General features: G+C 34.3%; 2 protein-coding genes and 1 non-coding gene across 3 annotated transcripts; all 3 read left to right on the forward strand.

Annotated features, from left to right (window-relative positions):
* Nucleotides 1-15259: 15259 nt before the first annotated feature.
* On the forward strand, nt 15260-18671 carry LOC132607157 (cytochrome P450 76A2). The gene is made up of 2 exons (XM_060321006.1): nt 15260-16228; nt 17804-18671. Exons 1-2 carry the CDS (start codon nt 15314-15316, stop codon nt 18407-18409), a joined length of 1521 nt encoding a protein of 506 aa, XP_060176989.1. The 5' UTR covers nt 15260-15313; the 3' UTR covers nt 18410-18671.
* A 1212-nt stretch (nt 18672-19883) lies between these two features.
* TRNAA-AGC (transfer RNA alanine (anticodon AGC)) lies at nt 19884-19956 on the forward strand. The gene has a single exon. It is a non-coding gene; the product is annotated as a tRNA-Ala (tRNA).
* Nucleotides 19957-64428: 44472 nt separating this feature from the next.
* On the forward strand, nt 64429-71761 carry LOC132607159 (glucomannan 4-beta-mannosyltransferase 9). The gene is made up of 9 exons (XM_060321009.1): nt 64429-65170; nt 65299-65397; nt 65901-66153; nt 69109-69219; nt 69645-69781; nt 69898-70011; nt 70179-70378; nt 70930-71124; nt 71218-71761. The coding sequence occupies exons 1-9, from the start codon at nt 64841-64843 to the stop codon at nt 71378-71380; spliced, it is 1602 nt and encodes a 533-aa protein (XP_060176992.1). The 5' UTR covers nt 64429-64840; the 3' UTR covers nt 71381-71761.
* Nucleotides 71762-72089: the final 328 nt, after the last annotated feature.

The following is a 72089-nucleotide window of genomic DNA, read 5'->3' on the forward strand; positions in this document are numbered from 1 at the left end:
AAGCCCACCTTTTTTAAGAAAAATATTTTTTGTAATTCTTTTAGTTAAAATTCTAATTTAAAAATGCTAGCATAAATATTTACAAGACAATTTTACATGGTGTTAGTACTTGCTAACCAAGTCTCAATTTCACAAACAAAATAATTCTCATAATAGTATTAGTTGTAACATGGCTTCAATCTGAAATCTCTACCATTCTATGCAAATATCTTGGGACACGCGCACAAGGAAACAATCTTGTTGGACATAAAGCTTCTACAAAATTGAATTACTCTTGACATTGTTAACATATTAATAATTGATATCACTTGATTCAAATAGATATATTACTAAACAAATTAAACAGTTAATGACGAGCAATACAACTAGCTAAAAAGAAATATTAATCTTACTCTGTTTCAATAGATCTCAATAAAATATAAAAATGACAATATTTCATCCATTAAAAGTAAAACATAACTCCTAAAAAGAATATGCATGTGGCCTTTGTAGTGTAACCAACACCAACATATCATCTTCATCGAGCACATATAAATCTGCTTGTGACAATGTTGACTTAATATCTTCATTTGCATCCGCATTTATAATTTATATGCAGTGTTAATTAGTTAAATATTAGTAATGAACAACTAAATTTTAAGAACTAATAATATTTAAATGCACATAAAAAATATTACCAGTTTGAGAAAAACCGTGCAACCACTTTCGAGTTGTAACACGTGTTTGGACGTTTTATGAAGATTTAAGTAGATTTTGGTTTTGGGCTTCTCTTGTTATTTTTGGTACCATACTTTCTTTTCTTTTTTGATTATTTTTTTTATTTGGCCCACGGGCCGGCCCAATCCAGCCTCGCGAAAGCGCACAGATGAGCGGGCTTACTCAAGTCGGGCTAAAAATCATTATTCTTAAATGGGCTTCAAAAGTCTAAGCCCAACCCTATCAAATTACGAGTTAGGCTGGGTCGGCCTAACAAGCCTAGTCCATATCGATGGCTGTTTAAAGTTTGCTTTTCAAAGTACAAATTTATAATATTATAGAAGAGTGGGTTTGATCGTCATCCCACTCTTCTATAATAGTTAATTGTTAAAAAAAAAAAAAAAAAAGTGGAGTCCACGTGAAGAAGTAGGAGACAATTGCAAAAAAAAAAAAAAAAAAAAAATAGGACATTTAAATAATGACAATAAATTCAGAAAATGATAAAGGTACGCTTAGAGAAAATTTAAAGAAGAGAAATTCAGGAAAAAAGAAATAACGATTTAAATTGAACACAAAAACCGCTAAAGAAATCATGAAACCAAAAGATTTAAAACTTATACCTTTGAGTAAGGATAAAAATGCACTAATTTTAGACGCATACGTCTCATACAAATAATGAAGAATAACATCAAGAAGACGAAATATAAACGGTCAAGAAACGTATACACATATACTTAAAAATTTAAGACTACAACAGATGCTAACACATGAAAGCGTTTTTCAGTGTTGTTGATTAGAAAGAGATGATGGCATAAAACTCGGTACGAGAAGGTGTATTTTAAATCTTTCAATCGAAGAACCAAACCAGGAAAGTCATAAATGGGAGGAGTAAACTAAATAAAATAATTTATTGATGTTTTCAATTAATTGAATTATAATACTTTCTATAATAAAAATTTCATAATTATATTACTAAAAGGTACTCTCTCTGTCCTAATTTATGTGACATAGGCACGAAGTTTAAAAAAGAAAGAAAAAATCTTTGAAACTTGTGATCTAAAACAAGTCATAAATATTTGTGTGGATTTAAATCATTTCATTAAAGGTAAAAGGGGAAGCTTCAAGTTAAATGATTTCTAAACATAAAAATATATCATTTTGTTTTAGACAAATTAAAAAGAAAAGTGTGATATTACTTTTTGTGTTGGGGCCATGCTAACACGGGCTTTCATCATCTGGTTTATTTTCTAATTCTATGTCCTTGGAGCGGATAGATGCATATTTTGACTATGATGATAGCTAAAGTCCTTTGTTAGAGAGAATACGGGTACAAGTACAACAATACAATAACCTGCTTGTCATTTTTATGTGAGAAGAAAGTATGCAGTCTCAAAAAGAACAGTGTTCCTGGTTGATTAAGGAAGTGTTTCTCTACTTCTTCATTTTTTTTTTTTCAACTTTATCAACATTTACCTTTTTAGTGAGCCAGCAAAAGGCAAGAAATGAAATTGGGTGACGCATACATAAGAGTTGGGCCCCAAGGTAAAATAGATTTGCCTCCACACGATATAGATGTGAAGCATGATCTAAGTTGCATTTTGCAAAAAACATTTTTCTACCTTTACGATACCTCGAGACGCTATTGACCTTTTTACTCTTTCGCATCTTCTTCAATGTTTCTTCTGCAACTCTCTCTTTCTCCCATTCGACAACTCGATGCGAGCTACATGTCAGCAAAATGTGTATTAGAGACATTTTGAGAAGGTTAGGTGTGCAATGGAATGCCGATGTTTGACGAATTGTGAGATAGGGATTTCGTCTCAAGGATTGGAGATAAACTATATATTTAAATTATACCAATCTGGTCACTTATGAATAATTTGACAGGATAAATAGAATGAATTGACTTATGAATAATATAACAAGATAAGTAGTATCAAGTAGGGGTGGGCATGGTATGGTATATACTAATTGTCATATCGAAACTAATTTTTTTTATATCGTGATTTTGGTATTATGATATTTGGTATGTATTTTTAAAAAGTTCGGTATTTATAAATAATATACTGAAATACCGAATATCATACCGAAATATATAGTTACATATACGAGTCATATATATTAGTATTTTAATACTAACAAATATACAAACAAGTATTAGTACAAAATTAATTGTTTAAACGTTGAAATTTTGATTAATCTATGTTAATTGAATTGCCCTTTTGTGTAATTGATTTACGGAGGGGATTAATTGTGCTTCTTTTGAATATATTTACATTTGTAATATGTTTGGTACAATATCATTGAGACGTTTCTTGAATAGCCGAAGTCATAATTATCTATTATATAAGTATATGTAGGTCGAAGTCGACAAACTATGATTATCGATTTACCATACCGAAAAATACCAAAACCAAACTTAAAAATACCGAATCATACCGAATTAATTTGGTATGGTAATGGTATAGTATTTTTAAAAATCGAAAACTGAAATTACCGTACCGAACTTTCCAATATCGTACCATGCCCACTCCTAGTATCAAGTCATACCAAAACATGACTAGTGAACAATTTAGGGTCCGTTTGGACATGATTTCAAGTGATTATGGTTTGAAATTAGTGAGTTGAAATCATGTTGTTTAAAGTTGAAATTTTGTTTGGACATGCAATTTTGATTTCTTTTGATGTATTTTTCCTCATAAACATGAACACCCCAGAATTTGTGAAAACTATTAAAACTTCTCAAACTCTTATACAATCTTACTATATGAGCAAATCATAGTTCATTAACAAGGTCTTAAAATTCTAAGGCGTAGCATTACTAAATCACATATCTCCACGTTTCTCTTATACTAGCAAACTATTCCCATGCGATGCACGGGGCCGAACATGATTAATTTGGTTACTCAATTTAATTATTTTTTAAGTTTTGTATATTTTGCAAAGGATACCGCGATTCCTCTTAGTGAGTCTCCATATTTTTTTTTTCTTTTCGTCTTATTTGCCCCCTTAATTTCTCAATTGTTGTTAAAATTTATCTTATTTTGGTTATGTCTGCCTCTTTTTATATTTAGTAAGTTGACAATTTAAGTATCCTACATGCCAAGTTTATGGTCACAAGATTCAAAGGATATTTTATTATATTATACACATTTTTAATTTAGAACCACAAGATTTGAAAGTCTACCTTTATTTCTTAAACTCCGTGTATAGCCAAACGTAGACACTTAAATTGAGACAGAGGGAGTATATACCAAATGAGGGAAATGAAAGGATAATTGAGACACTGCGGACACGTGGAGACATAAAAAGTAAGCACACAAGAGGTAGTATTAATGTTAGACTTCTGGAATGTACACATGTTAGTCCTCGCTTAGAGTACAATTTCGGTTGCTTTTTGTACACTTATTGTTGTTGTGTTTGTCCACTTGGGCGTTTGTTGTTGAAAAAAATTGTCTTATTTTGATTATGTCCGTCTCTTTTTATATTTAGTAAGTTGACAATTCAAATATCCTACATGTCAAGTTTATATTCACAAGATTCAAATGATATTTTATTATATTATACACATTTTTAATTTAGAACCATAAGATTTGAAAGTCTATCTTTATTTTTTAAACTACACATGTTAGTCCCTGCTTAGAGCACAATTTCAGTTGCTTTTTGTACAACTTATTGTTGTTGTGTTCGTCCACCTTGGGCGTTTATATATAAGAAGAAGAAAAATATAGAATAGAAAAATAGACATATATTTTTAGTAATGTGGCCAAGTAATATAAAACGAAGGAGTATTTCATTTTTATTAATTCTTAAAGAACGTGAAAAGTCAAGTATAATAATATGGTCAAGTAATATGTGACGAAGGGAGTATTTCATTTATTAATTCTTAAATAACGTGAAAAGTCAAAAGCGAACAAGTAAAAGTGCACGGAGGAAATAAATATGTGTCGGAGAATTAAAATTAAAGTGCATCATGTATACATGAGAAGAGAATAAATATTTAGCAAGAACGTGAAAAGTCAAACGTGAACAATTAAAAGTTCACAGAGGAAATAAATATGTGTCGGAGAATTAAAATTGAAGTGCATACGTGTATACATGAAAAGAGAATAAATATTCAGTATTATGACATATATCCATGTGGGATTTATTACTTATAGAACGTGAAAAGTCAAAAGTGAACAACTAAAAGTGCACGGAGGAAATAAATGTATCGGAGAATTAAATTGAAGTGCATACGTGTATATACGAGAAAAGAATAAATATTTAGTACTATGACATATATCCACATGAGATTTATTAATTCTTAAAGAATGTGAAAAGCCGAAAGTGAACAAGTAAAAGTGTACGAAGGAAATAAATTTATGTAGGAGAATGAAAATTGAACTGCATTTGTCTATATACATGATAAGAGAATAAATATTCAGCAAGAACGTGAAAAGTCAAAAGTGAACAAGTAAAAGTACACAGAGAAAATAAATGTGTCGGAGAATTAAAATTGAAGTGTATACGTGTATATATGAGAAGAGAATACATATTCAGTACTATGACATATTAAACGTGGGATAAAGAAGTAGTTGATTAAAGTGTACAATTTATATAACTTTTGGTACAAGTATTCATTGCTGTGTTAAAGTGTACAATTTTGTGAAGCTTATGGTACAACTTTTCAATGCTTTGTTAGTCCTCTTAAGACACTAATATATAATAGAAAAGAACGCGAAAAGTCAAAAGTGAACAAGTAAAAGTATATGAAGGAAATAAATTTGTGTAGAAGAATTAAAATTGAACTGCATACATACATGAGAAAAATATAAATATTCAACAAGAACGTGAAAAGTCAAAAGTGAACAAGTAAAAGTGCACATAGGAAATAAATGTGTCAGAGAATTAAAATTGAAGTGCATACGTGTCTACATGAGAAGAGAATACATATTCAGTACCATGAAATATGTTGACGTGGGATAAAGAAGTAATTGATTAAAGTGTATAATTTATGTAACTTTTGGTACAATTATTCATTGCTGTGTTAAAGTGTACAATTTGCAATGTTTATGGTAAAACTTTTGTATACATGAGAAGAGAATACACATTCAGTTCTATGACATATGTTCACATGCGATAAAGAAGTAATTGATTAAAGTGTACAATTTAGGTAACTTTTGGTATAAGTATTCATTGTTATGTTAAAGTGTATAATTTGTAATGCTTACGGTACAACTTTTTAATGTTGTGTTAGTCCTCATATGACACTTATATATAATAGAAAAATAGATGTTGTCAATTACATGATATTACAAACTTTTAAATACACATAATTTGATAAAGATTCATTGATCTGAAAAAAATAACAATAGTAGCAACTAGCTAATCGTTAAATATTATCCTCCCACATGATGTGGATAATTTTGTCACAGTCAAGTGTAGGTCTTTTTTCTTTTATTTTTTTGTAAAATATAAATGATCGGTCTTTTTAATAAATATAAACTTATGAGTCAAATTTTATATTTTAAAAAAATTAAAATCATGATTTGAAATTTTAAATCTTTTTTAGAAAAAAATGGAATTTGAAATTAAAATTTTGTGTAAATTTTATAAATAAACGTTAATTCAATTAAAATACGAAATCATAATTCCAAATTGGATGGTCAAATGATACAGTGAAAATAAAATCAAATCATATCAACTCTACACGGCGCCTTACAAACAGCTTACCAAAATAAATTAGATACATATAATATCAAATCATTACAATCTGATGTGACTCGTGAACAATTCAATAAGATCCACCGTCAGAAACCCACAAACCTCATAAATTGGATCTCTCATAGACTTAGGTTCTTTTCCTTCCATCATCTAGAAGAACTCAAAGTGCTCTGCATACTATAGCACCATACATGATTCACCCCAAATATGCAAGCAACATTTGCTTTCACATCCCCTCTAATAATGTCACACCCATAAATAATTAAAAAAAAAATATGCTGATCTATCATAAACTATATATAATTGTAAATAAATAAGAGAAGCTAATCAATAACTTTGTAGAGAGGAGGAAAATATTGTATTATCATCTTTTCTTGATGTTGCAAATGAGAAGGCATAACTCCTTATTTATAGAAGAAGTTTGCCCCTCAACCTACAATATACAACTTGATACAACTAAGATATATAACTAATATATAATTTTCTACAACTAAGATACATGCAAGTTGTATTTATCACTTAACGTGTAAGTGACATAATTTACACTTAATAATACATCAAAATATCAACTTGTAAAATAATTCATACAAAATTTTCCAAAAAAGTCCCGACACAATAAATTCCAGGTCCCTCCATGTTTAATATGTACTTCTCAAATATCACTATCCTTCTAGAAACTTGTACTTTTTTGCTAATAATTTTTCTGCTAGACATGGACAGCGAGGGCGGCTTTGACGTGATGGGTAATTTTGGTTAAAATTTGTTATTAAACTTAACGAATTCGTTTGTGAAAAAAAAAATATAGGGACTAAATTTAAATAGAGGTGCAAAAGTGTCCTATTTGTGCAAATCGCCCGAAATAATAGTGGTCTTATATCGTTAAACTAAAATAAGTGTTCCTCACTAATTTAATTTTAGAATTTAAATCTTAGAAGTGCATTTTTGTAGATGCAAATCAAAGGCATAAGATGGTATTATCTACTCAGCTATGGAGTTTATATACAGTATAGAGCTGAAATATAAACACAAATTTAATACAATAAATACTGAAGACGTTTTTCATGCAATTTAATCTCTTTTTGTTTGATACTTTTTCATTTTATTGTAATTAAGCGATCAATAAATATCTGAAAGAGTTGAACTGAGAATGGTATGATTAAGATTGATAATTCAATAATACATGAGAATATAGATTTCCCATAAGCTCAATTTTATAACTTAAATCATAACTTAGTTACATAGCCATTTCAAGAAAAAGAAGTTTAGTTAATATTTGAACCACAGCGGAAGTATGTGTTACGTGTGCAAATGCTTATTTTACCAAGTAATTAAGCATATTCTTCTCAATGGAGTATTTTGAAATTACTACTTAATATAAGGGTGAATCCTTACTTTTTGTCGTCCTCACAAAGCTTAGGCTGTGATGTTATCTTAAAAAGACAACTTAGGCTGTGAAGATTTGTACAATGAGCTATATAAATGGTACCTTGTACTTGGTCTTATCTCATACCATCACTATTAGCTTCTAAATAAACATGTGTATTTTTTATCATCCTCACAAACCTTTGGTGGGGCCTTCTAGGAGAAATTCCTAATATATCCCCAAGCTTAGGCTGTGATGTTATCTTAAAAGACAACTTAGGCTTTGAAGATTTGTACAATGAGCTATGTAAATGGTACCTTGCACTTGGTCTTATCTCATACCATCACCATTAGCTTCTAAATAAACACGTGTATTTACTAAGGAAATCACTATTGCGTATTTCTTCCTCTGTCCTTTTCGTAAAAAAAAAAAACAGTTGTCCCCTTATCTAATTGTTTTTTGGTTTTCCTATCGGTGTTCGATATCCGTACTGAAGCCCTACTAAATTCAAATTCGCGTCGCGTAAGGCCCATTCAGGGGAAGCGGTCCCTAATAAGGATTTTTTCGAAACCTCTAATTAAGAGAGGAGTGGCCCTTCCGCTGCACCACATCTTTTGGTGGTTCTCCGTTTCACTTCACTACAAATTTTGTCCAATCTTTTTAAAAGCCAGTCACTCCAATAAGTACAACACCTAGCCAGCACATGGACAACACGTAAAAAGTTTTAACTGCAACATTGAATATTCAAATGAAGATACGAAGGTTTGATCAGATGATAAGCACCATCTACCTCCAACCTGAAGGTTGTGAGTTCGAGTCATCAACAGAGCAAAAGGGGGGGAGGTCCTGACCTTTTGGGGGGGGGGGGGGGGGGTGTAAAAGAAAAAAGAAATATTCAATTGAAGACCTAATTTGATCTCTATCTCTTCATCCTTGATTTTTGCCCTTCTAAACAGAAACAATATTGCTATCATGGGGCTTCAAACCTGTTGATGCTAGCTTGCCAATTTTTCTACTATCACTAGGAAAGTTATTTTTCTCATTTTTAAGTAGCTTATTTTTCTACAAAACCAAACATGAAAAAATTGAAAAAACATTTTTCTGAAATGTTTTCCTCCATACCGAACACACTAGGAGTGTGCAAAATCCGGTTTAACCGATGAATCGAACCGAGCCAAGAAAAATGTTATTGATTTATCTGTCACACCCCAATCTTGGGGGCTGTGGCCCGCACCCGGCACTGAAAGGGGCCGAGCGAACCAACTGTGATATCTGAACTCTGTAACATAAATCGTAGGCCGACAAGGCCGCGGAATAACAATTGTCAGAAGTATATCATGACAACCTGCAAGCAGAAAAGGCCCAACAACACATATATGCATAACTAGGGCCGACAAGGCCACAACCAAGAAAGACAACTAGTCAGAAGGCCAGCAAGGCTAAACACAACACTTGTACATTGACTGATAGTCTGTAAGCCTCTAAGGGCACTAATATGCATCAACTGGTCGGGACAGTGGCCCCAACGTACCCATATCCATACTAATAATGTGTGTGTATATATATATATATATATATATATATATATATATATATATATATATATATATATATATACACACACACACATACTATTTGATGACTCTGACCAGCAACTCCGGAGAATGGAGTGCGAACATCCCTGCTGAATCTCTGGTATCCTATTGAGAAAGGTACACCAATCCGTCTACTGTACCAGTGGGCATAATCACAGCGCACAAAAATGCGTCAGTGCGAAATATGTACCGAGTATATAAGGCGGTAAGTGTAAACATAACATAAGCATAGGAGATATAGATAACATGGGAAGAGATGTAGAGACAACCTGAAATTCTGAACGAGGCCACTGAGGGCGACCAGAACCATGACAGGAATATAACTGTATGCTCGTAAAAATCATTCCTCACGGTGGAGGCTTATATCATATCATGTCATATAATAATATATATCCCTCTGTGGGATGAGCTCATCATCATATCATCATCTCTGCCCAATAAGATTATATTAAAATTACCTTTTTATCTTTAATTATATTAGTGACTTTAGCTTTTAAATGCAAACTCTATTTCCTAAATTCTTAATGTCATTCCAGGACCCTATATTCGCAAGCGACACTTTAGTTCTCTCAAACTCGACTAGAAAGAAAACAAATTTGTTTTAGCAATAATGTCTTTGAATTTGTTTCTGCTTGTAATTTGTGTAGATTTTTATGCATGAAGGCAATGTATATGAACAAATGAAAACAAGAGAAAGAAAAAAAAAACCATTTTCTTATCGATTAAACCGAAAACTGAACCCTTAAGGAGCTAAACTGATTAAAACTGATAACAAATATCTTATTAGTTTGGTTATCGGTTAAGCGTGTCTAGAAACTGTAAACCGATTAGCACCCCTACAACACACCCTTTATTTGTTTTAAACCTCCAAAGTTTTGCTTCTTTAGTGAATATCAAATCTTGTATTTCTTTGTATTTGCTAATTCTTATTCCAAACTTCCTTCCTCATAAATAATTTACTTTTTATAAATTATTCAATTATGTGACTGAAAAAACTCTAATAATTATAAAGATTTGTCAATAAGATAATGATACACGTGCCAATAGATCAAATTAATTATGCAATTGAAAAAATGTAACATAGGTGATATTTTTTAAAATTAAATTTAATACTTTTGTAGCATGAGTTTGGGCCCGGGCCCATGCAACTAGTTGTAAATATATATTCCCAATTAAATTTTGAAGAATCGCATACATTCAGAACTTAAATGTTCATTGGATTTTGTTTTGAAAAATATTGGTAGTATGATTTCTCTACAGAAGATATGTAGAAAAGTCTATACGAGTTACATGTTGCATTATTTATTGACAGACGAATCACAACGTCAAACAACATAATACACCGACGTCTAAATCGTGACTTAGCTAATTTGATGATGGAGGGACTTACGTGTGACGGCAAATCTTTTCTTACAAATCCGTCACAAAGTTGAATTTGTGTGATGAATTGATTCAGAAAAAAAGTCAGGAACTTATGAATTCGAGATTTTACTTCATTTAAATTATTAAATTCTAAATTAATATACAAAATAAAATTTGAGTCAAAATTAATGGATCCAGCTGAACTCGTAACCAGTACTATCTCTAACTCCACTGTGATGATACGGTTGTGTCGAATTCTTCCATCACAAATCTTGTTTTTATTTTTATTTTTTATAGTTAATGATAAACTCTGACCTAATATATTGAGGATGTAATGTGCTCCTAACTTTTAATTTAAAAATAATTATACAAGTAACAGATTGAATGTACATTTTGCTATCAATTTAACATATTTTAGTTGAAATAAATCAGCACGTATAACTTGCTATATTCAAAATATTTTAATAACTTTATATAGGTAAACACATACCTAGGCCGTAGCAACAGACTACGACTCGCTCAAAATTTACTTTTACTCCATTCATTTACTTTTACCTATTCACATTTGATTTGAAAGCCCCTTAAGAACTGCTCTCTCCATTATATAATGAGTGACTTTTTAAGCTCATACACACTTTTTAAGAAATTGCTTACTCCTAGAATAGTAAGAATGTTTTTACTAACTTACCCCTAATCAAGTTTTACTACTTTCTAGAAAAAAAAAAGTAGTTAGTGAATCTTGACTATTTAAATAAGGATAATCATGAAAGAATCTGCCCAAAGTCTTCTTAAAATCCTAAAGCACCACTTATTTTGAAAAAAATTAAAATATCTAAAACACCACTTATTATGGAATGGAGGGAGTAATAAATGAAGTATGTATTTTACTATAATACTCATATTACTTGGTGTATAGTCTCATTGGACTTGGAGAATGATTTGAAAATGAGTAATTAATGTTAAGGATAAAACAAGAAAAAAAAGTTTATCTTTCCTTAATATGTTAAAATAGACAAGTAAAAGTAAAAAAAATATTTTTAATATAGTGAACAAGTAAAAATATAGAGAGAGAGAGTAATAGAATTTCGCGTCCTCTTGCTATTTTTAGAATAAGTCGGCTTTTATGTCCTGCCTAGAAAAGGAATTAAGAAAAGACCAATTTTAATAGAGAAAGTTTATCCTTGAGAAAATCAAGCTCCTATAACTTTTTTTATAAGAAATTGTTCACAAATCCAAATCGAACAAAACTTGAATTTCTCCAAGAAAGAAATAGTTAATTTTAAGAGAAAGAATGGAAGTAATGTTTATGTTTAGGCAGAATCTGAGAGGTCATGTTCATTAAAAACAGATTTAACCATTCTAAAAAGTCACTTCCTTGGAGTAAGTAATTTTAGGTAAGGAGTAGTTCTCTTTTCATTTGAAAGGGGAATACGTGGATCGGATTGGTTCAGATTTTTTAAATATTAAATCAAATTAGTTGCGTTGGATTTTTAAATTTATATATCAAACCAAATTAATAAAATTTGGGGTTTTTAACATCGGGTTTTTTTTGGGTTATTCAGTTTTCTCGGATTTTTCGGATTTTTTTCGAAATAGTCTTGATACAAAACATATAACTTTTATTTCAAATATTTCTTTAGTCATAGTAAAATACAACTGTATAACTAAGATATTTCTTAAGAAAATAACACAAAATATGAGAAAAGTGATGACATTATATTAAAATATTCAACAAAAGCTAATAAAATCGATTAAAATAAATATTGCTAATTAACAAGCCATAAAGAAAATGACCATAATCTAAAAATATTAAGTCGTGCTAAAATAAGTACGGCTAATAAGTATTAATTACATGACAAAGAAAAAAAAACTTAAGTTATGTATTTTCACTCTATAAATCAATTATGCAAAATTAAAGAATAGATATCCAATATTATTGTCATTTCTAGTGGTAAATTGAATTTCTTTTGTTAGCATTAATGTTGAATTGGTTTTGGTTTGGATTTTATTTGAGTTACTAACATCCACAGGGTATAAAACTTATTGACATTCAAATTTGTAAGTTCAAGCTTGAATAATATGATAATAGATAAAAAAAACTAAGAAAAAATTTAAAAAATATTTATAAATTACATTACAAATAAATAGTTTTATGTCGATTTAGTTTGGTTCGATTTGACTTTTTTTTAGTTAAAACCAAATCAAACAATTATGATCAGGTTTTTTTTCAACACTAAACTAAATCAAATCAAATCACTAATCAATTTTTTTTTCTTTTCGATTTATCAATTTGATAGAGTTTGTCGATTTACTTTGTACACGACTCTACTTTTAGGTTACAATTCAAACTTGACTTCTCTTCTCTTTCCAATCACTTAGCTGCACTAACAGGCATCTAAAACAACTCATATGCAACACGATACAATTCAAACTTGACTTCTATTCTCTTTCCAATCACTTGACTGCACTAACAGACATCTAAAACAACTCATATGCACCACGAGTTTAATATCCTGACATTACTTAAAAAAGGAACCGCATAATCTAGAAGCAAATTCTTGAGCTTTGCCAAGAACACACGAACATAATTATTTAAAAGAGTTCTTATCTTTCACATATTAATTATCTTCGAGTATTTGAGTATGTTTTTTCACATTATTAACAAGATCAAAAGGGATATTGATTGACCTTGCCGACCAATTTACTTTTCTCTTTTCCCCATTGAAATTGAAAGTCATCGCCTCGTTTTACTTGTTCTACATTATTTTTTATTATTGATTCAATTAAAAGAGATGACATATTTTTATATTTAAAAATAATTTAATTTTAAATTTTTCATTTTATTTTTAACGAAAATTTTTAGTAGTCACATGCATGTTATAATATAGTATTTAAGACCACAAAATTTTAAATCTTTTATTTTCTTATTATACTTCATGACAAATCAAATTATGCCGCCGAAACGAAAGAAGTATTATAAGTATTGCAATTGCAATGCAAAAATGGATTTAAACTTAAGAAATTTTAGTGCTTATCTAATTGTATCATATACCATTGTCAAGGGGCCAACTGGAGACCAATGTGCAGCATTTTACTTAAGTGATCGCAATTATTGTGTCACGAAATAACATAGTACTGTTTGCCATGATGTGAGATAATAATAAGACGAATGGATAAAGTCAATCGCGTAGTATAAAATAAAACAAAAAAGCACGTTTAGTGGACATAGTTTATGTTTGTGTAATCAATGACTAGACATTATTGAGGCAAAGAAAATGTTAAACTATTACTTATCCACTTTTGAGTGTACATATTCTTAAAAAATAATAAATAAAATACATAATTTATTAATATATTTATATTAATTGGTGTATATTTTTATTAAAAAATGATTTAAAGTGAATATTTAATACTATGAATAAAATAGAAGAAAAAAAATTATATTATCTTGATATGCTAAGAGTGAAAATTTATTTTTAAAATATTGGATAAATAAAAGTAAACGGACAAGTAACAAGGGTTAAAGTTTAAAAAGAAAAACCAAAGGTCATATCTAATTATTGATACAGACATACTAGTTATTCACATTATTATAAATATCAATCTTTAAATATTTGTCTATTTACAAAATCAAGATAGAGTTAATTAAATTTTTTCTACTTTGCCCTTAATATTAATTGTTTTATGAAGTAATCAATATTGATTAGAGTACAATTAATTAGAGAGAGATAAAGATAATGTGGTAAAAATATAAGTTTATTTATGGGTTCTTAAATGGCGTGTAAAGAAGAAAGTGATCAAGTAATATGAGATAGAGAGAGTAATATATTTTCAGCCGTCGGTTTGGATCCGAAATTTAAAATTTATGGGTTCTTAATTTGAGAACAACGACATCAAATGCTAATAATTGAGTTTTGAATTTATTTTTTGTAGATATTTAGTAAATTCTTAATACAAAGGTAGTTTGAATTAAAGCTACTGGTCCGGCCGATCCGTAGTTCTATGAGCCTATTTGGATGGGCTTATGTCTATAAGCTGCAAACAGCTTATAAGCTAAAAAAAATAAGTTGGGGTATTTTTTTGGGCTTATAAGCTGTTTTCAGCTTATAAGCTGCTTTAGATAAGCTAAGTCAAATGGACCCAATTATTTTTTTGAGCTTATTTTAAGCACAAAATGACTTTAAGCTGACCAGCCAAACACTAAAAAAAACTGAAAACAGTTTATAAGCAACTTATAAGCCAATCCAAACGGGCTCTATGTCTAACTCCACCCTGGGGACCCTGAACTGTCTTTGTTTATTCTGTGCACATTTAAAAATAAAAATAAAAAAAAATCCTAATTACTACTTATATTTGGCTTTTTGGCAAGTTAGCATTCACTCGTCCAAGGGTTAAAAATTAAAAGGTTATCAAATCACCAAGTTCAGGAGGATAATTAAAACAAAAAATAATATAGACGTGCAGTACTGAATAAACTGTAGCAAGTTAAGAGATTAAGAGATAATGAGAAGCAATATACAACTATAAATAAGAGATTCCATTACACGATTTATAACAAACCAGTAAGTCACCAAAAAAAGTTCTTGGAGAGATGGAACTAGAATGGAGTTATCTCTTTTTTCCTGCAATCATCTTGTTACCAGCTTTCATACTATTATTTTCTCAGAAAAAAGCTACTAAATGTTCCTACAAATTACCTCCAGGACCACCAGGATTACCAATTTTTGGTAACATGTTTGAACTAGGAACCGAGCCGTACAAAAGAATGGCAGGTCTAAAACAGAAATATGGTCCTGTTTTATGGTTAAAACTTGGCACCTCATTCAACGTTATGGTTGTTCAAACAGCTCAAGCTGCAGCAGAATTATTCAAAAACCATGATATTTCCTTTGCGGATCGATACATACCTGATGTAAATTTAGCACATAATTACTATCAAGGGTCTATGGCTTTAGCCCCATATGGCTCGTTTTGGCGCTTTCAAAGGCGGATATGTACTGTTGAAATGTTTATACACAAAAAAATCAGTGAAACAGTGCAAGTTAGACGAAAATGTGTGGATAATATGCTAAAATGGATAAAGAAAGAAGCGAATTCTGCTGAAAAGGGGACTGGGATTGAGGTGACGCGTTTCGTGTTCCTAGCATCGTTTAATATGCTAGGGAATTTGATTCTATCCAAAGACTTAGCTGATCCAGAATCCGAAGAGGCCTCGGAGTTCTTCAATGCCATGAAGGGAATCAATGAATGGTCAGGTATTGGTAATGTTTCTGACATATTTCCAATACTTAAAAGATTTGATTTACAAAATTTGAAGAAGAAAATGACGCGAGATATGGGAAAGGCGATGGAAATCGAGTCTATATTTCTCAAAGAACGTGAAGAAGAACGAAAGAAGGGTGCCGAGAAGGGAAAAGATTTCTTGGATGTGTTGCTTGAATTTGAAGGTACTGGCAAAGATGAACCATCTAAATTATCAGAACATGAGATCAAAGTGTTAATATTGGTAAGTTCTTAAAATCTCATATCAACATTAATTTTCATTTCAATAAGTGGTAGCATAAAATTCAGTTCTGCTATGGAAATAATATATGGTCCTTACTCCTCAATCTTCATATCTTATTATTCTTATCTTCTACTACTATTGTCCCACTATAGTTATGGTGACAAATTTGATTGAAAAATTAGTTTCAAGTTTTACCTTTTTTTTTCTTTTTCCAAAAAGGTTCAACTTATGAGGACTAATTTGATTGAAAAATTAGTTTAAGTTTACATCTTGGTTTTTCAGCTTTGGAAAAAGGTTCAACGTATGAGGACTAACTTGATTGAAAAATTAGTTTAACGTTTTATGTTGTTTTTCTGCTTTGGAAAAAGGTTCAACTTATAATGAGGACTAATTTAATTGAAAAGTTGGTCTATCTTGTTTTTCCTGCTTTGGAAAAAGGTTCAACTTATGAGGACTAGTTCGATTGAAAAATTAGTTTAAAATAGGTTCAAACAATTAGGACTAATTTGATCGAAACATTAGTTTAAGTTTTATCTTGTTTTTGTTTTGCTTTGGGAAAAGGTTTGCTCTTGTACTATTCGAAATTGCTTAATTTTACTCTCAATTTTTGCTTTTGGTCTGTTCATACCTCGTCGTTAGCAAATTTTTGTATTTGCCCTGATCAGTAACAGAATTCCTGTGTGAAATAAGTAGATTACCCTACATGTGCCCAAATTATTTGAGAAAAATGTCTAAATGTGCCCATCAAGGGTTACGACTGGAGTTCCATTAGGGGTCAAGAGATAACACTAAGACTTACTTTTAGTATTAACTAGGGTGTCAAATTTAGCCCAAAAGGTGATGGCCTGCCCAATTCGCTCAAAATTTTATGGGTTGAGCTCAAAATAATTTCATATTAGGTTGATTTTAGCCCAACCCAACATAGCCCATTTTAATGTGATTTCCATCTTAGCCCAATACTAGCCCAATTCTAGCCAATTTTTAAGATTTACTTAAATTTGGGTTTATTGCTTGAGATTTTTTTTTTTTTAAATTTTTTTTATGTATACACTTTTCTTGTATCATGTATCTTACAAGTTTGTGGTATGTTTAATATGAAGGGAAATATTTTCACGAAAATATGTTTAATATGATGGGAAATATTTTTCACGAAAAATGTTTTTCTCGAAAATATTTACCACGAAAAATGTTTTCCTCAAAACTATTTTTCACAAAAAATCCGCGAAAATAATTTTCAAGAAAAATTCTAAAAAATAGACCCTTCAAAAAAACTGGGTAAAGTTGGGCGGGTCATGACTCAGCCCATTTTTATCCCAATTCAGCCCAACCCATTTCAGCCCAAGTAACTTTTGGGCCAATGTTAGCCCAACCCATTTATTAACTCAGTCCATTTTGATTGGGCTAATTTCAGCCCAACCCGCCCATTTGACACCCCTAGTATTAACCTCTGGCTAGTATTCATATTGCAGTACATGTCAGTACTTTATACTATGAAATTGAGTTTGTTCCATGAGTTCAAAAAATTGTTTGCACTGTGCATAAAACTAAAACTATTCCATATGTATGAAACATCAGGAAATGTTTTTAGCCGGTACAGAGACGACAAGCAGCAGTGTAGAATGGGCACTAACAGAGCTCCTGCGCCACCCACAAGAAATGACCAAAGTAAAAACAGAGATATCAAAAGTAGTAGGACCAAACAGGATGTTTGAAGAAAGTGACATAGACAATCTCCCTTATATGCAAGCTATAATCAAAGAATCACTTCGTTTACATCCTCCTCTCCCTTTATTGATCCCAAGAGAGACAATTCAAGATACCAAATTCATGGGGTACGATGTACCTAAAGGCACTCAAGTCTTGGTAAACGCGTGGGCGATTGGAAGAGATCCTGAATGTTGGGACGACCCTATGAGTTTCAAGCCCGAGAGGTTTCTTGGCTCGAAATTGGATGTGAAGGGTCAGCATTATGAGCTAATCCCGTTTGGTGCAGGAAGAAGAATGTGTGTTGGCTTGCCTTTAGGCCATCGTATGATGCATTTCGCTCTGGGATCGTTGCTTCACGAATTCGAATGGGAGCTTCCCGATGGTGTCTCTCCTAAATCTATTAATATGAGTGAAAGCATGGGAGTAACAGCTAGAAAACGCTACTCTTTGAAAGTAATACCAAAAAAGGCTTGACAACTTATCGTAGTTAATCATATCGAGTCAACAAGTATTTTAGTTTTTATAATTATGTTTTGCAAAATTTTCTTATTTGTAGAAATGCAGTATTCCTGTTGTGTTATAAATAAGTTGCAGTGGCTAGCAGTGTGTTTGTTAAGTACTAAATTTATGTGAATGATGTAAACTTACAGATTTAGACCAACGTCATATGGGTTATGGATGTCCTGAAAATCCAACTATTTGCTTCAAGTTTTAATAATATGTTAAACTTCAACAAGTTGAGATATCAGTTATATGAACCATCATTCATCATGTCACTCCATTTAAACTCATCTCATGCCATGTCATGCGAATACAACTAGAAAATATTAGTACAAGTTTAATTCTTAGAACAAACAATTCAATTCTTTTCTACTTTGTTTGTTCTTAATATCAAACAATAGCTCAAACCAATTCTTGTTTAATTCTGCCTGTCCTTGCCGTTTTGCAATCCAAAAAAGGCTAGCAATTATTTTAACTTTTAATGTGCAAAGAGTTGCAGAGAACAGTATGGTATCTCATAGTTGACTGAATTCCCAGGACTCAGACAGGGACTTCGCAATTACTCTTGCCATCTTGGCATCATTGGCAGGATGGTCAACTTAATGCAATTAAAAAATCGTCTCGGGAAATTGGCAGATACCGCGAGTTGCACTCATAATTTAACACTAGGAATTAATAGAGGACAAAATATACATATAAACATTACGTGTCTATAACTAATGAGTAACATGTTAAGTAGGGTGTTAATATATTGGAGTAGTTCTTTTGTGATTTAGCCAATTTCTTGTAGCCTGAGTCTGCTGATTGTAATTTGAGGAATCATTGCGGAGTTACTTCAAAGTTTTGAAGAATGGCATGATTACTTCAGGAGCTATTTTTCTTTGTTTTATGGTGTTTGTAACATCTACAGTGAGTTTTGTCCTTGAATTCTTGTATGAGATCACCTATAGGCTTATCGCATTAACAAAAATAATGACAGCATAAGTCATATAATATTTGTTTGGTCGTACAAGAAACAATAATAACTTCATATAACGTTTGATTAGCCTCATTAAACGTTGCATCGCTGATATCAACATAAGTTTGCAGGATATTATGTACAAGTAATATTTTATGTGGGATATAGCATGAAATAAGAATGCATGAGCTAGCAATTAAAGACTCACTTTCAAGGCTAGAAATCTAGACTAAGCTAGAAAAATGCTTATATGTTGGAGCGAATTGAATGATCAAAAGGATTACCCCTCTTCTCATCACTCTCCTTTCCCTAATATAAGAGTAACTAAGGGGCAAAATCCCTTAAAACAAGAAATCTTCATATAACAATTCCTCCTTATTAGTTAATCTTCACACAATAAATAATATTGCATTATAATTCATGGTACTTATATGACGCAAAAGACGCCTAATGGAGATGATTTAGATTAAAAGCTAAAGTTAACACCATGGGGATGTAGCTCAGATGGTAGAGCGCTCGCTTAGCATGCGAGAGGTACGGGGATCGATACCCCGCATCTCCATCAAGTTTCACCACTTAATTTTTCCACAAAATTTATTTTTGTGGACCTTCTGGATCAATATGCATCTCGCTTTAGCATCCTTATTGCTATTTCCTCTGGGCCTTTAGCCCTTGGCCTAATGACCTTGGGCCCAATGAACGAATGACCGAAACCGAAGGAGAACGAATATTACCGGAGTAGGGTTATTCGCGCAAATGCCTCTATTTTGGGATGGTCTTTAATTTTTATCCCTCAAATTTGTGGTCTTTAATTTTTGTTCTTTAGTATTTTTGACACGTCATAAACTAAATTTTAGCTGATATAGTTAGCATTTAATTTCGACATAACATCCCACAAGTTATGTAAGACAAGACAAAACTTTCAACATTCAACGTAATCTGAAAAAAAAAACATACGTTTAGATTTCGGTCGGCATAGTTAACATTTAGCTTCGACATATGTATCTCCATCAAGTTTCACCACTTATTTTTTCCCCATCCCGCATCTCCATCAAGTTTCACCACTTAATTTTTCCACAGAATTTATTTTTGTGGACCTTCTGGATCAATATGCATCTCGCTTTAGCATCCTTATTGCTATTTCCTCTGGGCCTTTAGCCCTTGGCCTAATGACCTTGGGCCCAATGAACGAATGACCGAAACCGAAGGAGAACGAATATTACCGGAGTAGGGTTATTCGCGCAAATGCCTCTATTTTGGGATGGTCTTTAATTTTTATCCCTCAAATTTGTGGTCTTTAATTTTTGTTCTTTAGTATTTTTGACACGTCATAAACTAAATTTTAGCTGATATAGTTAGCATTTAATTTCGACATAACATCCCACAAGTTATGTAAGACAAGACAAAACTTTCAACATTCAACGTAATCTGAAAAAAAAAACATACGTTTAGATTTCGGTCGGCATAGTTAACATTTAGCTTCGACATATGTATCTCCATCAAGTTTCACCACTTATTTTTTCCCCAGAATTTTTTATTTTTGTGGACCTTCTGGATCAATATGCATCTCGCTTTAGCATCCTTATTGCTATTTCCTCTGGGCCTTTAGCCCTTGGCCTTATGACCTTGGTCCAATGAACGAATGACCGAAACCGAAGGAGAACGAATATTATAGTAGTAGGGTTATTCGCGCAAATGCCTCTATTTTGGGATGGTCTTTAAATTTTATCCCTTAAATTTGTGGTCTTTAATTTTTGTTCTTAGTATTTTTGACACGTCATAAATTAAATTTTAGCTGATATAGTTAGCATTTAATTTCGACATAACATCCCACAAGTTATGTAAGACAAGACAAAACTTTCAACATTCAACGTAAACTGAAAAAAAAAAAACATACGTTTAGATTTCGGTTGGCATAGTTAACATTTAGCTTCGACATATGTATGATTACATCCACATAAGTTGCGTTGAAAAAGGCAAAACTTTCAACACTCAACATAATCTGAAAATTACTACACAATCTATGTCGGATAACTTAATTGCTACAAAACTTGTGCCGAGCGAGGCGAAAGTTCAGTTTCAAAAAAGAAATATATTACAGAACTTATACAGAACGAAACATATCTGAACATTTTTATTAAATAAACAGCATTAAAGACCACAAATATAAGGGACAAAAATTAAAGACCCGTCTGTATGAAGGGAAGCAGGTGCAAAAAGTTGATATTAGTAAGAGCCAGCTTGCTCGCTTAAATGTTTTTCGCCTAACTTTATAAGTACTTCTTTATTTAATATAATTAGTCTTACTCGGTACTGTACCATAATTTTTTTTTATTTTTTTTTATTATATAGGGGGTAGGAGAAGGAGAAATGGAGAAGAGAATTACAATGTGGGGATTCGAACCCTCACTAATAAGGTGAGAGTTCATGTAGCCAACCAACTGAGCTACGAGAATGTCACCTATGAAATTAGTTTTTTTGTTAACCCCCTAATAAGGCGGTCATTATGAATAAAGTATTAAATAATAATAATGACAATAACAAATCAATACTTTCTGTGTTTTAAGTATTAATTCTTGTTTATTTTGTTGTCCTCTGCGTAAAGGCAGTATTGAAAGTATTTGCTTTCAACTTCATTTAAGCATGATTCGCTTCAAACTAACTAATCAATTAAAAAAGATCGAAGATAATGACAGTTTAAGTAGTTCGCCAGTCCATATATATCATCTTATTTTTTCTTTTTCCAATACAATTTCTCTTTCTTTGTATAGGTAGTGGAGTGTGAGGATCAACTATTCCGTTTTGGACCATGTCACGTACAACCCACTTAGGGACTCAACGTCTTTATTGAAGTTTGTCTCTCGGAAGGGAGTGTTCTGCTCTATATCAAATTTGTCACAACCTAAACTTATGACACGTATTGTTCTCTTTGGTCGTACAAGCTTAACATACTTGTTTTTTGGGCTACGTCATTATCCAGCCTAAAATCGTGTGTATCATGTGAACTTGTGTTATGTTTACTTTTCCCTCTAATTTTATGGATTCGCCTAAATTATCATGTACACACCTTTTTTAGAAGTTTGTCAACCTAAAATTTTATTTGTCCTTCTCTGTGACTCGCCCTCATGTGTCCTGGGTGTCATGTTTTCTTAAAAGTTCTTTAGTATCTAATTGTAGCTATTGGCCCTTGCCCCTTCTCTATTCTGAAGTTTTCTGTTGATCTAAAAACTTAAATGATTAATTCTACTTACATGACATGATGAATTCACGTTTGCAATTGTCAAAAGACTCAAAACTATATAGACTATTAAATGTATAAAATTCACCCATATTTTTCACTTTTCATTTAGTATCTAATAATCCTATTATCACTCACAATTGAGGACATGAAGTCTGTTGTCCTATTACAATTTGAATAGAAGAAAATGATTTTTTTAGAGCTCTTATGTATTTTTTTAGACCTCTTGTGTGTGGCTCAGTTGGTTGAGCATGGGGCTTTCATAATGGAGGCCTCAGGTTCGAAACCCCCTTTCTATGACAGTAGGGATTTGCTTTTTGGGTCGAGCTCGTCGCACCGGGCTTGCCTAGTGCGGGTTACCTCTTCTGTGTGGTTTGCGAGCTATTGCACAGAAGTTGAGTTTACCCTGTGCGCACCCGAAGGGTAGCGGCTGCGGTGTCACGCCTCGAACCATGGCCTGGGCGAAACACGGCACTCGGTGCCTTACTGCATGTGACCGAGCGAACCACATGGCTTGCTGAATCATCATGAGGCAAAACATGAGCGGAATTTAACGTGAATGCATGATGAGCCTTTTTAAAATGCAATAAGTCATAATACTTAATCAAAATACTTGTTTAAACATGAGTGCGAAAATAACATGAATGAGCCAAAATGGCTATACGACTCCGAAAGTGTGACATGACATAACTGACTTGTCTAGTCTATAAAACCTCTAACATAAGTCTGAACACGGAAAACATACTCGCGGGGACAAGGCCCCCAACATACCTTAGATGCATAACTAATCATTAAATAAAGAGTTGACTAAACCCCGAATGAGATGGGGCTCACCAATAAGCTGATATGAATGCTGTCCTATTGAGCAGATGTGTCATCCTGTAAATCAGTACCTGCATCGTGAAATGTAGGCCCCCGGGCAAATAAAAGGGGACATCAGCACATTGAATGTACTGGTATGTAAAGCAACTGAAGAAATAACATGGGACATGAAAATAACATAACAGAGACTGAGCTGAAACATGATCATGAACATGAGTACATATACATATATAACATGTGTAAAGTATTGTGAGTAGGGAGAGCAGTAAATATAACCGACAACATGGTTTGGTACTTGCGTCCTACCAGCAGAACACTCATACCTTGCAGGGACATGAGATTTAATAATATTATGAAAATTATGAGAGATCGTCCAGGACATGGGTATGAGTGTTCCCCCTTGGGATCATTCGTCCTTGAATGATGGGTCTTGGTTAAGAATGGGACTGGACATGGCTTGAATACATGAACGTGAAGAAACATGACATGAAACATAAAAACTGAACATGATTACGTGGGAACATGGTCATGGATCATGAGAACTAAATATGTCATTACATAGAAACATACATGGGAGCATGAAACTGAGTCGTACCTACCTGAATGAGAATCGTGAAACAATTGTCCTTGATTTATGAATAGAGGTTAAGAATCACTACTAACTACGGAATCTAGAAAATTTTATGGTAGGACTTCCTTCATAATTTAGACCCTCACGACATTTCTTAAACGCCTACCAGCTAACTAAAGTACCAACACACAGCTCACAGGGTATCTTATTACGCATGCTGTGACTTAACGTGATTTCTGAATCTTGAATGTGGCTAACATGAATACTGAGCTAGCTTGAACACACGGATATTGGTTGAATGATTACATGATTACTATACATGGGGTTTGGAAGAAAATCCGTAGGCACGAATGACATGAGTACTGGAAATAGGCACGAACATGACATGATTACCTGGGCGTGAGACGCATGACGTGGGACATAAATACATGAAGACTAGATGACATGGATACATGAGTGCTAAACTGTCACGAGATACGAATACGTGTAAACATGGATATCATAACATGAGATCTGAATATCGAAAACATGATTGTTACAACAAGGGATTTGTATAATGAGCGGAGATGAATCTGAACACTTAGAGGCTTGATCATAGATATTCGTATATCACCATCACGATTGACATATAAGATATGAGTACGACTTAGGCTTTGAATGTGGGTGCAACTCGGTGCGCATGAGACAGATTTGAGTCATATAATAGGAATATTATCCTACTTACATATTCATAAAGGTCTAGCATAGGCATGACATGAATATGTCGAATCTGAGTAGAATACTCCTGAGATAAGCCCCATAGGGTGAAGGAAAGGAACTCTTGTTTGCTATGAAACATAGATAGGAATACCTTGGCATACCTTGCTTATTATCGTGAGCGGATCATAAAGGATTGAGAGCGAGGAATCATTCGTTCGAATCATAGGAGGCACTTTGTCTTAGAACATAAACGTGGCATGCGTACATCAAACGGAAGGACGTAACATGGAACATTCATGGTAACAGGATTAATATGGCATAAAACATGAATACGTGAGTAGCAGGACATGGGACATGGGTGCATGAGAAACATGGCATTTACATGGGTACTTGCATACCATGGCGTATGGACTTGAGTTTATGAGTATTGAAGTATGACTAAGACATAAGTGTGACTTGCATGGAGCACAATTTGTAGGCTTCACTCTTGAGTCAGAGACATAGGAATGGATAAAACATTACCTTTAGGATTTAGATATACCGAAATAATGGGACATGTTTCAACATAGCTTACTCTTATCACCGTGAGTAAACGCCCTTTTTTTATAAATAAGGTTCATGAAAAAATGGATTATAGGTATGAATACTTCGTTCTTCGAGCATCTAAGACATGGGTAGATAGTCACCTTGAACATAACGAGGCATAAATACTTAGCGAAAGGAGAAAGGGATCATGTCATCATGATCGTAAAACATTAGCTAAAGGAACATAAGCATGTGTTACATAGAATCGTGGATAGGACATCCATCATGACTTACTCTCATTATTGCTTACCAACATCATTTTATACTATTTATTTAGGTGGATGCTCGAATAATTCTATCGTGGCCATGAGTACGTGAAAACATAGGTAGTATACCATTGGAGTCGAAATAAGTCATTCACCTAAGACATTCTCCTCTTGTCCAAGGAATAGGTGTGCATTCCATAGGATTCTCAGTCTTTAAACTATTATGTTACCTTCCCTTCGATCCTTATCAATGTCAACACCATAATAAGAAATCACTTATGAGCTAGAAAGTGATCATGGGTATAAAATTAAGATAAATACGTGAGACATGAATGCGGTCTTTAACCTTGGACATGAGTACAACCTGATGTGAGAAACATGAAAGAACATTCCCTTGCATAGCTTACTATTGTATGGAGTCTTAATTCTTGTATCTTAAATATGGAGTGTAAAGATTTAACAAGGGCATAAGATAGGTATGCTAGGCATGTGTAGAGTACGTTTGGGCATTGGTACTACATAGTGCATGAATTATTCTGGAATTGGAACCATTATACCCTTAAAATCAGCTATTCGATCTAGAACTTTATCTCATAACATAATTACCTAGTACTTGATCGCAATAGCATGACAAAAATCACATTCTACGCACCTTATCTTGGCTACATGAAACTGTGATCCTCTGACATAATCTCCTTAACACCTATCAACTTATGAAACACATAATCTATATCGGCACCTTATCACACGATCTCCCCCTTAGTTTAAAAGCTGACGTTTAAAGCTTGGGGATCCTTTGAGTTAGCGATAAGTGGTCATCTAGTGGTTCCGCTAATTTCCTCCAACATACTGACGACTCATTTCTTCGACTTACTTCAAGCAAGTCTTACTTACTGGGAAAATTGGATTACTTAAATGAACGAGTTTCTAATGTACATAACTGACATACTAGCTTTGTCAGTCTTGAGGAAAACTCTTTCCTGATAACTCCTAAAGGTTATTCTTCTGTAGCTTGCTCTCTTACTGCTTAGATAGTTTTCTTCTTTCACCAATTTCTATACCTCAAATTTAACTTAAACCCTTTGGGTTTTAACACGCCTTCGGTGTATTCAGACAGTTACCCACTTAGTAGTGCTAACTTGACTAAGTGACTCAAATCGTACTTTTACTAACTCTGCTGAAAATTTCTAATTCACTGTATCTATTCAAACTTACTCACTATGCTTCTGTTAACCACATGCTAGCATCATATTCTCTAATTCTTCTCTGAGTACTAAAGTGAAGCATAAGGTTATTTCTAACTTTTCCTCCTTATCTGACTCTATTTTGGGGTTGTATACTATCTTTCTGAACTATAGACATGGATCGCACTTAGGAAAATTTCATCTGTCTCAAACAAGGAATTGGAACAACTAACCCCAAACTCCCTATACACTTTCAAAATTATATCATACTATTGTAACAACTAACCCCAAACTCCCTGTACACTTTCAAAATTATATCATACTATTGTAACAACTAACCCCAAACTCCCTGTACACTTTCAAAATTATATCATACTATACACATCAGGGATAAATACTTAATCACATAACCTAAGAGGGAATTGTCATATCTTTTATCTCATAGTAATATCTGCTTCTTGTAGTAACTTACTAACGCCATACTCTCTAGGTCTAATCTGAATAAGCTTAAATAATTTAAAACTAACCCTACAAAAAATTAAATATCGTCTGCTCGTGGTTTTCTTGTCGCATCAGTCCCTTCCTAGTTATGTACATAGATAATATGGCAAAAATATATATATCCTTAAAAAAAGTCGAGACTTTCTAGTATTACATGTGGTTGGCTCTTAGGCTATTTCCTGCTCAAAACTACTGTGGAAGTTTATGCCTGCTGCGGTTAACTTCATAACATATTACCTCGTGGGATCTTAAATCTGAACCATCATCCTTATATTATAGCTCTATGATCAAAGAGTCCAATTAAACTTATTCTATAGGGTATATAACCTAGGTGTACTACCATATCGAAACTTGCCTTTCAAATGGTACTATCACCTGGTAAACACACCATGCACTATTTAGCAAGTCTTGAGCCTCGAATTTCCTTCTCGCCATTTACGCATTCGATACGTTCAGAATTCGATGGAAAAAGAATGCTACTTACTGCTCTAAGCTTCCTGGCACGAGTTAGAATAATTCCTGATGACTCCATTTGAAAGCAACACATTGATAATGATTAGATTTACATTTCCTCATCCATTGAGACATGGCGTATTCAGTAGAATGGGAAAAAACACACGAGTCCGAGTGATTTATGAGAACATAGCTCTATTGCACGATCTAGAGTTGAAAGAAGTGAGACAATCTTAAATTTCTTGGTGGTCAACTATTTATATGTGTGGGCGCCACACACATATAAAAGTGATCCCACTGGACACGGTTTCATAAACTCCCTAAAGACACTTGAACCTAAGCTCTGATACCAAGCTTTGTCACGCCTCGAACTATGGCCGGGGGCGAAACACGGCACTCGGTGCCTTACTGCATGTGACCGAGCGAACCACATGGCTTGCTGAATCATCATGAGGCAAAACATGAGCGGAATTTAACGTGAATGCATGATGAGCCTTTATAAAATGCAATAAGTCATAACACTTAATCAAAATACTTGTTTAAACATGAGTGCGGAAATAACATGAATGAGCCAAAATGGCTATATGACTCCGAAAGTGTGACATGCCATAACTGACTTGTCTAGTCTATGAAACCTCTAACATAAGTCTGAACATGGAAAACATACTCGCCGGGACAAGTCCCCCACATACCTTAGATGCATAGCTAATCATTAAATAAAGAGTTGACTAAACCCCGAATGAGATGGGGCTCACCAATAAGCTGATACAAATGTTGTCCTACTGAGCAGATGTGTCGTCCTATAAATCAGTACCTGCATCATAAAATGCAGGCCCCCGGGCAAATAAAAGGGGACGTCAGCACATTGAATGTACTGGTATGTAAAGCAATTGAAGAAATAACATGGGACATGAAAATAACATAACAGAGACTGAGCTGAAACATGATCATGATCATGAACATGAGTACATATACATATATAACATGTGTAAAGTATTGTGAGTAGGGAGAGCAATAAATATAACTGAAAACATGTTCTGGTACTGGCGACCTACCAGCAGAACACTCATACCTTGCCAGGGACATGAAATTTAATAATATTATGAAAGGATCCAGTCATTATGAGAGATCGTCCTAAGCATGGGTGGAGCAATCCTCATTCTACGGTGGCTACGTAGTTTCAAGCTATTTGAAGCCTTCTCGGTAATTAATGCAACTCCCAAAAACATGAACATGTAAAATAAGTGGCACTTGCTGCCCATGGTTTTCATGAATATAACTTGTTTGTACATGGATATCATAAAATAACTTGTAAACGTGGTTTCATGAAATCACTTGTATTTAGCATTTATGTATCTTGTATCATAGCATGAAAGTAATTATATAATATAGTTGCATGAAAACTTGTAGACATGTAGGATATTCATGAAATAATCATTTTAGCTAAAACATGCATGCAAGAACCCATGGAATACAAGATATGGGTTTTCATGGATTACAGACTGATTCTCAATAATCATATGAAGTTATTAAGAACACAATGATAGAATAATAGCAATTCATACATAATATAATCATGGACATGGACCTAGGGTTATCATGAGCATGGTATAGAAACCATAGTTTTAGTAAAGAATCATAATTTATGGATTTTGAGGCGTGGGGAAGAACAATGATGTTCCCACACATAGATAGTAACTCTACATACCTGGTAATGCTCCAAACTTGAATTAAAGATTTTAACTTTGAAGAAGATTTCCAAAATCTTGAATTCTTGAACCTTGAGATGAGTTTTCTTGAAAACCCTAGTTTAGGAACAATGATTTCTTGCTTAGATTATTAGAGTATATGTTAGAATTGAGTTGGAAGGGTTTGGATTGACTTACCTTGATGTTTTGAATTGTTGCTAGGGCTTGGAATTGTGAATAATTAAATAAAAGAACTCTGGCTTGAATTTATACAAAAGTGAGGCAGAAATTATATGGACATATTATACGGTCCGTATAAAGTTACACGGTCCGTATAATATGATCATATTTTATCATGGGGCAAAACAGAGCGTCGGGTTGAGGTTTCGTAAAGTACGGAGGACTTATACGGTCCGTATAAAATTATATGGGCCGTATAAGTAGTTCATATAACATGACCAGTGAACGGACTGCTCTGTACTCCTTCAGTAAAATGGCCATAACCTTTTGTACAAATGTCCCCTTAACCGCCATAATATACCATTGGAAAGGTATAGCAAAGGGCTACAACTTTCAAGAAGGAAGTTTTCACAAATTCCTAACGCAAGTACCCTAAAACAGGCCATAAGTACAGACTATCCTAGACTTAGACGAATTTAGAAGGCCTTACGGACTTCACTTTTTTGTTTGACTTCAAAACAACTGTTTATTACCCGAGTTCATCCCAAATAGTTTCGTATAGCTAAAATATCACCTTTATACTAGATTCATACATTTATACCTAATTCGGATTTACGGGATATTACATGCGGGTTCCCATGTCATAAAAAAAATGAGATATCTTGTAAAATAATCATAAAACTAAAAAAAAAAAATTGTAATTGATGATATAGGTTCGTAATAATGTGACTTAGTTTCTAGTAATATGTACTTGCTATGAAGTATGTGTATTATTAGAAGGCATTGATAATATTAATTCCCTCGATTCTTTTTTATGAGATAATGTTTTAAGGTTGCACCAGACTGTAACTTAAAGAATAATCGTTTTTGATGAATAACAAATTAACAAACTATTTTTGCGACTGTTGACCAGTTTATAGAAGCTGGATATCTAGGAAGAAATATTAATTTTGTTTAATGTTTTTCACATGCCTTCACTTCGTAATTAATGTTCTGGTGGCACCGACAAGTTAACCAAACCCGTACGCATATTATGCCAACTGGGTTACAGAACTAACTTAGGAAGATTTATAAGTGAGATTTGGACGTGTATGATGAATTAAATTAATTCATAAGTTTGGTGCCTGTCCACAAAGACATCACATACTATACTATTCTTTTGAATGGTATTTATTATTTCTGGGGCATAAATTTTATTATAGTAACATTCTAGAATTCTATTGCATATTGAGGCTGATACAAAATTTAATGTTTAGGAGTTTCTATCGCTATCTTAAATAAATGTTATAATAATAAAATTCACAGTTAAATATTTTTGATTTATACTCCCTCTGATTCAAAATAATTGTGATTTAGCTTTTTTATTTTGGTCCAAAATAAGTGTTCATTTATATAATTAACAAGGAAATAACTTTATTTAAAAAAAAAACATTTGCCATCATACCAAACAAACTTCATGTAATTTTAGCTAACATTTGGTAATTGCTGAAAACAGTTCTTGATGAAAGAACAATTATAAATATATAGGGTATGATCAGTTCCAGAATCCATAACCCTAAGAAAACGAGATAGGGTTTGTATGTGTAGGCTATCCTTGGAAGTGTCTATTCTACCAAACCACGGGACGCAGCCGTAGATCGAGCCCTGGAAGTCCTCTCCTCGCGGCTCCCTGCGTTGATATTCGAGGAAGTAGCTCTCGACACGAGGGATATACAAGAAAGACCTGCTCTAGATCCCCAAGTCTCCATGGTCGTTCTTTTGAACATCTCTTTCGATTCTTCTAATGTAATGCTATCAGTCACCTCGTACTACCCCCCATTGCGCATCCTGTGGAACATCAAGGAAAGGGAAAGCTCATACTACCGCGGCGGGAGGTCGTCTCCCAACACATTCCCCCTATAGTTGATCTGCCACAGATTGAGGCATATCTTTAAGAGATGGTCACGTTAGCGGCGACAAGTGGATCATTCATGCGCAGACACCTTTCGGAACTGGTTAAGAATGGGCGCCACTATCCCAGCCCGAATCCTACCAGATTCTATTGATCATGTCCCATTCCCAACAGTTGTACCTTATTTTGGGGCGTCTTTGGCTTTACGATAGAAGGCTCGTCGGAGAAAGCCAGGTGCCGTAGGTAAGCTCTATTTGGCCCGGAGCATTGATTTCCCATAACGAATAGGCTAGCTCTATCTCTCAATTACCTATCCTATGCTCGAGAAGGTCCCTCAGTTTCTCGGCAGCACCTCGAGGTGCATTTAGTTGTCTTACATGAGACGAGGGCTATTCCCCACTCCATGGCATGACATCTTTCGCTCATCCATTCCGCCCTATGTTTAAATTAACTTCCTCCCCTTCAACCTGCCCCAACTCCTTATATTATCAAATAGAAGAGTCAAATATAAGAAATGCAGTAATCCTACCCATTGTGAGAGGCATCTTCCACTTTGTAATTGAAGGGTTCCAAACCTCGCTTCGTCGCTCAGTCCCTTGCTTCTTTCCTCCTCTTTTTCCTTTCTGGCTCTTTATACCAATGTAATTGAATTTCACGTGCATATTTCAATTACGTCTTCCATGATTCTTAGATCCAGAGGTAGCACCGGTCCATCAATAACAGCATCCCTTCCTCTCGCACCTGGTCTAAGCACAAATTAAAATTACTTCTTCTAGAGTCCTAATCATCTAATAATGAGGTTTTGATTGCTTAGAAGCAGTGGCAGAGCTAGGTAGGGTTGAGGGGGTTTATTCGAACCCCTTCATCGAAAAACTACACTGTATATATAAGGTTAAAAATAATTTTTATGTATATATAGCAGATGTTGAACCTCCTTGACTTCTTCGTATATTTACTTCCTCATTTTTTTGAACCTCCGTCAAGAAAATCCTAGCTCTGCCACTGCTTAGAAGATCTTTAGAGTAAAAAAGCATACCAAAATCGACACAACAAAATGACTGAAAGTTATATCGATCTTGTATTTAACTACAAATTTACTTCTTATTTGTGCGGAACTTTTTTTTTATACTGTATGGAATGTCTTATGGGGACTTATTGGTGATAACTTAGACTGGATTTGGTAATGGTTTTAAGAAAAACCTACCTATAAAGAAAGCGTCTCCACATCTACAAAATTGTTTTCCTTGACTGAAAATCTACTTCTGCCTAGCTTATTAGACAAAATTGTGGACTATAATTACTGTCGGATGGTGGCAAATGGCAATACATATATGTCATTTTGGATGAGAAATTAATGATTATTCATGTTAGGCAACCCCCCCCCCCCCCCCATAATATAATTCATAGATTAATAATTGTTGGTTAATTGGATCTTATCGCAATACTGTATCGACATATTATTTTCTATATATCACATTTTACAGAGTAAAAGAACATCTAGATAATATCTGAAAAATGTTTAACAAATTAAAAATTGTTTGACTATCCTTCAATAATAATGATAACATATAAAATGAGACGGGGGCATTTATTTTGAGTCTTTGATTTGCAACAAATTTGGAAAGGCTATGTTCACCTATTTCCTCGTTGAAGTCCTATTAAAGTAAAAAATGTCGGTAAGCGTCATGCACATAGTATAAGAGACCCCAATTGTGGATGAGTGAAATTATTTTGGGGAAAGATTGATTTCATGATTGATTACAGATTAACAATAAAATGAACATGAGAACGGTAAATAAAATACATGAGCTTTTAATAGGATTTTTTAATTTATATTGTAAGTACTAATCATAGAGGCCATTTTCTTATCATTTTAATTTATACTAAGCTCCTTTTTGCCTTAAAAATAGTACTTTTTTAGAAATATTATTTTACAGAACCACAATTCGAAAATATTTTTTCTTCATTTTTTTTTCTTTCATGGGGGTTGGGGCAGATGGGGAGTGGGTGGAACAAACCGTGTTTGTGGAGCATTTACACTAAAATGTCAAAGATAAAATCTAATACCATGAAACTTTTCCACATTCTTCCACTTATTTAAGAAAATTGACAAGTCTTCTGATAAATAGACAAACAAGAATCTTTTTTTGTTACTAATAATTAAACCTCTTTAACAATGATGATTATTGAGTTTAGGTTCCATGTTTCCGATCTGAGGTTGATATTGGAACTCTTAGTAAACTTAGACTAGATCTCAAAATGGGTTTAGTTAAGTGTAACTTACTTATAATGAAAGGTTATCAACATAGCCAATTGTTTACTTGATTGGAAATTCTACTTTAGCCTAGCTGGTTTGCCTTAATAGAATAAAACGCTAATTGACTAATTGTTGGATGGTGGCCATGTCATTGTGAAAGCGAAAATAATGACCATTCATATGTACAAATTACAAACTGGTTCTTTTTCCTTTTTGTTTTGTTTTGTTTTGTTTAATTTCCTTGTTTTAAGATTCAAAACTTTATTCCATCATTTTGAGAATAAAGGGAAATAATGCTACAATCTTTTCTCTTTATTTTAAGGAAGGGTGTTCTACATAAAGAATTTCAATTTTCCACATTGTAGAATGTGAGACTTCGGCAATTTTTGGGTACGGATTTTTTTTTTTTACTTGCACTCGATTTTACTTCAAGCAAATGCAAGTGATAAGACATGTTTATCATTTAATAAGCTAAATAAAAAAAAAAGTCAGTGGGGTCACCAAAAAAAGATAAGACATGTTTATCGCTTCATCATGATTAAATGATATGCACTTCCTTTTTAATTTAAGACTTTTATAGTTTAAAGTTACTAATTTGCTACGAATATCGTGCAGAAATAAGTATTGTTTTCATCTCATCAATGTAAATGTTGAAAGAAGTGAGGTTGGGTGTCTATTTCATCTCATCAGTTTATGAATTTAAGAAGTTCAAATTAATTGAACATGAGTTCAAAGAAATTATCAAATTTACTAGAGAATTTTGGAAGGGATAAGTTAGATGAGGCATCAATTCCATGTCCGCTTGGGGCATTTTGAACCAACCAACCACATCCCCAAAATCCTACCTGCCCCCCAAAATTAAAATACTAACAACATTTCCACTCGCATGAAATAAGAGGTTAGTATTTCCATAGATATACATGTGTGGGTGTCACAGAGGCAGAGTTAGGATTTTAAGTTACGAATTCTAAATATTAGAATAAATAATTTGATAAGTTCTCAACAAATTATTTATACATATTAATTAATTTTTTAAATATAAACTAAAGATCTATGCCAAAATTATTGGGTAATGCGAATCCCTAGATAGAACTATGGTTTCATCCTAAAATGTGCGCACGTGTGTTGAAATGACCAGTACTACAATGTACAATCTTTTTCTTTTGACCATCAAACTAAGCTGATCTACCATAGTTGTAAATACTGTCAATAGTAATCCTAATCTGATAACTCAAAATGCAATAAATATCCGATATAACCGACTAAAATACGTTATTTTTGTTAAAACTCAGGTAAACGGTGCATTTAGATCAATTTAATGTTGGGTGATTTAATATCTCAACTGTATTGCCAGTGTTTGGAGTTATTTAAGGAAAAATGAGCGGTCCATTATGCAAATGTGTAACCTTATGGACTGAACACCACATAGATAGCTTGTCCTCTTGATAGCTCCTCATTTCATGTTTTTTTTTTTATGTGGGTTGTAAACTATCGAGGTAACTAGGAAAAAGAAAAGGGTGCATGATAATAAAGGCTCTATTGTATCCATAATCTTAAGTCGTAACCAGGTGCAATTTATGTTATGTGAAAAATGATACCACATCTTTGTACGCGTTTAAAATCTATTACTCATAAGATACTTGTTTTTGGTAAAGCTGATTTCCATAAATAGTTTTACTAAAGGTTATGGCAGAATGATACGTAGTTACGTACTTCTTATTCTTACTTAATAAAAACTTTTAGGTTCAAGTCATGAGAATGGAATTTTCTTTGATAAAGAGTGGTTTTCAGCGTTAACCCAGATAAATCGAATCCGAAAAAACGACCACCAAATACCGAGTGAGAACATAAAAATAATTCATCCAAATTAATCAGACTCCAAAACAAGTACCGTACACCGAGTGGAAAAAAAGAAAAAAGAAAAAGAAGATCAAGATTTTGAACCTTGGGGAGGAGTCATCTTTGATAGAGGCATTTTCGTTCTAAATTATACATCTTTTACCTGATTTATTACAAATATCAAATTAACTAATTTCAATCTCAGTATAAAGAAATCATGTAGCGTTTTCTTTTGTTTAAAAGAACTTGCGCATTATATAGAACTAGCATAGGAAAAATGTTGGGTGTGCAAACAAAGTCTCAGATTGATAGCAGAAAAGAAAAATGAGTTATTTATAAGGTGTTTGGATACTCTTTATGGTGTGAAGCCTTTTGGGAAAATTGTGCGGGTTTGGTCCAAAGTGGGCAATACCACACCATATTAGGAGTATTTTTGGATTGTTTAGCCCAACAAGCGGTATCAAAGCTAATGATTTGGTGGGCCAAATATGAAGATGTCGGAGTGTGGCGTGAGGCGCGGCTCAGTGCCTTTGCCCATCTATGGGCTGGTTTACGACATTTACCCATAATTTTCAAGACGCATACACAACCTTTGGGCTTCAGTGACCGTAAATACTTTGACAATGTTGGTGGGCACACATACCCGTTGAGTCTCTGATGCATGGTAACGAGTCATATGGAACTTAGTTCCAGGGGGAGGTTGTTGGGCGTGCGAACAAAGTTCCACATTGGTAGCTAGTAAGAAAAGGAGCTACTTATAAGGTATTAGATACTCTTAACGGGGGTCCGTGGCATTTTGCACCCTTAATGTGTGCTCTTTTTTTCAACTTGCACCCTATCCTATTTTTTTTTATGATTTAAACCCCAATCTCTTTATTTCCTTGCAAAACAATAAATTCACCCTTTTTATAAATTTACCATGAGGGCAAAATAGGAATACAAATAATATATCTTTTTTTCCTTCAATTTATTTATTTTATTAGAACTGCAACAACAATAAATTTTATTTTCAAAGCTCTTTTTTATTTTTTTTATTTTAAGTGATATTTCTCTATCAATAGTTGCTAAACATTTGGAGTTCTTATTGTTACAAGTTTGTCGCTTTTCCTTTATAATTTAATTACTACTAATTTATAAAGGAAAAACGACAAACTTGTAACAATAAGAACTTCAAATGTTTAGCAACTATTGATAGAGAAATATCACTTAAAATAAATAATAAAAAAAAAGAGCTTTGAAAATAAAATTTATTGTTGTTGCAGTTCTAATAAAATAAATAAATTGAAGGAAAAAAAGATATATTATTTGTATTCCTATTTTGCCCTCATGAAAAATTTATAAAAAGGGTGAATTTATTGTTTTGCAAGAAAATAAAGAGATTGGGGTTTAAATCATAAAACAAAATAGGATAGGGTGCAAGTTGAAAAAAAGAGCACACATTAAGGGTGCAAAATGCCACGGACTCCTCTTAACGGTGTAAGACCTTTTGGGAAAACCGTACGGTTTGGCCTAAAGCAGATAATATTACGCCATGTTAAGAGTATCTTTGGATCATTTAGCCCAACAAAAGATACTATGAGACACATGACGTTGATATTGTATATCACTACTAACAATTAACATTTATTAATGCAATAATTGAATGCTTTAGATGTTGTTGCTACAAGATTAATTATATTCATGTCATTATCAATAATAACGAAAACAAAAAGAAAACAACATTCTGTCACTAATCAAACGAATAAAAGTAATTAAATTTTCCAATATTAACTATGCAACATACTAATCACCTTTAGTGGATTGTAGACACTGTCTAAAAATATGTTGTAATCATCATGAAATTATTTGCAAACAAACAAGTAGAGACTGCAGAGTTCTTGCTAGAAGGAAAAAGGAGGGATCCCCTTTATCATTTTATGTCAATAAGTTGCATAAAAGAAGAAATAAGAAAATACAAGAAAGTGATTATGTAAAGATCCACAAGAAAACAAGAAACAAGTATTATTTCCAAAATTTTAATATATATTTATGTGTTATTTATTGCTTTTTTTGGGAACTACTTGAGTGCTTGTTAATGTTCTAAATCTAGTAAAGTAGATGAAAAGTCTCTTAACCTTAACACTATTTAAAAAACTAAATAAGCAGCACGGGCCCAACATTTGAAAATCTGATATTTAATGTGGTTGCTATTTACTTGATTTTTCAAGAACAACGAATTTTTCTCCTCCTTCATATTACATCCACCGAGATAGCCATACAAATAACAATAAATTCTTAAAGAAGAGTTCATATGAATTTACTAACACATCAGTGGTGCACAATTTCATATCTAATGGTAATTTTAACATAGGAACACAAAAACAATTTTCTAACATGTACATTCAAGTGTAGTAAACCTTGTTCTCTGTTAGACACTACTTTGGGGAAGCAAACATCTCCAAATTAATCTACAACGATTTGTTGATGAGACATTTCTCAGGGGCAAATGAGGATATGAGAAAATTTTGTTGGAGTTGATCCAAACCTACTATTCCTGTGAAATGACTGAATTCTCTATTTTTGTTGTGGTATTCTCTATCTCTCTATTATGCATGTCATACCAGGATGACGACATTATTTGAATCAAACATATACAGAAAAGGTATAAGTTGTTAAATTATTCTGTCAGAAATCAAAAGACCATTAATTAGTTCTACAGTTCAAAAGACCTGAAATATCTTTTTAGATGAAATAAATGAAAGAAACTGTAGTGAAAACTTACATAGATAATCTATTTGAAACAATTAGATAATACAGAAAAATTAAGTACCTTTTAATTGAAATGCTATGAAACCGCATAAATTGAGAGCTACCACAACAAAATGCAAAAACTGCAATAACAAAAGAAGATAAAATGCAATAGGACAATGAAGTATCAGTAGCTGCTACAGCCCAAGAGGTAGAGAAAATGAGAAATTACACCAATCTAAGTGCTAGGAGCTGTTATGTTTCTGATGACGAAATCACTGCCAACATGGTCATGGTTATCCCTACCATTTAGAAAAAGGTCAAGCATTCATTTGCTTAATTAATACACGATTTATTCTAGACTAATAACCAAGCTAAGTATAAGAAAAATGACTGCTGCTACAACAACAACAATATACTCAGTGTAACTCCACTACTATTGTTGGAATAAAGAGAGTGCTTACTTAGCTTAGATCCTATGGCAAGTGAAAAGTCGAGGCAAAAAATAATATCATTCATTAGTAACTCTAATGAGATGACTAAATGCTATCAGTTGTAGCAATAAAGAAAATATCAACACTCATAAGTCATTCCCGCCAAGTCAAAACTAAACTAACAAACTGAAACGTAGGGAGTAGGTACTTTGATCAAACTACCCTTAATTAAATACTACCTTAATTAATATAGTTTCTTGATTATATAAAAACTCACTTATCTAAATAAAAATAAATTTTGGAAGCAAATAATTAATTCTTTCTTGATTATAAAAGTGGACACTTATTATGAACAAAAGGATATTACAAAAAGGACTTATGTTGGATTGACATTACAAATCTATTCCTAATAATATAGATACAAAAAATTACTGGTGTAGAAATTTCCCATATCATTTGCTACAAATTAAGAAAGGAAATAGAAACATAGCACTTAACATAAGACAAATGACAGCAAAACATAAAGAATGTTCTTTAACACTTAATTCATTGAGAAATTACTTAAACTCTAGATGGACAACAGGTAGATGCATTTGATCAAAGCCGAAACTTGTGAAAAGATATTATTTTAAAAATGTAGATTCTGATGTCATGATTAGGAGACGGTTGTTGTTAATATGTAGATCAGATTTCTTTTTCTCGTTGGTTCCCTAGTTTTGTATGACTTAAATTCTTGCGCACTCTAGCAGGGAAGCAGTAGAAGCACCATTGATTCTCTTCTTCTCTTTTTTCCCCTAGTTTTGTTTGGCTAAAAGCTTTTAAGCACTCTGGCACAGAGGCGAAGCTACAGCCAAGTAAGGGTGGTCAATTGAATACCCTTCACAGGAAAATTAGACCGTATATGTAGGTAAGATATTCTATATTTTCGTGATATATAGATAAATGCACACCCTTTTATGCAATTGAGAGTGACAGTCCAGCGATAAGGGTGTTCATTTAGGACATGGAGGTCTGCGGTTCGATCCTGCTTGTAGCACTTTTTTAGGTTTTAGTAGTCATCTTTAAGAAAAAAGAAACAAAACAAACACAACTTGACAATGTGACACGTGGATTGCTCGACCATATTGTACTAGAACATATTTATTCTCTGCCAGTTCTTTAATTTTGAACGAATTAACATATATTGTTTTCTACCTTTTTTATATTTAGTTCAGTCTATAAAACTAAGAAATGCATCATCCTCTAATTTATTGCACATCAAGTAAAAATGTTCATATTCTTCTTATCGTTTCTACTTTTTCAGTTGAAATCAATCAATAAAAAAGAAAAAAGAAACAAAACAAACACAACTTGACAATGTGACACGTGGATTGCTCGACCATATTGTACTAGAACATATTTATTCTCTGCCAGTTCTTTAATTTTGAACGAATTAACATATATTGTTTTCTACCTTTTTTATATTTAGTTCAGTCTATAAAACTAAGAAATGCATCATCCTCTAATTTATTGCACATCAAGTAAAAATGTTCATATTCTTCTTATCGTTTCTACTTTTTCAGTTGAAATCAATCAATAAAAAAGAAAAAAGAAACAAAACAAACACAACTTGACAATGTGACACGTGGATTGCTTGACCATATTGTACTAGAACATATTTATTCTCTGCCAGTTCTTTAATTTTGAACGAATTAACATATATTGTTTTCTACCGTTTTTATATTTAGTTCAGTCTATAAAACTAAGAAATGCATCATCCTCTAATTTATTGCACATAAAGTAAAAATGTTCATATTCTTCTTATCGTTTCTACTTTTCAGTTGAAATCAATCAATAAAAAAGAAAAATATTTAAAAGGCACACTTTCGTTCATTTCACCTACTATTTCTTTTTTCATGTTATCTATAGATTGTTTTGCCTATTTTTGTTTTACTGTACCGATTTAAAGGAGTAGGTACTGATTTTCTTTTGTGTTGCATGGTTATTCTTATTTTTATTTTTTACATTAGTTTTGATGTGTTTTATTCTTTATATAATTCAACTAGTTGCTAAAATTATTTTTGTTGATTTTTCTATATTAGTTTTGATTTATACAATTGACAGTTTCATAATTCTAAGTTTTCATATGATTTAGTTAAATGATAGTATGTAATTTGATTTTAAATTTTGAGTGCACCCACTCATCAGTAAAAAAAAAAATGTTTTGTACACCCTCTCGACTAAAAAAAAAATATTATTCACTCCTTTAAAACTTGAACACCTTTGGAAAAATTTCTAGCTCCGCCACTACTCTGGTAGTGAAGCACCAGAAGAACCACTATAGCGTAGCTACTTATACTAGAGCCGCTATAGTGTAGCTACTTATACTACTACTTTGTTATTCAAGAGAATGGTATAAAGCGGTAGATTATGAGACGTAGTGCCTGACATGACCACTAATTCAGTAGAAGAAAAAAAAAAGGGTTAGAGTTGGCAAGTGAGGACACACATGCCTAAATGGTTTACTAATCTTTAGTTGTGTATTCAACATTTCTATCTGTTCCCTTTGTTTGTAATGGTAGACAGGGTGTTACTTTGCTAAATCAAATATGGATGATTTATTCAATCACACCATCTTCTTACTATATTATATTCACAGTCTCCTGGCTTCACAGAATTTCAAAGTAAGATAAAAATCTCATACCTCCATTTTGGTGGCATTAGCAAACTTACAGGCTTTTTGACATATTCATTAACTACATAAATTCAGAAAATTGAAGATTACAAAACTGATTTCAAACTATATCTCAGTATTAGCCCTTCGAATTTCTACATCAAAAAAATTCGATCAGAGGTCTTAAAATCTAAACACTGCTTACCCCGTTAACAAATCAGTCTGAGATTTCACTTGGCTCGGAAGTCATAAAAGGAAGTGATGCAATCGCCAGTACAATCGAACAACCTACAACTATGAACTACATACCACTTCAAAGCCAAGAAAACTAAAATAACAAAAGATTTACTTGAAAAAGTTAGAATAAGAATCAACAATTTATGCCAAACAAATTAAGTAAAGATAAAACACATTATTAAATATGTGACACCTCCTTATGAACCATCAATGGACCAAAGTTTAGGACCACCTCCTCATCTTCTTCTTCACTTATCTAAAAAGGACAAAGGACTAAGTATGATTTCATGTTGTTATAGTATTTTGGGTCCTCAATTATTAAAAGTGTCCTTTGCTTAGTAATATTTGTTTCCTTAACATTAGAGTATTGCATACAGGTCATTACTATTGACCCAATGTTCAAAGAGTTTTTTGTTCGAAAACATCCCTAAATTATTCCTGAAACTTAAATGTCACCCTTTATTATCCTTGCAACAACAAACCTGTCACGACCCGACCGGGGGCCATGATGGGCACCCGGTGCTAGCCCATCCGGGCACCCGGTGCTAGCCCATCCGAGCACCTCTTATCGTACATTCACATTCCCATTTAGGTGGACTACATGGCTTACTCATAATTCCCATACATCAATAGTACTACTCTCATTGGGCAACAACACATTTATATCATCCTAAAAAACAATGTCCATATCCATATACACAAGCCGACAAAGCTATCAAAATAATATACAAAATATGAGCCGACAAGGCTACAAGACATCTAACCGTACACAACTGTCTACGAGCCTCTAAGAAGAGTATGTAACATCGTATAGGTGCCCGCCATGCCCATATGTATGTAAACAAAAGAATAATACCAAAAACGTTGTAGCTCCAGATGAAATGGAGCTCCTCTATGCAGTCTCTGAACAACTAATCTATAGATGAAGCCTGTCTCCGTGTCCACCTGTGGGGTTTGACACAGCGTCCACAAACAAAAGGACGTTAGTACGAATAATGTACTGAGTATGTAAAGCATAATCAACATCATTGTAGAAGCATAAGGGACAACATAAGAAATAGCATATGATATAGCATAAGATGGGAGAATCAGGAGGTATTAGAGTCATTTGTACCTCTAGTGGCCTTCATCATATCTACTTACTTGTCTTTCATAGGGACCTTCCATTTCTAATGCTTACTCATGTACATATATATATATATATATATATATATATATATATATATTCGTATTCGTATTCATATTCATACCGTACCCGACCACAAAGGTTCGGTGATTCACATACCCGGCCATGACAAGGCTTGATGATTATGCGTACCTGTCCCTACCAAGGCTCAGTGTTATCCGTACCCAACTGCAGTGGTTACGCGTGCGTTAGGTATCATACCCGGCCATATAAGCTCGATGTTACATAATAGTCATACATACTTAGACACGTATACATAAGAGCCCATAAGTATCATCAACATCATTACCATCATCGTTTTCGTTACGTCTATCCTTGGAGGATCAACTATCATATAAGGGATGCAATGGAGTCATGAAAGTATCGAGGATCATGAGCTTTAGTAACTTTAGAGATAGAATCATTTGGAGGACATTATAGAACTCATGAAAGGGTATATAACAAAGGAACCATGCCTTAATGAAAGAAGGGTTAGCCTTACATACCTCTTTGTCCTCTTAACTAATTAACGTTCACCATCAAGCTTGAGCAATCTACATTTAGAAGGATTCATACCATGGTTAAGCTTTAATGACACTCTTAAATTCAAACTAGAATAATTCATGATCTAATGAAAATTGGGCAGCATTTCCCCTATTTCGTCAACTTCCACCATCTTACAAAACAACTCCCAACATTCATAATACACCCACAATATCATAATCGAGTAATCACATTACTTTAAGCCTTCAATATTCACTCTCATATTCAACTCATACTAGCAACTTCATACCAACTTTTGCACATTTTCATACAACGCTTCCTAATCACCATTATTACCTTCCATAACAAGATTATATCAATATCATACTAAGAATCATGACTCAAGTTAGCTTACTACTCATAAACATCATAAAAGCTACATTTAGACTTCATTTCCTAATTTCTTTTTCTACCCAAGTTTTGCTACAACCAAGCATTCTCAATAACATGAAATAAGCATGGAAACTAACCTTTTTATCCCATAGGAACAAGCTTTGCAGCAACTATCAACTTCTGCAAAAACCCTAGCTACAATGCCCAAGTATTTTTGGAAATCTACCAACCCTAGGAAGCCTTTTAACACATGAACACTTTGATTCTTGCTATTTGATCTTTGTAATCTCTTGGGTTTGGGTGAAATATGTTTGGAGAAAGGTTTTGGAGCTTTGGAGAGCTTGGAAGAAATGTGGGAAATAAAAAATGAGCAAGGGTCGGCCTTGTATATAAAAAGAAAATCTGACTCGACCCGATTAATCAAACCGTACAATATTACTAGGGGACACCCTTATCTGGAAGGAATATACGGACCACTATACGGTCCGTACAAATGGCCGTACAACTGGGATTTCCGAATTTCATTCTCGTCGAATCGTTTGACTTCCCATCCTCGTAGAACCTTCTTGGCACTTATATCACACTACATTAACCATAAAATAGGCCCTGTAGCAGCCCCTCAAGATATTTCTAAACAAATATTAGCTCAAATATAGCGGAAACCTTCCAAGTACGACTTACATTTCACTTCCTTCAACAAACTAAACTTCACATATTCGTATGACTCGAAATCTTATGGTATGCTCCTTAAGTTATCTAATACCTTCCTTAATCTCGTAAGGATTTCATAATCGCCTTAAGCTCACATTTGCCTATCCACAAGGCAACAAGTCCTAAATTTTCCGAGGTGTAACATTCTTACCCCCTTAGGAACATTCGTCTTCGAATGTTAGGTTCTTGGGGATTCTATGAAAATTTCGCCAGAGTTTCCCCTATAATATGGCACTACCATCCTGCACAGCAACCCAAAATACATCGCCTCACAGGGCTACAACAACAATAACAATAACCGTGGTCACACACGACCAGGAAGACACTACATATCTGAGGATAATGGGGTCTCTGCCTGGGTCTCCTCTGGGGGTGAAAATAAATGCGGGTACCTGAACTTCATGTCTTCTTCGGCTTTCCAAATCATTTCCTCTCTATTATTATTCTTCCATAAAACTTTAACTGAAGCTACCTCTTTGGTTCTGAGCTTCCGTACTTGCCTATCTAAAGTGGCAATGGGGACTTCTTCATAAGACAATTGTTTGGTAACTTGGACATCATCTAGTGGTACAATTTTAGAAGGATCTCCAATGCACTTACGAAGCATCGATACATGGAAAACTGGGTGAACTGACTCCAGGTCAGAAGGTAGATCTAATTCGTAAGCCATATGGCCTACCTTGCGTATAATCTCATAAGGTCCGATGTACCGGGGGCCAAGCTTGCCCTTTTTGCCAAATCTCATGACGCCCTTCATTAGCGACACCTTAAAAAATGCCCAATCTTTCACTTGGAACTCTAAGTCCCTTCGACGATTATCTGCATAGGATTTCTGCCGACTCTGAACTGTTAATAATCAATCATGTATAAGCTTGACTTTCTCTATAACTTGCTGGACCAAATCTGGCCCCATCAATTTGGTCTTTCGTACTTCGAACCACCCAATCGGAGATCTACACTTGCGCCTATATAAAGCCTCATACGGTGCCATTTGGATGCTATAATGATAACTATTGTTATAAGCAAATTCAATAAGTGGTAAGCGATCATCCCAACCACCTCCAAAATCCAATATACATGCCCGTAACATATCCTCAAGAGTCTGAATGGTACGTTCAGCTTGCCCATCTGTCTGCGGGTGAAATGTCGTGCTAAGACTCACCTGAGTCCCCAAACCTTCTTGAAAAGATTTCTGAAATTGGCTGAAAACTAAGTCCCTCTATCGGAGATAATAGATACTGAAACACCGTGAAGTCGTACTATCTCTTTAACATAAAGCTTTGCATAATCTTCTGCTATATAAGTAGTTCTGGCCGGTAAGAAATGAGCTGACTTCGTGAGTCTATCCACAATCACCCATAGAGAATCATACTTACGTCGAGAACGGGGTAAGCCTGTAATGAAGTCCATGTTTATTACTTCCCATTTCCAAGTTGGAATTTCTATAGCTTGCAACAATCCACCGGGCTTTTGGTGTTCAATTTTCACATGTTGACAGTTAGGACATTGGGCTACAAATTCCGCTATGTGTTTCTTCATTCCATTCCACCAATATATAGATTTAAGATCATGATACATTTTTGTTGCTCCGGGGTGAACAGAATAACGGGAACAATGGGCTTCCCTCAATATTTGGTGGCGTAATCCTGCGACATCCGAAACACAGAACCTGCCTCGGCATCGGAGAACTCCATCTCCAGAAATCTCAAATGATGACTTCTCCTTTTGAGGGAGTGTATTTCTATAATGAATTAGCATGGGATCTTCGTATTGTCGCTCCTTCACTTCCACTACTAGCGACGAGACCGTTGAGTTTTGAATGACAGCTCCCATGCTACCTGAGTCCACTACTCGAACTCTTAGGCTAGCTAACTGCTGGAGCTCACAAGCTATATCTCTTTTCTCTGGCTGTACATCGCATAAACTTCCCATGGATCTACGGCTAAGAGCATCAGCCAGAACATTCGATTTTTCGGGATGATACAGGATGTCAACATCACAGTCTTTCAATAATTCCAACCATCGCCGTTGCTGTAAATTTAATTCTTTCTGCTTGAAGATATAATGAAGGATCTTATGATCCGTATAAATATCAACGTGGACGCCGTACAAATAATGTCTCCACAACTTTAATGCATGAATCACTACAGCCAATTCAAGATCATAGGTCGGATAATTCTTCTCATGTTTCCATAACTACCTTGAAGCGTACACAATCACCTTTCCATGTTGCATCAACACACAGCCTAACCCAACGCCTGAAGCATTACAATAGACAACATAACCTTCCGATCCCTCTGGAAGTGTCAGGACTGGGGCAGAAGTTAATCTATCCTTTAGCTCTTGGAAACTACGTTCACAAGCATATGTCCATTGAAACTTAGCTGATTTCTGGGTTAGCTTCGTGACTGGTGTAGAAATAGAAGAAAATCCTTCTACAAATCTCCTGTAATAACCTGCTAAGCTCAGAAAACTACGAACTTCCGTAGGGGTTGTGGGCCTTGGCCAAGTCTTCACGGCCTCAGTCTTTTGAGTATCTACCCAAATATCATCGGCTCAAATAATATGCCCCAAGAAGGTCACTGAGTTCAACCAAAACTCACACTTAGAAATTTTGGCAAATAACTCTCGAGTTTGAAGAACTCTAAGAACAGTACGCAAATGATCCGCATGTTCTGCCTCGGACCTAGAATATATCAAGATATTGTCGATGAACACAATAACAAATAAATCTAGGAAGGGCCTGAACACATTGTTCATTAAATCCATAAATACTGTCGGTGCATTAGTTAGCCCAAACGACATTACCCGGAACTCCAAATGGCCGTATATGGTTCCGAAGGCTGTCTTAGGAATATCTTTCTCCCTAACTTTCACCTGATGATACTCGGATCTCAAATCTATCTTTGAGAATCATTTGACGCCTTGTAATTGATCAAATAAAACATCAATCCTCAGAAGCGGATATTTATTCTTGATTGTCACCTTATTTAGCTGTCGATAGTCAATGCACATTCGCAAGGAGCCATCTTTCTTCCAGAAAAACAATACGGGTGCTCCCCACGGGGAAGAACTAGGCCTAATAAAACCTTTTTCAAGCAAGTCCTTTAATTGCTCCTTCAACTCCTTTAACTCCGCAGGAGCCATCCTACAAGGAGGAATAGATATGGGCTTTGTATCCGGTAGCACATCTATAGCAAAATCAATTTCCCGCTCTGGAGGGAGGCCTGGAAGCTCTTCCGGGAATACATCCGAAAACTCATTCACCACGGGGACAGACTAAAGAGTTGGCGGTTCAGCTTCTACGTCTTGAACTCGAACTAGATGGTAAATACAACCTTTTGTGATCATTTTCCTTGCCTTTAGATAGGAAATAAACCTACCTTTCGGGGACGCAGTATTTCCTTTCCATTATAAAACTGGTTCTCCCTGAAACTGGAAGCGAACCATTTTCATTCTGCAATCAACATTTGCATAGCGAGAAGCCAACCAATCCATGCCCATGATAACATCAAAGTCCACCATTTTTAATTCATGTAAATCAACCATAGTACGATGGTCACAAATCACAACTACACAATTTCTATATACTCGATTAGCTATTACTGGTTCACCAATGGGTGTAGATACCTCAAAAGGTTTGATCGACTCCAGTTTGACCCCAAACCGACCCGTAATATATGGAGTAACATATGACAATGTGGAGCCCAGGTCTATCAAAGCATATACATCATGAGAAAATATCGATAATATATCTATGATGATATCGGGGGAAGACTCAAGATCTTGTTGCCCCGCCAAAGCATAAATACGGTGCTGAGGACCACTAGAACTAGGGGCTCTCCCTCTACCTCTACCATGGCTGACTGGCGCCTGTGACCCTGGCCCCATAGGGCGTATAGATGATGAAGACCCGGCTGCGATCCTGAAGGCTGGACGCTACCCCTGCCAGCAACCGAGGGGCAATCACGCATGATATGGCCCAGCCGACAGTATGCATAGCAAACCTCTGAACCTAGTCGACACTGGCCCCAATATAACTTCCCGCACTGAGAACATCGTGGCACGGGTGGCCTTGCCTGACCCGAATCACCTCTGAACTGAGAACCTGAAACTCTGACTCGGCCCAGAATAAGTAGATCTATCAAAATGCCCAAAATACATCCTCCAGCTACTCCAATATTAAAAGCCAATGGTTGTCTAACCATACGTGCATTGCACAGAAATCCTCTCAAACTCATTACTACTCGAACCATCTAGGGCAACCTATGAACCAAGTTCTCTCAAGTCTGGAGCAACTGAAAAATTAGAGCATTTATATTCTTTTTTCATTCTGTCAAATCTTTTGTCGTTTCTCAACTAATAGGAATTGTATGCTATATGAATGACGAAATAATAAAATTATCACATATAACTGTATAGCCAAGCAATAGACTGGATTAGGCCTTTTGTAGCAACCAACAACAAAACTACCAATGAAAGCAAATAAGGAATAGGTATTCGCAAGTAAATCAAACAGTTCAGTCAGACATTTTACCAAAGGTAATAGGCATTTCACAACTCACATTTCAAAGAACAATATCTTGAATCAAACATCTGATTCATACAGCTAGAAGTGGATACTACAAAAGCAATGTAGGATAAAGATCGTCCCCAAAAATTACCACATTAAAACTAAAAGAGCGGAGAGAAGAAAGAAGAGAAGGTTATCGATTGGAGTTCTACCTAGTTAGTAAAGCATAGAAATAGCGTAGAAATCCAAGAATAGCGACCGGAGAATTTTGGGGAAAATGGAAAACCACATTGTCATTGGACAACCATTAGCTTTTAACGTTCAAGTACTCTACAGTGAAGAAAGGTCGAGAATCTGGTAGGATGATCAAACGTGGCATTGAGTTGCAGAGACACCTAAATTCATATAGGATAAAATTCTAAAATGCCCTCAACTGACAGGCATGTCGATCCTAAGGTGCTCACCCACTCTTCTATATAGTAGAATATATAGAAGCATCAATGTCTTAATGAGATTTAATCATTTCTAGTCATAGATGATTATTTTTCTTGGCATTGGAGTTTAGTTCTTTTTATGGTTCTAGAATCTAGACCTTTTATGGTAGAGTTTTCTTAATCTGAACATATGTTAGTCATGCTCTTTTCTAAGTATGACAACGGACGCGTAGCGTCAAAATATTTTCAACTTCAACTTCTCCATTTTCAAGTTAAAGTTGCAATAATGAGCAAAATTGCGAAACAAATATTTTGATAAGATAATGAACATCGGAGACCTAACTTAGCCCCAAAAGCTAGATCATAAGTGAAGGATTGCCTAAGACCATATAAAGAGACAAACAACTCATCACCCACCAATTAACAACCCTCACACGCATAGGATTGAACATCTGAAGTGTGGGCAACATAAGATGGGATTACACATCGAGTAACTCGTGAATTGAGGTGGGTCGACTCTGATACCATGCTAAAAAAATGGACATTAAACCTAACTCAATCCCAAAACTTAACTACTTAAGTTAAAATCGTTCACTACTATATCCAAAAACCAAATAATTCATCACCACCGATACGACAACTCAACAATACTATAATCTTCTTTCTTCAATAATACTATTGATTTATAAATAATATTTGAAAATCACGTATGTCCAATGTAGCATGTCGCAAATAAAAAACTAAAGAATTTATTTTTTTGTAAAACGAAAAAGATAAAAGACAATGCACTGGAACATTTGGGGAAATTTTAAATAACCCCAAAAAAATTGAATTATTTCTTCCCTTTTGCCCTTTTGATGTCTCATATATTTCTTCTTTGATCTAATCCCATTTCCCTCTTCCTTAGAAAAAAACAAATAAATGTATAAATAAACGAAGGCTAAAAAATTTGAAGTTTATGATTATGAACTCTGAACAAATCCGGGGGCTTTGTTTGATATGATTTAATTCCTCAACTACTCTGCAGGGTTTGGTACTAATTGTTTTCTTAATACCAGGAGAGAACTCAAGAGTACGACTTATAAAATTATACTTAAATCAAATCATTTGTGTCAGTGACTTAAAATTAAATAATGTACCCTTAATTCGAAAAATCTAAGAAAAAATCATTTTCATTTGCAAATAGATTTGACTTTCAATTGCATTCGTATATTAATTACTTAATTGTAACAAAGATTTCTCGTCAGCAATGAGACAATTTATATTATATTATTAAAAACAACTAAAGTTCTTAACTAATTGTCAAAAGGTATAAGCAGTTTACGTGTCCAACCAATATCATGATCATAGGATTCAGTTTGTCAACTGCAATCAGACATAGATTTTTTCAAATAAAATTTTAAAATATAAATTAAGAGATTAGAATATACATAAAACTGTTTCTCAAATATAATTCATATAATTAGATATACAGTAGTACGTGTTTTAAGACCCTCGTAAATCATTTAACGCATTCAGACTGAGAAAATCAATAAACGATCTCATGAATCACTTCTTTAAGGTCAAGTAAATCTACTTTTGACTGACATTTTAAGTTCAAAATAATTAAACTTAGGTGGTTGGTAGAGTTTATGTACTTCTAGATTAATAATTTTACATTCACAAGATAATGTCTATTTTGAAATTTGGTTAAATGGATCCCTCAAACTATTTCGTTAAAGATGAAAGTATTTTAATGAGGAAAAGGAGCAGACATGTCTATATCAATAAGATGATGTCAACAAATGCAAATGTAAGGATTTAAATTTCGTATGTTCGTCCTTTAAAATTTGAAGTATTGGATTTATTTTAATTATAAATTATGGTTTTAGAATTTATTTTGTTATCAAATTTTTGTAAGTTTTTGCATATAATATTTAATATACCGTGTAAAAAATATTCATCTACAATTTTATATTCATACAACTTATATTTCTCAACTCAAATCTAGATTAAAGATTAGCGTGATAATGATAAAGAATTAAAAGATACTTATCTTCTATGTAAATTCAAATTAAAAATAAGTACGATAATGATATATAATTAAATAATATATGTATCTTCAATTTAATTTTAGAAAAAAATTCAGCTTAAATTTGATTTGCAGATAATTTGTTTTAGCTTTTGGCAGTCCGTCATACTAAACATTTGCTATATTATTCATCTGCCTGCATAAAGGAATAAAGAAAATATCCTACTTATTCTTGATTTTTATAGGTTAACTTACATTTTTATTACTTAATGGCTCAAAAGCTGTTATGTTATGCTAACACATGGCTTAGTATTGATACATTTTTCTGGACAATTCTCTTAGAAGAAGGGAAAGGAGAACACTTATAAGGTTTTTTATTTTGGACGGGCTCTTAGTTGTAATATTATTTTTCAAATATATCTATTGATTGCTAATTAATTATTCACTTTCCAACTCTATTTATCGATTAGCTTGTAATGCTTTCATAATTTACTCAATTTGAATGAAATCATGAATATTTTTGGTCATATATAATTATTCCTTATATGTAATATTTAATCTGCCGATCTAATTATTAACTAATATCAATTAATAAGAAATTTCAAAATTAGTACGAATAAAGTCCAACAAAGATTCTCTAATAGTGCCAAGTTTCTTGTTCTCATACACCACTTGTCTTAATATCAAGCTTGACTGTCCTCTTTTTTTCATATTTCTATCAAAACTCAAATTAATTTTTTTAATCTCAATTCAAAAAAAACTTATAGAAGGGAATCCTTAGAGCAAAGATGAAGTTGACTCTGTGGGACCTATATGTCCTGGGCTCAAGCCGTGAAAGCAACCACAAATATTTGCATTAAGGTAGACTGACTACATCATATCTCTTGGGGTGCGGCCCTTCACAGACACTACTAACACATGATGCTTTGTGCTCTGACTGTCCTTTTAATTAAGAAAATATTATCTTTCAAATTTAAATATTCTACAAACACTGTAGTAATAAAATACATTGAGACTCTACATTTTCAAGCATCTTTATAAGTGTCCTTGCCTTTAAATCTTAATCAAATTGTACCTTTAGAGGAGAAAGCAATTTAAAATGTACATCCCATATATTTCACTAATTATGAATATTTTTTAAATCTTCCGAAACGCCCTTCATTATTCAATAGTTTTTGTTTTACTTTATCTGTTAAGACTTCAATTATGTGATCATATTCACAGTATAACTATTTTTTAATCATAATTCAAAGAACTCTCATCTCAAATTTACATAAGTCGTACCTTTCTCTTTTCTATATTGAACTTCACGATCGAAAATCATCTCATGATATCAAACTTAAGTAACCAAAAATCAATTCTGTTAGGATAGATATATCTAAAGATAGAAAATTTAGCATATACTTAAGTTGTAAATTTAAGCACTAATATATGCAAAGTCGAATACAAATTATAATTCATGATATATACATCTGTACATGCTTCTTTAAATTATTTTAAATAGGTTCTAGTTTAAATGTAGTGGTAAAATATTGTCAGTAACAAATTTTAAGACTTTTTTTTTCTTTTTTAAAGAAAAGAAATGTACAGGAGTTCATTGGCTTTAGAACGTGGTTAACATAATAAAAATTACCTTTTAACTTAAAATCAACAGAAAATAGATAATCAAAAGATTAAATTAGCCTCTTAAGCTCGTAAATAGAGAACATGTAGAAAGAGATTTTCCACCAAACCCATTGTAATTCCCAACCAACCCTTCACCGAATTTTTGATTTGGGCAATTTTCCTTTTATATATTTGAATTAGTGTGCTTTTATGTGATTACATGAATGAGAAACAACTGAGCTGACTTAATTGGATTAATAAGCCTCTTCTCGCCGTTCATGAATCATGATAGTCAAGTATGAAAAACGCATTCCAATTGAAGCTTGTTAAGTTCAAAGGTTAAACCCCTGTTCTGAAAGAGATCAACAAAGAAGCTTGTTGAAATAGAGAGGACATAAAAAAAATACGAAAAAAAAAAGACTCACAGATCAAAGCATACCATCATCCAAAAGACAGACTTCAAAGTAGGTAATTGGTTTTATCGAAGGATTATGAAGTCAAACTTTTTATCAAACAAAAAGCAAAAAGTGACTATAAATGATATGAAGGAATTAAAATTTTGAGGAGATGAGAAGAAACTGAACAGACACTTTAATAACATTGAATTGATTTCACTATAACACTCACCTCCAATTCTCTTCTAACGCCATCTTTTCCACCGAAATCAAAGTCAATCTGTGATCCCAAGTCCTATAAAGTTTAGAAATACAAATAAAATATAGTTATGATCGATGAATAAGCAATTACAATGGGCTTAAAAGCACCACAAAAAACATTAGTAACCGATATTTCAAAAGTTTAATTATCTACTATAACATAGGTCGATACACAATTATTTTGCCTCTGCAATTTTTTTTGTAGGAGCAATCTTGATGGGATTTGCCACAAAGTATGGCTTCCTTATGATAGTTCCAGTTTGCATGCCAAGGTTGCTCCGGCCTATTATACAATTTGCTCCAAAAGATTCTTATTTCCAAATATATGTATTATTCTTCATAGGTTTTTGCTTTTGAATTGATAGGTTAATATGTTAAACTCCTACAATTACTCCCTTTGAATATGAGATCTTGTTTCAAAACTAATATCCCACTAAAATAGGTTAATGCATATTAATTTCATTTTTATCTGTCATCTTTTTCGTCTATTTCTCCAATTAATATTCACCAAAATAGGTGAGTGCATATGACCATTAAATAATGCCAATCAGTATTATTTTTTTAAATAAATATGCTGAAGACAATTTTATTCCTTCTCGAAAAGATATTTTTCTTTTATTTACGTTTAGGATACTTTATTTTCCTAAAAGATTACTCCAATATTTTGACAAAAAAGGAAATAAGATTAATGAATATATTTCAAAGGAATCACTAAAGATAAAAATTAGTTAGAGAATCCTTTGCTACCATTTGGTTGTCATAAAGGAAGAGGAAAGTGTTCAAAAGTGCTTTGTTCTTCTGTTTGTTAAGGAGTAAATTTTGGAAAAATCTTTCTCATGGAAGAAATATATACAATTTCCTTCGCATGGAAAAGGTATGTATGTATGCATGCATGTAGATTGACCCCTCAACTATACCCCAAAAGTCGATATCATACTTAAATATTACTAGTGACCTAACGCCTAATATATGAAAAAGTGGAACTAATAACACCCTCTGAGCTGATGTGGCATAAAATTTAAAAATATTAAAAAATAGGCGCGTTCTGATTAAAATTAACTCATTTTTTTAATTGAAAAATTAATATTTTTGTAATCCCACCCACCCCCACCCCCATTTTTCTTTCATTTTTGTAATCTCACTTCCACCCCAGTTTCTTCTTCATTTTTCCGCCATTAATGGAGCTCCGACGAGCTCGTCTCCGGCGACGACACCTCTCTCCCCCCTCCCTCCCCATTTCCACTCCCCTCCCTCTTCTTCATCTTCACAAAGAACAACATCACTGCTGCCCTCACCGGAAAACACCATAGCTGCCATCACCACCACCGCCATCAATTTCACCCATTTCTCTTCCTTTCTTGAAAACAAATATCAAAATACTATAAGAAAAGGTTCCGATTTTGGAGCCATTAAAACTTGGAATTTTGTAGCCATGAAGCCTAGGTTACTACTAAATCTCTGCAAACTCCATTGGATTGTGGATTTTTTTTTTTATAATGAAATTAGAAAGTAACAATTAATTGTCCAATTAAACAACGTGATAAGAAAAATGGAGGAAAGGGGCAGGGGGCGTGAAGAGAGGGGAGGATTGTTGGGCTAAAACGGCCCAAGGATACTCTTAACATGATGTGATATTGTCCGCTTTGGGCGAAGACCGCACGGTTTTCTTCAAAAAGCCTCACATCATTAAGAGTATCCAACACCTTATAAGTAACTCTTTTTTTCTTTTCAGCTACAAATGTGGTACTTTGTTCGCACACACAAACAATCTCCCCCTCGAACTAAGTTCCACGTGGCTCAGTATCATACCACGGGTCAGAGATTCAATATGTTTATGTGCCGCCCACACTGTCAGAGTATTTACGGTCACTGAAGCCAAAGGCTGTGTATGCGTCTTCAAAGCTATGGGTAAATGTCATAAACCAGCCCATAAACAAGAAATGGCACTACGCCGAGCCCCACGCCGCACTACGCCATCTTCATACTCGTCCCGCCAAACCATTGGCTCTGATACCAATTGTTAGGCTAAAACAGCCCAAGGATACTCTTAATATGATGTGATATTGTTAGCTTTGGGCCAAGCCCACACGGTTTTCCCCAAAAGGCCTCACATCATTAAGAGTATCCAACACCTTATAAGTAGCTCATTTTTCTTTTCAGCTACCAATGTGGTACTTTGTTCGCACACCCAAACAAGGATGAGGAGAAGGGGCGGGGGAAAGGCAGCAGTGGCGAAAAAACAAAAAGAAATGGGGTGGGGTGGGGAATGAAGAAGAAATGCGGTGAGGGTGGGGATGGGAATGAAGAAGAAATGGGGTGGTGGTGAAATGTGAATGAGTTGGTGGATGCCAATTTTGCTAACTTGGATTGGTGGTGGTGAAAGCGGTATTGGAGGATTGGTGGTGGTGAAACTGGTGGCGATGGTGGTGGCGGATTGGTGGTTCCGTTGAGATGGGGTGGTGGTGATGAAGAAGATATAATTATTCGAGGATTTTAATGGTTAATTTGGGATTAATTAGTGTAAATATAATTAATAAAAATAAAATCAAATGAATAAAGAAAAGGAAATGAATATAAAATTAAAATTTAGGAAATTTCCAAGGTGGCGCTGGCGTGGTGCTGATGTAGCGAGAGACTGGGTTACACTTCCCATTGTGCAACTGGTCATCAGTTTACGGGGGTAAATGAATTCACTTTTTAAATGTTTAGGTGTATAATAGGTCACTGGTAAAGTTTAAGTGTGATATCGAATTTTGGGGTATAGATTAGGGGTCAATCTATGTCTTTTGCCTTATTATTATTGTTATGTGCTGATAATATCATATTATTCCTTATATAATAATATTTGAATTGCAAATATACTCTAATTTCCTCGTAAGAAATAACATTGTATGAGTATTTTGTTGTCATATAATATTATTTCTATATGGTAGTATTTGAACCGCAAATATCATAATGTCCATATAATGAATAATATTACATGGAGATTTTTTAAATTATATAACATTGTCCCTTATATGGTAATTATTTTTTTCATATCTTGATTTAATTAGTTAAGATGAAAAACATTATCATCCAATTCTAAATTAAAACATTGTATTTTGAATTTAGATGTTATCCTTGAATTTGAATTTTAAAATAAGTAATCTTAATTATTTGGGATATGGAATTGATAAATATAAGATGAATACGCCATCTATATTAATATTCACTCTTTGGTAATAATATGCCCTAAATGTTTTACCATATTTTTTCAAATTCATTTTTTTTTTGGTCAAAAGCAAAATTTTATTTCTAATCAAAAGTGGGTTTGTACATACTGCTGGTTCTGTTTATACTATAGAGCCAGACCTCATAATTTTAAATCTCTATCTCCTTTTAGAGCTCTACCTAATTGCATACAAAACAAAAATTCCTAGGTAGGATAACAATTCAAATCCTCTAGAATATGCTTCCACTTCTGTTGATGACTTCCTCTAGTATGCAGCTAGATAGCAATTTCTTTAAGCCTTCTTGTGCTATCTTGTTGAGTCTCTCTGAATCTTCTGTTGTTCCTCTCATTCTAGACATGATAAACAGTTACTGAGAAGAGTAATTTTAGTATATCTGCTCTGGCCATTGCAACTTAGTGTCCCAATTTGTAATTGGATGTGCTGCTCCTATCCAATTCAATAGTGTACTCCACATATGTTTTGCATAGTTGCACTCAAATCATAGTTGCTCAATTTCCATGAACTGCACAATATACAGTCTTTGTTCACACTAATACCCCATTTTTCAAGCCTATCAACAGTTGCTAGTCTCTTTTGGATATGAACTGACGTCTTGGTAGAGTGCCAACCCCCAGTGTTTTGCCCTTCCAACTCACCTTGGGAAATTGTGGTATAAATCCCTAGTATGCTTTCTTAATGCTAAATTTTCCTTTTGTACAGTGTTGTAGCAATGCAGTCTGATGTCTCCTGGTGGGAACCATTTTCTCACATCAAATATCTTTCTGACAAGCCAACTTGCTTGCTTGGGGGTAAGCATTTCATTCATATCCCTATTCTTTATATAGTAGCTATGCACCTATTGAATCCAAAAAGTGTCATTTTTTGTAGTTATAGCCCAAACTAGTTTACATATGTCAACTCTATTCTAGTCATACACATCAATGATAATCAGCCCTCCTGCTGACTTAGGCCTGCATAACTTCTCCCAAGCTACCATGCCCTCTTTGAAGTATCTGCACTACCAATGCAGAGAAAAGTTCTACATACACTAATTAGTTGGGTGATTTTCTTGGGGAGGAGGAATACTTGGGCCCAATACGTCTATATCTCAAATAAGATACTCTTGGTTAACTGTAATCTACCACTATATGAAAGAAATTTAGTGGACCAACATTTCACTCTAGATGTCATTCTCTCAACTAATGGCATGCTTTGTGAGATAATCAGTTTCTTGGAGGATAAGGAAACCCCCAGGTACCTGAATGGAAGCTCTCCTATTGTGAACGACATATCCTCTATGACTTCTGACTTAAATTCTGGAGGCACTCCTGCTAGATGGATAGAGCTTTCATCTGTAGGAAATCAATCCCTGATCTGTATTGATGTATGAAAGTCATTATATACAAAGCAGGTATCTCACTAGGAGCATAATACTAGGCTAAATTATAGGACCTAATTACTATACATAAGGAAGAGAATATTTACAATATTTACGTAGACTTATTACATAGTCTATCACACCCCCGCAGTCGAAGTGGGAGGTTGTCATACGCTTGGACTGTCCCTGAAATCATCAAAGAGCACGCACGGAAGACCTTTTAGTGAAGGTGTCTGCGATCTGGTAACGGGACAGGACGTGAAGAGCACGGACTTCTCCACGGGCAACTTTCTCACGTACGAAATGTATGTCCATCTCAATATGTTTAGTGCGTTGGTGCTGAACTGGGTTACCTGATAGGTATATGGCACTAAAATTATCACAATAAACCAATGTAGCTGTCCGGATGGGACAACGGAGCTCCAACAGAAGGTTGCGAAGCCAACAGGACTCAAAGACAACATTAGCGATGCCACGGTATTCGGCCTCGGCGCTGGACTTAGACATAGTAGGTTGCCGTTTCGATGACCATGAGAGGAGATTATCGCCAAGGAAAACACAGTAACTGGATGTGGATCGGCGAGTGTTCGGACAACCACCCCAATCTGCATCTGTATAAGAAACCAGAGAGGCAATGGAGGATTTGTATAGATGGAGACCAAACTCAATAGTACCTTGAATGTATCGGATTATGCGTTTAAGAGCATGCATATGTGCAACCTTTGGATCATGCATGTGAAGGCATACTTGCTGAACCGCATAGGAGATATCTGGTCTTGTATGTAAGGTACTGCAACGCGCCGGCCAACTTGCAATATTGTATGGGATCATCACAAGAAGGTCCGGCCGTGGCACCAAGTTTGTCTTTGGTGTCGACCGATGTCTGACTCGGCTTACATGCAGTCATGCCCGCACGCTCTATAATATCTGCTGCATAATTTTTCTGAGAGAGAAACATGCCGAAGTCTGGGTAACAGCAATACCCAGAAAATAGCTTAAAGGACCCAAATCCTTCATAGCAAATTCGGCACTAAGCAGAGACATGATGGATTTTCTGAGGGCATCTGAAGAAGCTGTGAGAATAATGTCATCACCATATAGCAGAATGTAAGCAGTGTCAGAACCTCGACAATAAATAAAGAGAGAGTGATCAGATCGGCTATGTGAAAAACCAATAGTAGAGACAGTCTGCAAAGCGTTGGAACCATGCACGGGGAGCTTGCTTAAGTCCGTACAACGATTTCTACAAAAGACAGACATGATGGGGATGCTTTGGATCCTTAAACCCAATAGGCTGATGCATATAAACAGTTTCATTAAGATTACCATGTAAGAAGGCATTCTTGACGTCCAACTGATGAACGGGCCAAGAGTGTGCGAGTGCAATGCTCAAGACATCGTGAATAGTAGCCGGTTTGACAACCGGACTGAAAGTTTCGTTGCAGTCAACTCCAACCTGTTGAGACCTGCCATCACAGACAAGACAGGCTTTGTGCCTCTCAAAAGAACCATCAGATTCCTTTTTATGACGAAAAATCCACATAGAATGAATCAAATTCACATCAATGGGACTTGGAACCAACTCCCACGTCTTATTTTAATTAGAGCATTATATTCATCAACCATGGCAGCTTTCCAATTATGGTCATTTAAAGCACTTATAGGATTTCGTGGGATAGGCGAGATGGTGGTAGTGTTTAAGTTAAATGGTTGTTTGGGCTTAAAAATCCCATGTTGGCTTTAGTGACCATACGGGTGGGCTGCTGGGCAGGCACGGGTGGGGCAGTGGGGAGAGGTTGCTAGGCAGTGGCCGTGTGGACTGCTGGCAGGGGGGGAGGGGGCAGACTGTTGGGCAGTGGGGGGGCTGCTGAGCAGTCACGGGTGGGGCAGGAGGGGGGAGGAGTTGTTGGGCAGTGGGGGGGTCGGGTTGTACCGAGGGAACGACGGGTGGAGTAGGCTGCGACAGAAAATGCAGGGTGTATGGAGAAATCCCATGGTCCAAAAAATCATAAGAAGTTTGGGTTGGGGAGTACAACTTTGAGAAGGGAAATTGAGTTTCCTCAAAGATGACATGCCTTGATATGATGATTTTGTTGGTGGATAAATCATAACATTTATATCCTCTATGATTCAATGGATAGCCCAAAAATACATACGGGGTGGATCTTGCTTGCAACTTATGAATAGTTGTAGATGCGAAAAGTGGATAGCATAGACGGGAAAAGTGGATAGCATAGACACCCAAAAACCCGGAGATGAGAATAGGAGGGGGTTCGTTGATAAAGAACTTGCGTTGGTAATTTATACCCAAGGACTTTGGTGGGAAGGACATTAAGGAGGTATGTGGCCATTTGGAGAGCATGATGCCAAAAGGAGTGGGACATGGAGGAGTGGACAAGAAGAGTGCGCACTATGTTGTTAATGGATTTAATTTTTCTTTCCTCTTTACAGTTTTGAGGAGAGGTATGGGGGCAAGAAAATCAGAAATTTAAACCATTGGAGGCGCAAAAGATTGAAAATGCCCATTGGCGAACTCCCGCCCATTGTCACATTGAATGTTTTTAATGTCTCTTTCGAATTGAGTCTGTATTAATGCCTTAAAAGATAGAAAAGTGGAATAGACTTGGGACTTGTTAGAAATTGGAAAAGTCCAAAGAAAATTACTATAATCATCAAGAAAGAAAACATAATAGCGGTGCCCATTAGAACTTAAAACAGGAGATGTCCATAAATCACTATAAATGATATCAAATGGCATAGTAGTAGATGACAATGAATCATAAAATGTCAATTTAACATGTTTCCCTAAAGGACAAGAGGAACAAAAAGAAGTTCGGGCCCTATTACATTCAATTAAGGCATTACTACGAAGAGAACTAAGGATAGCATTTCCCGAATGGCCGAGTCGGGAATGCCACAAGGTAGGTGATGCGGTAATGAAAGTGGATGGTGGAGTGGTCCGTTTTGTGGCAGTGATAAGATACAATTCCCCGATGCTCTCACATCTCATTAGGTGTCTCCCCGTCGGTAAATCCTTCACAGAAAACCCAAGAGGATCAAACTTAATAGAAACATTATTGTCCTTAGTGAATTTACGTACGGAAATAAGGTTTTTAATGAGTTTTGGAGCATGCAAGACATGTTGGAGACGTAATTGGGGATTAGGTGGGGGTCGAGATGTATGACCACAGCCACGAATTGGAATAGTGCTACCATTACCAACAATGATTCCAGAATTATTGCTCAAATTAAAATAAGACGTGAGAGTACCTGAGTTGGCAGTCATGTGGGAAGTCGCTCCGGTGTCCATGTACCAATTATCATCCGGTTGATACATGGACAAAGTGTGCATGGCTGCCTCCACATCTGTTGGAGTGTACCCAGAATACGTCGGACCATGCATGGAATAAGCCTGTTGAGGCCGTGGACCCGCACCGAGAATGCCGCTGCCAGGCCGCGGTGTGGTGGGACGCTGCTACCACGGTCTGGTCGGATACGGGCAGGGGGGCAGTGGCCACTCCTGGAGCGGCCAGGCTGGCCAGTAGTAGCCCCCTGCCGGTGGCTGTCCCGTCGGCCGCTGACCGTGGCTGATCTGTCCGCCGCCGCCGGATTTCCCGCGGTTGGTGTTGTTGTTGTTCCCCTTTCCCCTTGTTCCTGTTGGAATTCCTGCCACGATTATTATCACGACGGTTAGTTGAATTAGTGTTGCTGCCAGGTGGCGGGGAGGGAGTATCATTATTAACAAGCAGAGCCGCGGGACTAGAATCACGGGCACGTTCCTTGGCTGCGGCGTCTTCGAGCTTGAGTCTGGAGCACACTTCAGAGAAAGAGGGCAGCACATCCTTCTGCTGGATGGTGGTGACAAAGTGTGCATATGTCTCCGGTAAGCCTGCAAGGAGGCGCAAGACCAGACGATGGTCGGACACCGACGACCCCACGTTGGCAAGCTGATCCGCGAGAGACTTGAGCCTATTATAATAGGCCATAACTGAGCCGAAGTCGACCATTTTTGTGGTAGTGAACTCGGTTTCAAGGTACGCTGCCCTTGAGTGCTTGTTGTCTTGGAAAAGTTGAGCAACTCGATTCCAAGCCTTCTCCGCAACATCATCCGCCACGAGAATAGAGGTAAGAATATCATGGGATACGGTGGCGTATATCCATTGAAGGACCACCGCATCTAGCCGTTTCCAGAGCGGAAGATTAGCCGCCTTCGTTGCGTTGTACGCGGTGAGTTCAGTGGTGTCAGTTGGTGGTATGATGTGCTCAAGTACGGAGTGGACACGGGCTAGAACTTTAAATAGTGTCGCCCATTCGTGATAATGGCCGGTTTCCATGTCTAGAGTGATTGGGATTAAAGATTTCACATTCGTGACGGTTAAAGCAGAATGGAAATTTTTGTTGTCGGCCATTGAAGAGAGAAGAGGGAGGGGAAAGGAGGGGGGGCGGCTACGGCTAGGGTTAGGAGAGAGGGAGATAGACGGCTAGGGTTTTGGATGCTAGGGTTTTTAGGAGAAACCTAGTCTGATACCATGTAGGAAATCAATTCGTGATCTGTATTGATGTATGAAAGTCATTATATGTAAAGTAGGTATCTCACTAGCAGCATAATACTAGGCTAAATTATAGGACCTAATTACTATACATAAGGAAGAGAATATTTACAATATTTATGTAGACTTATTACATAGTTTATCATCATCCACATTAGCATGCAATCAAGACACCTCTGAGAAGTGAGTAAAAGCATTGATCACCAGTTGGATGGACAATTTGTCAGCCCTGCAGCACATTAGAAGATCATCAGCAAAACATATATGAACTTACTGTAGTTTTTCACACCTAGGATGGTAGTTGAAGTCAGGGAGTATTCTTACATATTTATATTTCTATGTTTAAATTTTGAATTATATCTTGGTCATAATATTCTTTTCTAAAAATATCTCTTAATTGATAATTGATTATTCACTTTCCAACTTAAAGGAGTATTTTTTTACTATAAATTAGATCCAAAATATCAATTAATTATATTTCTCCAATCAAATTAAATCCACCAAGGTGCATACAGTTAATAATGTCAATTAATTTCTTCTTAAAATTAATACAAATAGAAGTTGTTGTCAAATAGCTTGTTCATATTACGCCACTTGACTCAATATCAAGCTAGACTATCCTCCTTTTATAATATAGATAAATTACAAAAACCTGCACAAATATAAATAACTACTCCTAGTAACAGTATCTAACTTACACTATCATTCTTTCGGATTACTTTTGTTATTTTTTTTAACGTCATTCAGATTACCAACAGAAACAAATAAATTTACTATTTTTCTCACAAAAAGGAAAACTAAAAAATATACAAAAACGCAGTTAAGCTGTCACAGTCTTGCAGACCGTACAGAGTAAGCTGAGGCAAATTAGTCAATATACTCCTATTAATTACTTGAATTACTCTGCTTCATTTACTTAATTCAAAGAGTGTAAACGTTGATTACTGCTGTGTTTAGGATTGATTACCTACTAAGCTTGTTTTAGTTAGATAGCAGATTATATAATCTTCTTGCTTCTGCAATTTCGATATGGAGCTAAGTTGTGTATACTGACTGACTTGTAGTAGACTTGGATTAATTTTTTTAATTTTTTTTAAATACTTATTTTAGAAAATGAAGCTGTTTGGTCAAGTTTTTTTATGAAGAATTAAGTGTTTTTGAATAATAGCAAAAGTTATTTTTGAGCTTGAGCAGAACTGAAAAAAGTAGCTTCTCCATAAAGTAGGTGTTTTTTATTTTTATTTAAGGATAAAATGACATGTATCAAAAACTCATATTTACCAAATTAATTAATGGTAACTTCTTTTTTCGCAATTTGACACTTAAAAGTACCTTTTTAAAATATTGACTAAATACTAAAAAAAAAATTACTTAAATAATTTAGTCAAACACCAACTGCTATTCTCTCAAAATATTTTTCCATAAAGCACTTTCGAGAAGACGACTGTACTTTTAGCTTGGCCAGACAATAAAGAATTCTACACTATCAAGTAATTCAAAATTAAATATAAATAATTATATGAAAAAGTATATTTTTTTTTTAACGTGCAAATATGAATACATCATTGGCAGAAAAAGTATAGATTAATAACCTAAAATGTTAATTAGTTTGTTGCAATGCTTAAACCATATAATAGGTGATATACTGATATAAACATTATTTGAATCAATTTTCTTTATTTCATTTTACTCCAGTAACTCCACACACAGAAGCCAAATCATAAAGAGCTTCTATAAAAAGAGACCCTCCTTTGTCTCTCTCTCCACACTCTCCTCTTCTTTTTCTCTCCATTTTCTTCTATCACCTCTTCAAGCCATTAATTGTATCATCTGCTTCTGCTTACTCATTGATTGCAGAAAGCAGAAATCATCATTTCTTATACCATTTAATAATGCAAAACAAAAACAAAAAAAAGAACCATCTGGTCCTCATTTCATTATGAGTTCAATTTGAGCTATTTTTCTGTCTCTGACATTCCACCATTGTCTTGCTTCATCCAGAAGCAAATAATCTTACCCAAAAAAAACATTTTTTTTCCACTTTTTGCCTTACTTAAAATAGCTGTCTTTCTCTCAGAAAAAAGAAACTCCCCTGTTTCTACTCTGTTTTGCCTTACTTAAAAGAGCTCTCTCAGAAAAAACTCCCCTGTTTCTACTCTGTTTTCGCTAAATGGATCGATTTTCGTCCACAACTTTGCTTCCCGATGCATTTTCAAGCACCAGAGATGATTTAACGGAGCAATTGAGTATAATTTGGGAGCAAATCAAAGCACCATTGATTGTTCCTATTCTCAGAATTGCAGTGTTATTGTGCCTTTTAATGTCAATTTTGCTCTTCATTGAGAGAGTTTACATGGGGATTGTGATTACCCTTGTGAAATTTTTTGGTCGAAAACCAGAAAAGCGTTACAAATGGGAATCTTTAAAAGATGATATTGAGCTAGGAAATTCATCTTATCCTATGGTTCTTGTTCAAATCCCAATGTATAATGAGAAAGAGGTCTGTTACTTCTTTTTTTTTTTTTTTTTGTTATTACTACTATTCTTTTTCTACTTGTATTAATCATTAATTAATGGTTCTGTTTCATAATCCTTTGGTTAATGTGTGGATTGGCTGTTTTGTAACAGGTTTATCAGCTTTCAATTGGAGCTGCATGTGGCCTTTCATGGCCTACTGATCGTATTATAGTCCAAGTTCTTGATGATTCAACTGATCCCATTACCAAGGTATAAAGAAAAGTGTTTAAATTATATACCCTGACAATATAATTTATATAACATCAGTTCAACTAAAAAATAACTAAAAGTAATTGTCCAAAATTAGTAGAACTACTTAAAAGTGAAATTGGCAATTTACTATAACATGTTAAATGTCATTGGTAAATTTCAACTGTCACTGTATATATGTTAAATCCTAAAGAAATTTATGCTCTTCTGCTCTGTGGCTGAGCCACCCTTTTTCAAGATGTGTCAATTTTTGTTGAACAACTGTGTAATTAAGTAACCTTTTTGTGTACATATATTCTATGTTAAATTTCCTTGACCGTTATTCTCGTGATTCTCTTCTTGCAAAGAGAGTTCAAATCAGGGGGTTCATGTTCTTTCCAACTGGAGAAGCGCTTAGACAGAACACTTATGCGAATCATTTTAAGCATATTCTCCGGTTGGGGACATGACTTCTTTATATTTTGTCACTCGTTAATGAAAATTTTGACTCCGCCATTATGCAGAATTTGGTGTCAATGGAGTGCCAGAGATGGGCAAGCAAAGGGATAAATATAAAGTATGAAATAAGAGACAACAGGAATGGTTACAAAGCAGGGGCAATGAAGGAAGGATTGAAGCATCAATATGTGAAAGAGTGTGATTATGTTGCTATATTTGATGCTGATTTTCAACCTGAGCCTGATTTCCTCTGGCGCACTATTCCATTTCTAGTCCACAACCCTGAACTTGGACTTGTTCAAGCTCGTTGGAAATTTGGTATTTTCCCCCTCTTATTATTTTAGCAATCAAAATCACACTTACAATAACAAGAATCCTTAAGCAGAAAATTCAGCGTTTTAATTTATAAATAATACATGCATAAGCAGAGGGGCATCCAGAATTTGAATATGATAGGTTTAATTTTTAGGTTCATACCCCTGAACTCACTACGCTTTTGAAATAATGATTCGAAACTTTCTTATTTTTTTTTGAAATTATGACGATCTTTTACATGTATATCTATACTTTATTGAAAATATTGGCTTCGTAACTTACATATGACATCTGCAACTGTGAATAAAATAAGCAAATATTTATTCATCATTTTATGCAAAACAGAATGTGAAACAAATAATACCTATATTTACAACTAAAATTACTAAAATAATAAACGAACCTCATAACAGTAGTCTTTATCTTGAAAATAAATAAACACATATCTGTAAATTATAAAACTATATAGTAACTTGTAGAGTAGTATTTTCAACTAACCTAGACATCTAATAAAAATAATTTATACATCATATTCATATATTCCTACTTTATGTATTACAATACCTACGTTCTTAATGACTCCACAGCATAAAGCTTTTGTCACTGATTATTATTGTTTAAAAAAATCACGTGTTATGGTATCATCTTTCTAGCAAAAAAATAATACTAATAAACAAAAGGCCCTCTAGCTGTCGGTGGCTATAGACAGCTATTTTCTTATTGTGTGTGGACTACTATGTATATACTATATAATGATAATAACTAGATTTTAGGTAACAAACTAACAATCTTGGTAGGTCAATTTGGTTGGGCCACGTATACTCCTATTAACTTCGATGGATCAAGTAAGTGGGACCTAATAAGAAAATCATACCGAACACCATCTAGATCTAAAATTGGTATAATAATCTTTTAATGTTCTAAAAGTAATTTATTACCTACTTTAATTATTATTTACATTATTCTATTTTATTTTATCTGGCACAATTTTCTTATAATCTTCAGTAATTCATTTTAAGACTTAAATTTATGTCTTTTCTTAGAAAAGGAATAATTTAGTGGTTATTAAAGTACTTATTTAACTTTGTATTTAACTTATACAGTATATACTAACAACAGTGAAATTTTTTTTAAAAAAAAATCTTGATTCTATAATCTAGCATGATGAAGTGTATAAAAGATGATGAAAAGAAACATAATCTGGCTAACAGCTTATTGGTGAATCTCCATTCGTTTGTTTTTTCTCAATGACTGTTTAAAAAAAGTGAAACGGATCAAAGAATCCGTCGAAAGTTGGAGTATATTTTTTGGATCATTGGTTATCAAGGTGATAGTGTTATGACTTTTTAAGTGACAAAACAAAAGAATATGATTTTGGTGAAAAAACTTATAGTTATATTAGGGTTTACTCAATAGTGATTAAAAAAAAGTGATTTTAAAGTATTTAGGGGTTGTTTGGTAGCTGGTTAAGAGGCCACTTATTCATATATTATTCTCTACATAACGAATATAACGATTGGTAACTAGTAAAGAGACACCTTATTCATGTATTAATTTCTGCATACTTATATCGCGTTTGGTAGCTAGTTAGGAAGTAAGTTATTCATATACAAAATTAGTACGATATTTGATTTGCAATTTAGAAATCCACATAACTAATACATGTATAAGTTATGAGGGAATCTATGTATTATTTTATGCGAGGTAGAAAATGAAATTACTAATACATGAATAAAAGTTGAAATGACAATATTTCCCTCGTCACTTCCCACTTAAATACTTTCCTTTTCTAGACAAATATTTTTATATAATTTTTAATATAATATTTTAATATTTTGTAAAAAAATATATATAATATTTTAGCTTTAATTGTAAACAAATATTTTAACTTTAAAAAGTATATAATATTCATTAACTTTTAATCTAACAAAGTAACATTCAAAGAAATAATTTATGCATAACTAAATTATGCATAAATAAACACTGCATAACTAATACCTCTATTACTAATATTTGCATAATCCTAACGAGCTACCAATCGACCCCTTATTGTCTCGTGATAGGCACTTCAATGTTCAGTTGGACAACACAATACATACGACTATCCTTTGGGGCTGGAAAGCTTTTTTCGTACTGAAAAAGCTGCAGTGTACCTAAAAGTAACCCAATTAGAAATAGTAAGTGCTAGAAATTGGACCAGAAAACCTTTTACATTCTTGAAATGTAAGGCTGTTATAGAGTCTTGATGAAGACAAACGCGGAGTATAATATATTGCCAGCAATTGCATGTGTATAATATGAGTTGTGGACCTCAGTCCCCTCCTACTAACCGACACTAATAAGTGAACCTTCTAAAAACTTTATATACACGTACTTTCAGTATTTAGACTTAATAATCGGTTGAACGTCTAAGGTTTTTAGTTTTAAGTGCTTGAATAAAATCTTGTATTGGTAGATGACAAGAAAAAAAATATATACGTAAGGTGTAGAGTTACTCTTAGTGGTACGAGGTCTTTTGAGAAAAACCGTGCAAGCTTAACTCAAAACAAATAATATCGCACTATATTAAGAGTATATTTGAATTAGTTTAACCCAATAATAACTATTAGAACTTATGATTCGGCGAAACGAGCATCGAAATGGCGGAGTGATGAGATGAGGCTTGTCATGGTGGAGTTAGTGGTCATAATACTCGATGTGGATACTCTTAAACAAAATATTAAGAAAAATTGTGTCGGCTTGATCTAAAACGGACGATATCACACCATGTTAACAGTTTTGTCAGGTTGGTTTAGCCCAACACTTAGCGCACATTATATTTTAAAAATTCTAGGCTCAAAATTTAATATTTATTGAAACTTTAATATTTTTTCATACATAGTTATTTTCTGTGTAAAATATTGAGTTTAGTTGAGCTAGTTAGCTGCATCTGCTAATTTGTGATGTGTAATGTTGCAGTAAATGCTGATGAATGCTTGATGACACGAATGCAAGAGATGTCCCTGGATTACCATTTCACAGTGGAACAAGAAGTGGGCTCTTCCACCTATGCTTTTTTTGGCTTTAATGGTATCAACAATTTGCTCTCCCATTAATTATCTCAGCTAATATTATACAGTAATTAATGTTTTGAGATTCATCCTTTTGAAATCTCTAAGGGGTCAATCACGTAATGAACATAAAATAGAGTAGCTATGAGCAGTCCTACATTATTGAAATTGAAGAGGAGGGAGCTTAAAGGACATAATAATGATAAGAGAAGTGGTCCAAAAGAATGTTGATTTTTCCATTAATTGTATTCAAATAGAATCCAATGCTAAAGAAACCAAGAATTTCTAGTATTGGACCGGAACGGACTTAAATGGAACAAAATGAATACTGACAATTCATATAGTCGACACCAACTTGCTTAGAATTGGTGCGAAGTTATTATTGTTGTGGTGGTGCTTGAATAGACGTAAAGCTTACAATGTGTATGAAAAAAAAAAATACAGGGACAGCAGGTGTATGGAGAATTGCCGCAATAGAGGAGGCCGGAGGTTGGAAGGATAGGACAACAGTTGAGGATATGGACCTCGCGGTTCGCGCTAGTCTCAAGGGCTGGAAATTCTTGTACCTTTCTGCTCTCAAGGTAATACTTAAATTCTCCCTCTTAAAATGAAATACTACTAATTTTTCACTTAAGTCTAATGGTCACATTGAGTCATGAAGTGAGACAATTTTAAGCTCTTGTTTCATTTTGTATAGGTGAAAAATGAATTACCAAGTACATTCAAGGCCTATCGATATCAACAACATCGTTGGTCCTGTGGCCCGGCCAATCTTTTCAAGAAAATGTTTATGGAGATCATAAGAAACAGGGTAAATTCCTCAAGTCCTTGTTATGTAAAATTGTTAACCGCTTACAGTGGCAAAGTCAGAAATTTCGTCAAGGGTGATCAAAGTTAATATATATGTATTTACAAAAAAATCAATAAAATTTTCTGATGAATGGTGTTTAACTGACCACCTTCTTTCTTTATTTGCAGAAAGTATCTTTGTGGAAGAAGATTCATGTGATTTACAGCTTCTTCTTTGTAAGGAAGGTCGTAGCCCACATTGTCACTTTTGTGTTCTACTGTGTTGTATTGCCTGCAACTGTTTTAGTACCTGAAGTTGTTGTTCCAAAATGGGGAGCTGTTTACATTCCTTCCATTATTACACTACTCAATGCAGTTGGAACTCCAAGGTCAGTTTTCTTTTTCTTACATTTCATTTAACAATTAACTGCTATATGTTCTCATTCTATGTTAAGATTTCATTTCAAACAGTACTTAGGAGATCTGTGTTGCTCGGACTCTTCAAGAATGACACCGGGTGTGTGTCAAATCCTCCGAAAGTAGTGATTTTTGGAGGATCCGACACGAGTATGGTAGCTTTTTGGAGAGTTCAAACAACACAGTTTAGGGGTGACATAAACAGAAAAGGGTAATAGGAAAGACACTGTTACATTTAAGATCCATGCAAGATATACAAATATTTCATGAACTAGAGAGCAAGTACTCAAATACACACATTTCAGACGGTCCAAAAATGTGGTCACACTCCTGTTAGATCCTTCAAAAATATTGTAGCACCCCTATCAGATCTTCCAAAAATGTACTACTTTTGGAGGATCTGACACGTACCCAGTGACATTTTTGAAGAATATGAGCTATATAGGGGGAGGGATATGAAGATTTTATTTTGAGTTTGAACAAGAAAATTCTGAGAGCTTCGCACGTGCCTATTTGACAACAGGTCGTTACATCTGATAATATTTTGGATCCTTTTCGAGAATGTCATGTCACTACATCGGACAAAGGCTACGTTCATTGGCTTGTTAGAAGCAGGAAGAGTCAACGAATGGGTAGTCACTGAGAAACTAGGAGATGTTCTCAAGATAAAATCAGCCATCAAAGCGTTCAAGAAACCACGATTTAGGCTTGGTGACAGGTAAATTATTAATCCTCTAAGTCACCACGCTTTTGTAGTTTAGATCAAACAGGGCTATCAAACTAAATTTTCCTTTTGTTCTTTTGACGACAGACTTCATTTATTAGAGCTTGTCACTGGCGTGTACCTCTTCTTTTGTGGATGTTATGATATCGCCTTCGGGAAAAATCACTATTATCTATACCTCTTCATTCAAGCATTTGCTTTCTTCATCATGGGATTCGGTTATGTTGGCACTTTTGTTCCTAATTCTTAAGACAAACACTGCTTGTGGATTGATAAACGGAATGATTTTCATCGGGGAAGATACAGTGAAGCAGCACTTTCAGCATCCTTTTATTTTCCAGTTTTTACACACGTAAAGAGGAATTTGTTGTTCATTCTTTTTGGTTCTAGCATAAGGTATTCGAGTTGATGGCTCGAATCTGTTTTGTTCTCTGTGTATATTTCAAGAAAGAAAATTTTATTGTGAAAATGTGTATAAAGAATACATGCAAGAAAAAGAAGGATAATATCTTGTGCTAATATTAGGCATCAAGTATTAGCTGAATTTTGCAGCTTATTTTTCGTTTGCATTATTGTATTCTCAGTTGTCTTTTATATCATTACTAATACAGAATGAAGTTGATGAATTTTCCAGGGCTCTCTCTTATACTGTTCCAGCAGATCTTCTTTTGAAAGGGCCATATGAACTTTAACAATTGAAACTTGAAAACTGGTGAAAGGTAATGAAATCATAAAGATAGTTTTCTGTTATAGGCATTTGGTATTGGTATCCAAAATTAGCTGACGACTAATTCGAATTCACGTCATTTATTAAGAGAGGTAAAACAGGTTACTATGAAAAATGAGACTACCTCTTTCATCACATATAATAATGGCCAAATAAACATTTGCTTGTGGCAGACAATTGATGAATTGAATACAACAAGGGAAGTGAATGAATCAATTACTGAGTCAAAGCA

This window comes from Lycium barbarum, chromosome 8 (assembly GCF_019175385.1).
Source record: "Lycium barbarum isolate Lr01 chromosome 8, ASM1917538v2, whole genome shotgun sequence".
Classification (NCBI taxonomy): Eukaryota; Viridiplantae; Streptophyta; class Magnoliopsida; order Solanales; family Solanaceae; genus Lycium; species Lycium barbarum.

Excerpts from the sequence above, each read along its gene's own strand:
- LOC132607159 (XM_060321009.1), top strand. The coding sequence starts at position 64,841 with ATGGATCGATTTTCGTCCACAACTTTGCTTCCCGATGCATTTTCAAGC. Across the intron at positions 65,398-65,900 it reads CAACTGATCCCATTACCAAG|AATTTGGTGTCAATGGAGTG; the intron begins GTATAAAGAAAA and ends GCCATTATGCAG. Across the intron at positions 69,220-69,644 it reads TGCTTTTTTTGGCTTTAATG|GGACAGCAGGTGTATGGAGA; the intron begins GTATCAACAATT and ends AAAAAAATACAG.
- LOC132607157 (XM_060321006.1), top strand. The coding sequence starts at position 15,314 with ATGGAACTAGAATGGAGTTATCTCTTTTTTCCTGCAATCATCTTGTTA. Across the intron at positions 16,229-17,803 it reads AGATCAAAGTGTTAATATTG|GAAATGTTTTTAGCCGGTAC; the intron begins GTAAGTTCTTAA and ends ATGAAACATCAG.